The sequence below is a fragment of the Impatiens glandulifera genome, chromosome 7, assembly GCF_907164915.1.
Source record: "Impatiens glandulifera chromosome 7, dImpGla2.1, whole genome shotgun sequence".
NCBI classification, from domain to species: Eukaryota; Viridiplantae; Streptophyta; class Magnoliopsida; order Ericales; family Balsaminaceae; genus Impatiens; species Impatiens glandulifera.
In genome coordinates, this window is record NC_061868.1 from 31,136,791 (window position 1) to 31,188,484 (window position 51,694).

The 51,694-nt window shown below is 34.3% G+C and overlaps 2 protein-coding genes and 2 long non-coding RNA genes across 4 annotated transcripts; 3 read left to right on the plus strand and 1 right to left on the minus strand.

The window, feature by feature from the left end:
* Positions 1–11,286: 11,286 nt before the first annotated feature.
* Positions 11,287–13,998, minus strand: LOC124946010. Its single transcript, XM_047486557.1, has 7 exons — positions 13,698–13,998; positions 13,324–13,393; positions 12,761–12,816; positions 12,605–12,680; positions 12,215–12,251; positions 11,666–11,780; positions 11,287–11,569 (listed from the first exon to the last, which is right to left on the minus strand). Exons 1-7 carry the CDS (start codon positions 13,982–13,984, stop codon positions 11,410–11,412), a joined length of 801 nt encoding a protein of 266 aa, XP_047342513.1. The 5' UTR covers positions 13,985–13,998; the 3' UTR covers positions 11,287–11,409.
* A 5,853-nt stretch (positions 13,999–19,851) lies between these two features.
* Positions 19,852–26,836, plus strand: LOC124945617 (probable methyltransferase PMT21). The gene is made up of 7 exons (XM_047486079.1): positions 19,852–20,368; positions 20,440–20,588; positions 20,891–21,086; positions 23,558–23,768; positions 23,847–24,531; positions 25,656–25,733; positions 26,511–26,836. Exons 1-7 carry the CDS (start codon positions 20,093–20,095, stop codon positions 26,734–26,736), a joined length of 1,821 nt encoding a protein of 606 aa, XP_047342035.1. The 5' UTR covers positions 19,852–20,092; the 3' UTR covers positions 26,737–26,836.
* A 2,113-nt stretch (positions 26,837–28,949) lies between these two features.
* LOC124944396 lies at positions 28,950–30,141 on the plus strand. Its single transcript, XR_007099889.1, has 2 exons — positions 28,950–29,038; positions 29,816–30,141. It is a non-coding gene; the product is annotated as an uncharacterized LOC124944396 (long non-coding RNA).
* Positions 30,142–32,254: 2,113 nt separating this feature from the next.
* On the plus strand, positions 32,255–33,446 carry LOC124944401. The gene is made up of 2 exons (XR_007099890.1): positions 32,255–32,343; positions 33,121–33,446. It is a non-coding gene; the product is annotated as an uncharacterized LOC124944401 (long non-coding RNA).
* Positions 33,447–51,694: the final 18,248 nt, after the last annotated feature.

The window sequence follows — 51,694 nt, forward strand, 5'->3', positions numbered from 1 at the left end:
CTCATATTACCAAATTGATAGCATTTAATGTACTATGATTGGTACCATGTACCAACTTTTTGATATCATAAACTAACATTTTAGTTATTAAAAAATAATGAACTTGACAAATTCAATTAATTTGTGAATTTATCAATTATTTTGTGAATTTACATTCATAGAACGTGCCTTGGAAATTATTTTTTTAAATATTTTTCATCTCTAACTAATATACATGGTAACTAGTACATGAAAATTTAAAAGTCATACGTAAACCTCTTTAAATTAATAAATTGTTAATTTATATCGCTAAATTAGTAAAATATCTTGGTCCAAACATTATTAATTTATAGAGATTTTATTGTATAATGATAAAATAATTATTATTTTTTGTAAATATAGGATATTTTAGTCCTTATTTAATGAATTGAGTGATGTGATTGATGAAAGTGTGAGTGAAGTGTTCTTTAATTATGGTTGAAATTCTTTTATAAAAAAAAGTGTTCTCTTTGGGTTTTTTAAAAAACCCAATCAAAATCAATTTCCAATCAATCACTTCTCAACAATCATATCACTTATTTTATTAACCAAAATACTAAATTATCCTCTATTTTAAATTATTATTATTTATTTTATTTATATATCAATATCCTTTAAGTTTTTTTTACCAAAAATAATTATTACATCTTTAAAATCATCATCAATCATTATTTTTTTCATTCTCTAGGTTTTTAAAAAATAGCAATCCAAACAAGGCCTTAGTTTATTTTTAAAAAAAAATTGAGTGCCGATGATTTTGATTTTGTGACTTTTTTTTTTAAGGACATAAACAAAATATTAATATATATAGTAATAAAATAATATATATTTTTTTTTGGCAAGGGAGGGTATGTTAATAATTTGATTAACAAATTTATTGTTATAATTGATAAATAATGAGAATGAAATAGTATTTTTATTATGATTGAATTTAAAAAAAAAAATTAAACAAGGCATAATTAATATACCCTTGAACATGAACATGAACATGAGCTAGATATACTCTTGTTAAAACATAACTCAAAGCTAACCACAAAATATAAAGTCAAAATTATTTTGAGAACAAATATTAGATGGGAAATAATTTTAATTTTTAACCTTTTTTTATTATATTCTCCTTCTCTGATTCTAAATAATCTTTTAATAATAATTTTATATTTAAAATTCATTTCAAATGTATAATAAATATATTTTTAAATCTAACTTTAATTTTTGTTAATGTTAAAGATATTAGATTAATATTTGTGTGAATATTTTAAAGTTATGTTAAATTTATTTTTTAAATTTTTTTATTATCCAAACGTATGTACTTTTATAACTAGCTCAGTTAAATGTATGTTAATAAGAATTTATTTAAATATATATACTATTAAAATTTGTTCATCTAGACTCTCTTAATAATCATGATTAATTTGTTTTTAAAAAAAAATTAATATTTATTAATTTAATATTTACTTTTTCTTTATTTTTTTTATTAATTAATTAATCTATTTATCTCCTTTTATTATTTATTTATCTATTATTTTTTTATTAATTAATTAATTAATCCATTTATCTCCTTTTACTATTTCTTCTTTTGTTATTTAATTATTTTATTTTTATTTTTCTCTTATTTTCTTTTTTACTATATCAACATAAATTATTTTAAAATTATTTAGTCTCTTAATACTTTAATACTTAAATATTATAATGTATAAAGTAATTTAATATTTATTATAATATTTAATTAACTAGTTTATAGAATAATATATTTATTTATCTTCCCGTGTGATTTTTACTTAAATTTGCATAAATATGACGAGTACATGATCTGTGTTCAATTTGTAGAAGAACAGTTTGCACTATAAATAAAATTCTTTGAAAAAAGATTATACAAGTAATTATTTAATAAAAATACTTAAGCAAAATATGAAAATATTATATTATCAAAATAACGAACTATTTTATACGTTACAATATTTAAGAATTAGTCCCCATAAGAGACCAACTAATTTTAAAATAATTTATGTTGATATAGAAAAAAAAATAATAAAAAAAATAAATAAAAATTGAATAACCAAAAAAAATAATAATAATAAAAAGAGATAAATGAATTAATTAATTAATAAAAAAGAATTAGACAAATGAAAAGAAGAAATAATAAAAAGAGATAAATAGATTAATTAATTAATAAATATTAAAATTTTAAAAAACAATTAACCATGGTTATTAACGGAGAATAGAAGAGTCAGTTTTTAATAGTTTATACGTTTAAATGAATTTTAATTAGTTAATATGTGTAACTAAGCTAGTTATATAAGTACATATGTCTAAATAAAGTTTTTTTTTTCTTAAATGTTTATATTAATTAAATACATTTAACATTTGTTATACCATTGGTTTTTTAATAACAAAGACCATATTATGCTCAAGACCATATTATATGCTTGGTATGAATTCATTAGTTTTGAATTAACAAATTATTTAATACAAAATTTTAACAAAAACACTTAGATTTTGTTGTCTTAAAGTATGTGACAAATCTATTTCTCTAATTTTATTTTAGACAAACTTATTATTTAATATCCTCATTTTTTTATATATAATGAGAAATTTGACGAGATGACCCTACAAAGGAACTAAAATGAGCGGGTGACCAGCGCATAATTTTAAATGCGCCGGTGACCGCTTCATATTTTTTTGAAGAAATTTCCTCTGTCGCGAGACGCAACTGGATGCCCTGTGAAAAGTCTACATTCGCGAGACGCGAATTTTTTTTAAAATTTAAAAAAAATTGAAAAAATTTGCGTCTCGCGATTGCCGATTGCCTCTCGCGAATGCCGGTTGCTTTTCGCGAATGCCGGGTGTGTCTCGCGATTGTGGATTCTTCACAGGGCATTCAGTTGCGTCTCGCGACAAGGGAAATTTCGTCAAAAAAATATGAATTGGTCACCAACAATTTAAAATTATGCGCTGGTCACCAGCTCATTTACCCCTATTATGTGAGTCATTTCGTCAAATTTCCCTATATAATAGCCTCATCTATATAATCTAAATTTCAAGTAAGTGAACATCGAGAACGTCAATGACAAGACAGACATGTTGATTTGTGGAAGTCTGCATTGTTAATAAACTCTACAAAAGTGAACCATCAAATTAAGTGTCCAATTGTAAGAATCGGTTTAAGAGATCAGAATATCACGAGTTCGATTTTAACTCAAAACGTTTTGAATAGAAGTGAGGTTATGACTATGGGGTGTCATGTTAATTCTTCTTAATTAGAAAAACACTATACACAAGTTAATTAGAATTTGTTGGGGGTTATGATTATGCAGAGATAGACAGTGTGAGGCAAAAACTTAATATTTTTTCCTCTTCATAGTAAAGTCAAGTGACAACTGAAATAGACGTAACACTTTTGAATGAACCATTATAAATTTGTGTTTTTTATTTCTTTATTTTCTTATGTTTTTTTTTGTGTCTTTATTTAAATAATAAATAATGTTTTTTTCTCCTTGGGTTATTGGGATCCATCCATGTAAGCTTGCCTCACATGAAAAATCGAAGAGAACGCAAAATCATTTTAGCAGCTTTTTCTACCATTTCGATCTATTTTTTTCATACGTAATATGGCTTGAACGGTTGAACCGGATTAAAAAAGAACTAACTAATCTAGGCCCTAGGGAAAGCATAGTCAACACAAATGTCATAGGTGATTAATTAGTCCGATGTTTCAGGCAAAATCAATTCCTAGGATGTGACAAGTGGTGCGTACAAGGACCGGTACATATTCACGTACATATTCACGGGACTGAACTAACACGTCTGTGGCCCAGTCCATAAAAGTCCTGCAGACTTGACATCACTTGTGTGACCAGCCCTTAAAGGTTATGCACATCAAGAAATTGTTTGAGGAAGTGGTTTTTTGAGTTTTATTTGGGTTTTATAAAAAAAAAAACTTGTTTGATTAAAAGAATGATTAAAAGAAGGAAAAAACTGGTTTTTAAAATTTGAAGACTAATTTGTTCTTTGACTTTAAAAGATATGGTGTAGGTGAGAGAATAATGGTTTAGAGAGAAGATAAAATTAGAGGATAGTTTTAGTATTTAAATAATAAAATTATTTGATTTGATGTTTGATAAGATGTTTGAGTTTTGAGATAAAAATTGGGTTTTATCTAAAAAAAACTCCTTCATCAAACAAGACCCAAGAGGGCGAGTTGGAAACCTACCCAAAAAAGAATTTAAATAATAATAAATAATTTTCTTTGTTTTAATAATATTACTTCCTAATTTTTTATTTATTTTTAATTTAATTTACTATTTGTTTATTTAATTTTTAAAAAACAATCCAACTTAACTTTATCAACTCATTTTATTTTAAATGTTCTCGTTATTTTTTTTAAGTTCACCCAACTCAGATTTATGAATCCATCTCTATTTATTTGATATTATCTCCATTTTCAAGTATATCACTAGTCTTCTTTCTTTAGTGTTAATCTTCAAACGATTATATAATATGGTATAACTTTTTTTTTTTAAATAAATATTATATATAAATTCATGTAATTATTATTTGTTTTATTGGATACCAAGTTATTATTTTTAATATATAATTTTTTTAATTAGTAATTATATAAAATAATATCAAATAAATAATAATTTTGAGTTTGATTTATAATAAAAATAACTTTATCATAACAATCCAATTTGTTTATCCTTATTTTAAAAATAAATGTAAATGGATATCATGTAAATACATTTTAAAAATATATTATTATTTGGGCTTTTATTCAAGATTTTAGATCTCTTTTTTTAAACCTTAAAATTTGGAAGTTTTATTGTTAAAGATATACAAAATAAGATTTTGTCTTAACGGTATTTGATACCGTTAATTTATTATTTATGTGATATTTATAAATAAATAAATAAGTAAAATATCTGTGTCGGTAGTCAGGGAATTGATAATTTTGACTACTGATTCTCTAAAATTCGGTAGTCAAAATATTCAATTCGCTGAGATTCGGTACTTAAATTAGTGACATGAATATTTTATTTATTTATTTATAATTTTTTCGTAGATAATTAGTTAACGATGTTTGAAACCTTAATATGAAACATTATTTTGTATAACTTTAACAATAAAGAATTCTTAAATTATGAAATTTGAAGGAAGAAATTTGAAATCACAATTGACTAAAGTAAGGAGTTTCATTTTAACAATTCGACCATTATTATTAGTAATGTATATAATAAATTAATAATTTAAAAAAAAATGAATTTAAAGTTTATACATGCAAAAAAAAAAATAGAAACTTGAATGGTAAGACTTTTACACTTTATGTTGTATCTCTAGTTTTTTATATTTAATTTAAAAATATTAAACAACATTTCACACCCTATTTCATATAATAATAATAATAATAATAATGCTTAATTTGAATTTGCTATGTTTGTCAGGTCGAGAGTAATGCTTAATTTGGATATATATGTGAGAGTAAATGAATACTTTGGTTGGATCGTGAATTGACTCGGTCATAAACTTGAAACGCTTAAAAATAAAATAAAAATGATATATGTATGTTTCGAACTTGCAACTTAATAAAAATAAGTGTAACCCTTTAATCAACTAAAGGCTTGTTCGGATTGGGGTTATTGTAATAACCTAGAGGGGGAAAATGAGTATTGATTGGTGATGATTTTGAGGAGATGAGAATATTTTTGGTAAAATTACTTAAAGGGTATTGATATATAATAATAAAATAATAAATAGTAATTTAAAATAAAGAATATTTTAGTATTTTGGGTAATGAATTGAATGATGTGATTGATGAGAGGGGGAGTGAAAAGATATTTGAGTGGGTTGGGTTATTTAAATAACCCAAACCGAACAAGGCCTAAGCTAATAAGACTTTGTATTTAAAATTTAACACCAAATTTGATGAACATATATATAATAATAATAATAATGCTTAATTTGAATTTTCTTAGTTTGTCAAGTCAAGAGTTATGGTTAATTTGGATATATATGTGAGAGTAATTGGATACTTGAGTTAGATCGTGAGTTAACTCGCCTATAAACTTGAAACAGTTAAAAATAAAATTAAAAATGTTATATGTATTTTTCAAACTAGCAACCTAACAAGACAAGTATAACCATTTAACCAATTGTGATTGGGGTGTAGTTTTTTGAGGGATAATAGGTCGGTAACAAATTAGAGTGGTTAAAAATATGAATCAAATATCTGATTGACCAAAGTATAAGGTCACGAGGTTAAATATCGATTGAGATTGGTGGTTTATTTTTCTAGGGAAGAGACGTGTGAAAGTGTAATTAAGATAAGAGGTGGGTAACAAAGGATCGTGAGGTCACAAAATTAGAGGTCGATTGAGATTGGTAGTTAGTTTGCTGAAGGATAAGATGCGTGTGAAACTATGATTGAGATTGGTGGTTGATTTTCTAATGAATAATAGACATTTGAAAATGTGATTAAAATTGGTGGTTGATTTATCGAGTGATAAGAGACGTGTAAAAATATGATAAAGAGGCATATTAAAAAGTGTGAGTCATAAGATGTCGACTAATTAACTAATTGGTAATAAATATTAACTACAAAATATATATACATAAACAAAATTATAAAATTATTTTAACAATCTCAGGTGGTCTAGCGGGTAAGGTGTTCACATTTCATGTTTAAGACTAAGGTTTGAATCCCAAAAAACTACAAATTTAAAAGTGAGTATTATAAATATTTGAGAGATCAATGTTAAAGAATGCATTCTTGAGTATAATATATGGTGGCACAACTTTTAAACAAGGGATAAAAGGCATGTGAAAGTGTGATGTGTGATTTATTGGTTGGTTTCACGAGCATCTGAAAGTGTGAGGTCATAGGATGGAGACTGGGTGGTGGGTGGTTTGTCAGCCAAAGGGATAAATAGTTATATGAAAAAGTGTGAGTCACAAGATAATGAAAAATTGAGGGTTAATGGTTGGTTTAATGAGGTATAAGAGGCGTGCGATCAATTAATATTGATTGTTGATTTGTTGAAGTGAGGGTAAAAGATGTCGTCTAAGATTGGTGGGTTATTTCCTGAGGGGGTAAAAAGGCATGATGGGATACAGATGACATATGAAAAAATGCGAGTCACCAGATGATGGTCAATTAGGGAATTAATAGTTAGTTTGAGAGCGGATAAGAGGTGTGTGATCGATTGGAATTGGTTATTGATTTGTTAAAATGAGGGTAAAAGAGGTCAACTAAGATTGATGGGGGATTTGTCGAGGGGATAAAGAAGCATATAAAAAAGTGTGAGTCACAAGAGATCGACTAAGATTTGTGGATGGTTTTCCGAGGGGATAAGAGGTTAGTGAAAGTGTGTGAGGTCACGAGATGAAATGTCGATTGAGATTTGGTGGTTGGTTCGTCAAAGTGAGGGTAAATATAAGAGGTCTTCTTAACAAATTAGATATTAGTTGTTAAAAATATATGATTGAGATGGTGATTGACTGAAGTGGTCGACTAGAGAATTGGTTGTTAATTTGTTGAAGTGAGGGTAAAAAAGGTCGACTAAGATTGATGGGTGGTTTGCCGAGGGGATAAAAATGCTTATGAAAAAGTGTGAGTCACAAGAGATCGACTAAGATTGGTGGGTGATTTACCAAGAGGATAAGATATTAGTGAAAGTGTGTGAGGTCGCAAGATGAAATATCGATTGGGATTTGGTGGTTGATTTTTCAAAGTGAGAGTAAATATAAGAGGTCTTCTTAACAAACTAGATATTTGTTGTTAAAAATATATGAATAAGATGTTGATTGACCGAAGTGGTTGATTAGGGGATTGGTTGTTAATTTGTTGAAGTGGGGGTGGGGAGTAAAAGAAGTCTCGATAAGAGTTAAATATGATGAGATGTGAGGTTGGGATTTGTGGTTGGATTTATCAGGATTAGAAGCCGATTACAAAAGTAGATATCTCGACGCTTAAAAATATATATGAGATGAGATGAGATGAGGACGTCGATTAAGATTTGGTGGTTAGTTTGTCAGAAGTGGGGAATAATTTAAAGGTTGGTAACAAATGAGATAATAGTGGTTAAAAATATATGAATGAGATGTTGATTGACCAATGTGTGTGGTCACGAGATTATGATTGGTGAGTTATTTGTCGAGGGGACAAAGAGACATATGAAAAAGTGTGAGTCACAAGATAAGGGAGTCGATTGAGGAATTGGTGTTGGTTTGACGAGGATAAGAGGCGTGTGAAAGTGTGTGAGGTCATGAGATGAGATATCGATTTAGATTTGGTGATTAGTTTACCGAAGTGGGGGTAAAAGAAGAGGTCGTCGTAATATAAAAGATAATGATAATAAATGAGATATTAGTGGTTAAAATATATGAATGATATGTTGATTAATCGAATTGTCAAATTGTGTGAAGTCACGAGATTAAAGGTTGATTGGGATTTGTGAGTGATTTTTTAAGTGGATAAAGAGTAATATGAAAAAGTGTGAGTCACAATATAAAATATCGATTGATGGTAAAAGTGGTCGCAGTAAGGATAAAAATCAAGAGATGAGATGTGAGATTTGTGGGGATAAGAGGCCGATAATAAATGAGATATCGATGGTTAAAAATAATATGAATGAAATTTTGATTGACCAAAATGTGAAAATGTGTGAGTTCACGATACTAGAGGTCGATTGAGATTGATGGTTAGTTTGTCGAGTGTGATAAGAGACGTATGAAAATTTTGAGATCATAATATGAGAGGTCGATTGAGATTGATGGTTAATTTGACGAGAGATAATATGTGTGTGAAAGTGTATGAGTTCACGATATGAGATGTGAATTGTGTGATTGATGGTTGATATATCGAAGTGATGGTAAAAAATAGTCATGGTAATGAATAAGAAGAGGTCAGTAATAATGTAAAGCACGTTTAACATTACTTTAGATAAGAATAAATGTATGTCACAACTTTATGTAAAATTTCTGAATCGATTTATAGTAACTAACCAGATAAATGAGACTTTATTCTTACTCAGAAAAATCTATATTTTAAGTGTTTTTTAAATTAATATAATTTTTTTAATTTTAGATATTTAATAAATTTTAAAATATATTTCAAAATTAAATTTTAAATTAAATTAAATTTTTATTTAAATTAATTAAATTCAAATATTATTAATTTTATCTAAAACTTTTATAAATAAATAATAATTTATTTATATTTTCACCCTTGCAATTATTCCAGTTGCATTAATTGTATTTTTTTCGTCTTTGATATGGTAATCATAATTTTTAATATTATTATATTATTATAGTAGAAATTATATATTTTTATTTTAAAATTTTATAAAATTACTATCTTTTTAAAGGATGCCGTGTTATTATTTATAGAAAAAATATATATAATAAACTCATAATTGGTAAAAATAAATAGTATTTTTTTCAATATTAAACGATTTTAACTCATTGTTTTATTTGGTGTCACAAATTGAAGACAATTTTTAACATTTGTCAGAATTTTTAGAAAGAGTATAATAATATGATATGATATAATTTATTTATTTTTATTTATTTAAAATCAATAAATATAATATATATATATATATATATATATATATATATATAATTAATTTTTCTTTCAGATATACTATCTTATTATTTATAAAAAAAAAAACTTTTTGTCTTTAATAATAATATTGTTTAAGTCTTGTTTTTTTTTTTTTTATCTTACATTTAAAAAGTTTTAAGAGACTTCTGAACTCATTTGGTGTCTGATAATTTATACAGCTTTTAATCCGAATCATTGAAATATTCAAATTAATATATATTATGTTGTTTTAAATATTTGGACGTAAATATATAATACAAGTTAAAAATAATTAACAAATAAGTCAAATCTCCCCAATAGTATTGTATACAACTTTTGAATTGAGTAAACAAATTATTGTTAGTCTAGATCCTTAACTTTAGGAATAAAATTATTTAATTTCATTCTTGTTGATGGAATGTGTAAGAATGATTTCTACTTGTAATATTATTTGTTATTGTGGAGTCATTTTTTAGAATTGATTTACCTATGTTGTCTTTGTTCCCTTGATAATTTATTACGTATTTTTTACAATAAAATCGTAATAATTTTAAAATATAACTTTTTCTTAAATTTGCTAACATTAAACTTTATTAGTCAAATATTAGGACAAAAGAGAATTGGAATAAATGAGCTCTCTACCATCTTTGACTAAGTCACTACCATGTTACTTTGAATCAAGTCAAAGTCAGGACAAATTAAAAACTTAAAACTTTGGTATAATTGTAACCAAGTGGTGTGATATATTCTCATGAAAAAAAACGTACACAACAGTTTGCATAAAAATAAAAATACAATCCTTTATTCCAATCACAAAGTGGCGTTGTAACGGATTAAATGTCTAATACACATCTTGTGTGCAGTGTTTTAAATTTTGGCCTAGGCGAGCGCACCGAAAAGCCTCTATTCGTTTGAAAAAATCGCTCGGCCGCCTTATCGGCGCACATGGGTGCTTAGACGGTCAATTTAGGCGCCCAACCAATTTTTTATTTAGTTTCTAATTAAATTAACCTTTCAATCTCTACCCACGTAACATTACCTACTCTACCCACTACCATCATCATCATTTAGATGAGTTGTGTAACTCATCACTTTCTTAGTCTACCTCATGTCTATTATTATTATGTTATTTTATATTATGCCTATTGTGATGTTTGAACATTAAAATTTAAAATTTTATAATTTTAGTGTATTGTTGTAAACTTGTAATTTTATTTGAAAGTTTGTGATGATTGGAATCCTGTTATTCTCATATTTAAAATGGATCATTATTGTAATTGCATATTTAAATTGCTTGGTGTTACTCTTTACATGATTTTTTTTAACTGATTAGAGATTTATTGTTAAATTGAAGTACACCGCCCAGGCCTCGCTTAAACGCCTAGGCGTTAAGCCCCAATCGGGCGTCCGACTGGCGCTAGCGAAATTTAGAACATTGCTTGTGTGTATGTCCTGAGATTGTTCAATGAAGTTCCTCCTTCTACAACACTGGTGAAGTCAATCATTCCTGCAAATAAGGGAGGATCTATGTAGGGACTATATTGAACTTAAACCTAACATTTTTTTTTTGTATACTTTTGTGTGTCTAAAACTTGTAATAGCCCAGTAGTCTAATAGTTTTTAAGATAGATGATGTATATTATGTCATGAGTTCGATTCTTATGTCCCTAGCTCTAATTTCTGACTCCGTAAAAACATTTAATATTATTATGCTGCACATATTATGGGGGCTTAGTAATTAGTATGAGATAATAATAAGATTTTACTTTACTTACATAGAGATGATAAATGAATGAATGTGCAAAACTGAAGTCTCAAAGTTCATCGTGCATCTGTTGTGGAGTAATAACTGCAGCCATACCAGACTTAATAGCCGCAGTAACTTTCCTTTGTAACTTCAGTATGCCAATACGCTTAGAAACAACATACAGAGCCGCACACGAGAACAGCATAAACCCAATTATCAGTATTATCCTGATACATCCATCCATCAAAACTTTCAACTTTGTAAACTTATTGCATTATTAACAAAATAATAATAACTAAGCACGTTTTAAAAGACACACTTACCTATCCAGAACATCTTGTCGTTGCATGGTGGAGAGTAAGTTTCGAGTTCGCATCAGCAATGAGTGATGCCCCTTATATTCACTTTCAGCTTTCTTTAATACTCCAGTTGACTCCTCTACATCATCCAACTCAGTCATCAGTTAAATATCAAATATTTTTCTTTTCATATTATTCAAAATGTTAAACAATATCAATCAGGAAATATGATTCTCTTCATCAAATTTATTGCTTTGGAGTCTCACATGATAATTATGCATAGTGTAAATCAATAGGAACTAAATTGAAAATATACTGTGAAATAACAGAATATGGGAAATAAATTGGAATTAAAGTAAAGCACCAAACCAAATGAATTGTTCATTAAGTAAGTTTTCTGATTTGCATGTTTTCCAAATGACTTTTAGACAGAACCCTCTTTTTGGAAGGACGCTTTAGGTCCCTTCAAGGTCAGACCTCCTTACTAATGTATTTTCACCCCCATTTTATTAAAAAATATGAATAAAGATTTGTGCCACAAACAGTTCTATGAAAAATTTGAGAAATACTTACCAACAGTCATAAGTGTGCTGACATTCCTTTCAACCTCCTACAAATTACAGAATATTACATAGAAAAGTAATCAAGTTTCTGATAGAAAAACCTAGATTCTTTAGATCTTGTTTGATGTGGGGTTATTTTGAAAAAAATATAGGTTATGAAATCAAATATTGTTTTGATGAAAATGTCGATTTTTGAGATTATTTAGGTTACATCACTAAAATATCTTAGTATTTTAATTGATGAATTAAGTGTATTTTGATGGTTGAAAGGATATGTGATGTACTAAAAGGTTTTTTGGAAATAACCCAAGATCAAACAAGCTCTTAATATTCAAGCCTACATAGTTACCTAAACTAAAAAAAACATGGAGAAGGAGAAGCAGAAAACAGAGCAATCCACCTGAACCATCAATTGTCGAGTTCGTCGAAGGCTTTCGGTGATGCTTTCAGCTGCTGATGTCATTCCAATTTTGGTTCTTCAAAATTTTAATCTATAAGTTTCTCATAATTTTTTTGGGAAGAAAAGCAAACTAATAATGATAAGGATTGTACTTACTGTAAGTTGCGCCTTCGAATTGTGGACTCTGTTCCTCCCCCCAAAAGTAGTTCTCTCTAAGTTAAAACATACCACATTTAATGAGTTTTGAATTTTAATTATCATGATTCATGTGTATAATCTAATTCATTAGCAGGAAATAGTATATTATGTATGATATGTGCATAAGATCATTTCAAATAAAAAACGAAAAGAAGGATTCTTTTAATCACTCTGAGGGACTTTTTATTTTTATATTATCAGATACAATCAATTAAACCTTCAAAGTCAATTGTAATGGTTGCATCAATTAGGCCTCGATTGAGATGGTTTATTTGAGATCAAACACTTTACTCACCAATCACATCATATAAATCAACAACCAATTCAGATTATTTGGAGATAACCACTCAGTTATTCATTTAATCCTAGATCAAACAAGGCCTAGTTGCTTCAAATGATAAATAATAACTCCATGGACTATTATGATTAGGACAGTACTACAACTATTACTTATAAATACTAATAACATTATGAACAATATAGTAATCCTAGCATTGAAATCAACAGAGAAAGTCAGTTACCTCTTCTTGTGCTTCCTTCTTCCGGTTATTCTTGGCTTCCAAATTAGCATTTCTCAAACTTACTCGTAAACTGAATAAGATTACAAGCAATAGAAAACTGTCATTTTACATGTAGAAGAAGGTAAAAATAGTGGCTAATATAGCTCATCTACCAAATAAATGTTGGCTTGAAGGTTTCCTATATTTTCTATAGGTATGGAACTTTGCTATGTTTGTACTAGAAGTGAGCATTCCTCATATACTGTGTTCTCACTTATTTTTCTTGCTATGGCTATCTCTAAACAGTACATGCATGACTCATCATGCAATATCAATAACTAAAAAATTTAAAAAGAAGTGCAAGAACATAAAAACATGAAAAGCATGTATGGAACCTTTGGATGTCCTGTTTCCAGGATTCAAGCAGGAATTGAACAGCTTCAACTTCATCATCGTTGGGGAGCTGAGGAGCGAGAAGATCGAGATTAAATCGGAACAATTCGAGCTGAGCCAACCCATCCTGAGCAAGGCCATTCAGTCTGGGAAGTGAATTTTTTTGTTCTCCAGTTGAACTTGACAATTTACCGAACACTTGAATTGAGGAAATCGTATCTTTGATCCGTCCGTGTTCGTCATCCCAATCCTTCTTCGTCTTCTTGACTGCTTCCTTGACCCTGTCCATTACAACGATTCCACTGAAAATAATATTAATATATACTGCAATTAAAAACAAATCACTTTCACTTTTTAGTTTGATAATTTTAAAAGTGAATGTAATACTGATGGTAACAAAAAAATAAAAATTCTGTAAAGGCTCACATGCTTCGATTCAAATTGGCAATCCAATTCAGTCATAAATAACAACTCACATAAATTTAAAAAAAACTTTGCTAATCAATTCTCTTAAGAGTAGGATCCTCCTTCAATATGAAGCAAAAACAAAAAGCTTTGCAAAGAGTTTCCAATTAGAATTAATTTAAAATTAAGAAAAATTCTCAATTTTTTACTAATGTAGGAAATAATTGTTTAGAAAATTATTTTTTTCAACTATCTCCATATTTAGATTCTTTTCATGGCATTCAGAAGAACTTTAAAATTCAAAAAAGGTTGGATCAAGGATAGGGAATTCAAATTCAAATAAGTGTGGAACTAGAACCAAAGATCGCCAAATCAAAAGAACTATGAAAAAAGATGAAATTTACTAAACAAGAGAAAGCACAAAGTTTGAATCTATCCCTAGAGCATGATCATATTTCAATTAGCCAAGTTGATTCTAGCTCTTTTCTTCTTGAAAAGCACAAAGTTTGAATCTATCCCTCATTACTTGCATATGATCCAGCTATCAAATGAATTAGGGGATTTTGACCAATTTGCACTATTGCTAACTACCCAATTCTGAATTTCTTTCCAAATACATTGGAAGCTTTTTGAATGTCCCTAAACATTATGCTATTTTTTTCCAGCCAAACATTATAAATAAGAGAATGCACTTTTGTAAGGCCCTAAAAACGCGATCTTCTCCACTATATACTTACATTTTTCTTGAATCTCATAAAACAGTACAAAGGATAGACGTTTCTCAGAGGTCGTCTCGTAAATTGAGATAATATACCGAAGTAGAGTTCCCTTCTAGGCAACTTTGACTTATTAAGAGTCGCCACTCTGTTTTCTCCATGAAAATCGAGAAAGAATGATAAAGTGTTCCAATGACGCAAATAAATAGATGATTATGGTTCAATGCTTGATTACACTTGGGAAAAGATCTCAGCGCTATATCCCTCGCATCCGTTTCATGATGGTCTCTACTCTAAATCTTTGGTCATTTTGTAAAAATCCGATATTTACATTTTATTATAAGTTATCCCGGGACCTATCATACTTTTAGGTATGTGACAATCTTAAACTTTATTTCATTTACAAAAAAATCATACTTTTATGACTGAAGTTGGTAATCCAAACATGGACATAAGAACATTTTCTTTTATTTTTATTTATTCTTTCTTTTTTTTTACAATTTTTTTGGTCATTTTGAGGTCCTCCAAACAGGTCCTTAGGCTGAACTGAAAACATCTCGTGAAGGACAAAATCATATATAAATGTGTTATCTATCCAGCAGTTTAAGATCTACTCATTTGGAATTCAGACAAGTTTGTAATCATCATTTAAAAAATGTTTAACAGAGTGACCATAAACCGCTAAAAATTCTTCTAGTTTTTCAAATAATTTACATTAACTCGTGTATTTTGATACAATATCTTAGGTCATGAACTGATTTTTTTTTTTTATCTAATATGACTTATAGATAAATGTGTTATCTATCCTACGGTATAAGAATCAGCTCAACTGGATTAATATTCAGTTCGTAGCACTTGGTCAAACTTTGTCTAAATTACTGACCGACCTATTTTGACCTTTTTACCAGTTTGTAATATTATCTTGTAGGCTTCAAAACTAATACTTAAAAAGACCAAATTGAGAAAACTACAAATTCGTACTTGATAAACAAACTCTAAGCATTCCATTAGTTATGTGTCAACGTTCCAACAAAAATACTTATATGCATCAAGATCTAAGTCATATCAAAATTTGAGAGCATTTGGTATACACAATCCACAATTGATCTCCAAAGTTTGCATAAATTTCACTTTTTTATGTTTTGGAAAATGACTAAACTCAATTGATTTCACTTTGATACAAATGTAATAGAACATGCAATCAAAATACCTTTACGAGAATTACTATGAGGTTGGTTTTCTATTTTTCTCTCTTTCATTCAGATGTATCATAGTTGGTAAGCAATTGAACATTCAATTGATCATAGTTGGTAAGCTACTCAGAATAAGAGCTTACAATGAAAGTCTACAATGAAACTGATTGTGCCACTTGAGAAGCCACGAACTAATAAGGGATGCTCACGAGTCACGTCTTAATAAGATGGAAACAGTTGGCAGCTGTAAAACAAAACAAAGATTGTTAATTTAAGCATAATATATACTCTATAACGAGAAGCATACTATATTAAAAATTTCATTAGCAATAAAGTGGATGTTTCAATGAAAAAATGTAGAGATACAACCAAGAATATATTGCATGTGGAAATAGATCTACCGAGAGATGTTCTTGTTCACTAGGGTATTTGCAGGAATCACAACAAAAAGTGGGAGATCTTAGTTGATCCTTGGGACACAAAAATATTCAAGAAAAAGCTATTGCAGACTTTACTGAATGTATGCAATTTATATGCTGAATTAATTATCAATTTTATAAGTTCATCTTTTTTAAATGTATGAACCATTGTATAGAGAAGATATGATAGAGATGGTTAACATTCTCTTTAGATGAAGATTGTACCAAATTTATGTTTGTGCTGAAGCTAAGTGATTTCATCTGGCTGAACTATAAAGAAAATGACTTCTATATTCTTCATCCTAGTTCATGTGTGAGGACACAAACCATAAATCTATCTCAAGGTGTTGTTGAAGAGTCTGTTTTATATATTAAAGGTGTTGTTGAAGAGTTTGATTCATATACTAATGGAATCATTAATAAAATTAGAAGCTTGATGACTGAAGGTGGGATCATAAAGAAGAACCTAAAGAGCTAAAACCTTTTGCGAAGGTATCTTTTGAGACTAGGTCTGGATTTGAGATTTTTTGTAAGGATTTACCTAAGAGTCCCATAAATCTGGAAAATGTTACATAGATCTCAATGAAAAAACATCTAAAATATCCTCCCTTTATTTTATCTTTGTTTGGTTACCACTACCAACAGAATTTGCGTCTCCTCTAGTCTACATGCCAAGGGATTTGTAAACCTGAATTCCGGTATGGATTTCATTTCAGTGTGCATAGTCAATGTTCAGAATCTACAAATCACAGATATATAATAGAGAACCTCCAAAAGTATGGACCCATTTAGAAACGCTTATAATTTTACACTAAATGAGAGTAGCACATCATCCCAATCTAATGTCTTGATTCCAATAACAAAGAAAAATGTAATAATAATGAGAAAACTGTGATAGTTTTCTTCCAAATCAAATAATATGTCAAGAATGTACCCCAAATAACACAAATAAGATGATCTTCAAGCCTATAGAAATCAATGATACACTACAAAAATTTCATCAAACACTGCAAGCATAACAAGATCATAGGTTCCATCGCTTACATTCTTCGTCTAGTTCTCCATTACTTTTTGTGCATTTCAACGCTATAAAGCCCGAAAATTTGAAAATATTAGTTCATTTAACATTAGAAGAAAGAAAAATCAAATTACCATCACGTTTAAGTCATTGTTACACACAGTTTCTCTAGAAGCCTAGGCCAATATTTTCAAATTTGCTAAAAACAAGATTCAAAAATCTAGTGAATAATGTGATATTACCTACAAGAAGTTAATGGGTTTATCATGTTCTAGTGGATAAATAGTTGTACAATCAAAAGGAACTTTCAAAAAACGTACATATAAATAGGCTGGCGAGAATTTGCAAGAATTTCAAGATGGGCAATCAACAGGAAAACTAGCATTCAAACCGCCAGAAGAAATGGTTGTAGAAATGGCGAAGATAATCGGAGAATCGCGAAATTTGTGCGTCATCCGAGAGAAAAGAGTGGCGTGCACGCAAAGAAAGAAATCTAGGTCGCGCGCAGGAGGTTCGATGAGGAAGACAATGGTCTGCTCGCAAGGAAATCGCCGCTAAATGAAAGTTTTGAGTGGCAAAAAAGAAAATACTTCCAAGAGGCGTTTATAGACTTCCTTCTCTCCTTATATGTATAATAAAAAGAGGCAAATTTATAAGAGAATGATAAGTAGCACGAATTTAGGGAGATACAGCGAGGTTATACGAAAGAGACATCGTTGTTATACAAAAGAGACCTCGTCCCTTTCGTATAACAACGAGGTCTCTTTTGTAGGGTGTTCAATATTTGGTCTTACCGAATATCCGACCGAATTCGAATTCACCGAATTCGAATAAACCGAATTCGAATTCACCGAATTCGAATAAACCGAATTCGAAATACATTTTCGGTTTTCGAATCGAATTTTAAACCGATTCGAATTCAAATACGGTTTTTGGTTTGGTTTTCGAGTTTAGGTTTCAACTCGAAAACCAAACCGAAAACCGAATTCATTTTTATTATTTATTTTTATTATATATTATATAACTTATTACATATTTATATTAAATTATCATGGACCTCCTACTAGATCCCTATATTAAATTCATAATCCCTAATTTATTTTCCCATTTCTCTAGTTGTCAACACATCTCAACCGCCATATATGGTCGTCGGCGACACTATTTTACTTTCGTCGTTTAATTGTCGAATATATATTAGCGTTATACTAAGTTTGCGTGATTTATATTTTTTTATAATTTAAGTAGATAAGATCTCTTTAACAACTTATTTATTTTGTTCTCTTTTTAAAAAAATTATCTTATGGGTAGGTGATGTTCTATATTTGGTCTAAACCGAATATCCGACCGAATTCGAACCGAATTCGAATTCACCGAATTCGAATAAACCGAATTCGAATTTATTCAAATCGGTTCGGTTTTCGAATTTGCTTAAAAAAAATAAAAATTTGAAGAACCCGAACCGAAAACTCGAATAACCCGAAAACCGAACCGATGAACACCCCTACTTTTGTATAACATTGATGTCACTTTCGTATAACAGCAAAGTCACTTTCGTTGTACGAGTCGCTCCCCAAAGTTGTGCTCCCAATCATTTTTCAATTTATAATCACAATTTTCTATTTTAAACTAGCAATATCAACGAAATCAAAGATCATTCAATTGTAAATAAATTAGTTTTATGATCGCGTCTTGTTTTATCCTTGCAGAGATCTCTATACACATGATTCTGCATTATCTGTGATTGTCTGAAATCGATTGGAAGCTATACCATTAGAGCTTGGGAGTAAGGTACAGCCCTGTTACCTTTCATGTTTCTTTGTGTGATTTGCCACGGATTTTCATCGCTTCTTCCTCGGAAAATTTTACTTGATATCATATTAGCATATTGATCTTCATTCTATTGATTTTGAGAGGATTCCTTATGTGGATTCTTCAATGAAATGATCTGAACATCTGGGTTCCTCTCCCTTTTGCCATAAGTTCTGGGAAGACTCTATATGTTTTACACTGATAAACGCCACCAGTAGAAGTCGAAATCATGATCTTATGCTTAAGAAGATGGTGAAATAATATACTATTGTATGTCGAAAATTTTGAGGAAATCATTAGTTATTGCAGAACCCTATATGTTATCGTTTCAGATTTCTCACTTTTGCATGGTGTGTGATTTTTAAGTGTGAATCTTTCGCGAATTATGAATGTACAGGCACCCACATTCACCTATATGTATATATATATATATGCATGCTTTCGTCTTGCTCCTGCTAATTGTGGCACTTTTCCTATGGCATGGTAGCTTAAAGGAAAAGGACAATGTAAAATGGAGAAGGTAGCAATTGTGGGTTTATCAAATCCCTTAGTTTTTCGTTTTGGAATTAGATCATTTTCATTTATTAATCACCCATTCTTCTTTGAGTGTTGGTTTCATTTATTAGAGCCTTATCCTTTCTATTTCTTTATCCATTCAAGAAACATATTATAGTTAGAAAGAAAGCAATTATCAGGATGATTATTATTCGTGATTTCCTCGAGTCTTGTCTTTTTCTTTATTCCTTGTTTGATTCTCGAGATCTCTGAATAAAATATTTTTTTCAGATTTAGTTTCTACATGCAGCATGTGATCTAGACAATTTACTTTTAAAAGCTATGAAGCACAAAGATGGGAAACCAACACCTCAGCTAGAAAAGATTTCGAGAGCAGTCCCCATATCGATTATGTTTTGTTTGTTCTGTGGGCTTTCGTTTTATCTTGGGAGTATCTTCTGTTCTGAGAAGGATATGTATTTGATAAATAATATAGCTAAAGCAGCTGAGACTTGTAAGAAAGATGTTGCTGAATCCGTTCCTCTTCAATTGAAGACAATATCCTTCTCTGAATGTAGCAATGATTTTCAAGATTACACCCCATGTACAGATCCAAAGGTACTTGTTCTTCTGGAATTTAGATTCCAATTAAGCTAATGTATAGATGATACATCACCCTTTGCTCACAGAGGTGGCATAGGTATGGTCTGTACCGTCTAACTTTTATGGAACGCCATTGTCCCCCGGCCATTGAAAGGAAGGAGTGTTTGGTTCCTCTGCCTGATGGGTATAAGGTACCAATTAGGTGGCCACAGAGCAGACTGGAATGTTGGTACAGGTAAAAACTAACCTGACTTGGTAGGTTGGTATATGAAATATGTTCTGATAATTTTTGAGAAAAGTACAAGAAATGTTACAAATTAACGACCATATGATATTTTTGGGACATAGAGCTATATATATATCTATATATATGTATGTATATATTGATAGATAGACATTTAGGCTTAACAAGAATAGGAATCACAACCAAAGATGGGAAATTCCAATCATTAATTTATTGATATTTTTTCAGCAGGCATGGATTTATTTTTCATTGTACAGCTTGACATATATATATATATATACATATGGTTGTAGGAATGTTCCATATGATTGGATTAATAATGAAAAGTCAAATCAGAACTGGGTTAGGAAGGAGGGGGAGAAGTTTGTATTCCCTGGTGGTGGCACAATGTTTCCTCATGGAGTCAGTAAGTATGTTAATTTAATGGAACGTCTGATACCGGAAATGAAAGATGGAACCATCAGAACTGCCATCGATACCGGGTGTGGGGTGAGTCCATTGATCCTCTACTCAAATTATTATTTTATCTTTTCTTTGTTTCATTTTCTCTTAAAACTGATGATGATATTATTACTTAGTTGTTTTGATTAATATTTGAAAAGAGCACGTCTTATGTTTTCTGTTATCTTATTTTTAGTTTTAACTTAGTGATAATAATAGTGGGCTAGTGGAAACTGTTATATGTATCTCCCGTTTTTCAGGTTAGCTTATTTTCTCTTCTACCTGTATTAAAACAATGGCTTGAAGCCAATGATATTGCCTTGTTGAATTTCTCTGTTGCTAATAATTGTTATCAAAGCGCAACAAGATCAAACACGAGTGTTGCACAAGCAGCTAGCTTGATTCTAATGTGAGATGTGGTGAAACGAGAGTTGATCGTAAGAGAGAGGAGACGTGTAATGGGACACATATAGAACAGAAAGAATGCTTCAATTGGTGCATTCTGATATTTGTGGAACTGTAACTGCAATTCTAATAATGGAAAAACATATATTTTGACATTTATAGATGATTACCGCAGGAAGATATGGGCTTATTACCTAGTAGAGAAATTTGAGGTTGCCGGTTAAGAAAGAGGTTGGAGGATCACTGTCATGTATAAGAACAGATAGAGGTGGAGAGTTTAACTCGAGTAAAATGACATAAAGACACAACTAACATTAGCATATACTCCTGAACAAAATGGAGTGACTGAGAGAAAGAACAGATCTGTGATGAAGTCAGTTTAATGTATGTTGTCTAATAAAGATGTACCAAAGGAGTCCCGGCCAGAAATTGTGCAATGGTGCATTCATGTTCTAAACAGAAGCTTTACAACTTCAATCAAAGATAGCTCACCAGAAGGAATTTGGAGCAGAACTATTCCATTGGTAAGCTATTTTAAAGTATTTGATTGTATTGCTTGTGTTCACATTTCTAAACATAAGAGGTTGAAGTTGGATAACATAAGTCATAAATGTGTTTTCTTTGGTGTTAGTCAAGAATCAAAAGCCTATAGGTTGTATGATCTTGTTGAACAAATTATCGTTATCAGCTGTGATGTTATTTTTTAAGAGGAAAGTTGTTGGAAATGAAACAAAGATTCAGTTGAGGCAATTCATGATCTGAATTGGAATGATGATGAAGGTGATGATGATATTTATGTAAGAACTTGGATGATAAATCTGAAATAGCTGCCCAAGGTACTGATGTTCAAGCTGCTATTGATGAAGCAACAACCAGTACAACGCCTGCCTTCAAACAGTGTCATTGGAGGGAGAACTAAAAGAGAACCAAACTGGCGCATGGATTACATTCTTGAAGATAATCCACTTAATAATGAAGATAGTAACTTTGCTCTTCACATTGAAGTTGATCCAATCACTTTTGAAGAAGCATCTCAAAGTCAACAATGGAGTGAAGCCATGAAATTGGAAATACAAGCAATTGTGAAAAATAATACATAGAGTCTAGCTGAACTTCCCAAGAAAGCCAAAAAGATTGTTGTGAAGTGGGTTTTCAAGACAAAATGGAATGAAGTTGGGAAACTTGACAAATACAAAGCTAAACTCGTGGTGTAAAGGGTTATCCTTAAGTGGGATACAATGAGAATAATCATTTTTCTGTTGCAGCCCAAAAGAAAGTGAAATATTTATCAACTAGATGTCAAGAGTGCATTTCTCTATGTGAGCCAAACAGAAGAGGTGTTCATTGATCAAGCACAAAAGTTCAAGAAAAGTGAAGGCACAAAGAACAAAGCTTTATATGGGATTAAGCAGGCTCCAAGAGCATGGTTAAGTAGAATTGATACTTATTTCAATTTAGAGGAATTAAGAAATGTCCTTCAAGACCAATTATCTTTGTCAAAACTGATATGAAGGATATTATTTTGATGGAGTCTCTTTGTTGATGATTTCATAGTGACTGAACTAATGAGAAGATGATAAATTCATTCAAGGCATCTAGGATGGAATTTGAGATGACAAACTTGGATAAAATGAAATACTGTATAGGAGTGGAATAAAAAAGTGTGAAGATGGATTTTTCATTTGTCAAAAGAAATATGCTAAACAAATACTTGATAGATTTGGCATGAAAGATTGAAATCTGTAAAGAATCTTACGGTCCTGGTTAACATTAGAGATGTGTGATATATAAAGAACATTGAGTGCACTAAAAATAAAGACCGACTACAAGCAACATGTTGAGTGCAAATAATTGCATAATTCTACAGTTTTAATTAATGTTTTTAAAAGAGCACGCTATTGTGTTTTCAGTTATCTTACTTTTATTTTTAACTTAGTGATAATAGTAGTGGACTAATGGTAATTGGTATAGGTAGTTTATGTCCCGTTTTTTAGGTCAGTTTATTTTCTGTTCTACCTGGATTAAACAATGGCTTGAAATCAATGAAGTTGCCTTGTGTAGTATATTGTATATACAGTATGGTTTTCCACCATAAAATATCCAGTCTTCCACAGGTTGCTAGTTGGGGAGGTGAATTGCTTGGTCGTGGAATTCTAACGGTCTCTCTTGCCCCAAGAGACAATCACGAGGCTCAAGTCCAATTTGCTCTCGAGCGTGGAATTCCTGCCATACTTGGCATTATCTCCACACAAAGACTTCCCTTCCCCTCTAATTCATTTGATATGGCTCATTGCTCCAGATGTCTTATACCCTGGACAGAATTTGGTAATATTATTCAATCTTGAAATTAACTTTACATGAGATATTGATTATATATATATATATATATATATATATATATAGGTGGCATCTACCTTCTTGAAATACACCGCATACTCCGCCCTGGAGGTTTCTGGATCCTTTCAGGTCCACCTATTAACTATGAGGTGCGGTGGAGTGGCTGGAAATCAACTTTGGAAGAGCAGAAATCAAACTATGAAAAACTGAACAACTTGCTAATTTCAATGTGCTTTAAAATGTACAACAAAAAGAAAGATATTTCCATTTGGCAGAAATCTAAGGAAAATGACTGCTATAATAAGAAGCAGCTATTAGCTGAGTCTGAGGTGGTATATCCTCCTTTATGTGATGAGTCTATCGAATCTGACTCAGCATGGTACATTCCCCTCCGGCCTTGTGTTGTTGTACCAAACCCCAACATTGAGGGTCTTGGATCTATTGAAAAGTGGCCAAAACGCTTGCACAAGGCTCCACAGCGTGTACGTGATATACCCGGGCGATCTGAAACAGGGTTTAAGAAAGATACCAAGAAGTGGAGGAAGCGAGTCAAGTATTATAAGAAGTTATTTCCACCAATTAATGGGACTGATAGGATTAGAAATGTGATGGATATGAATACTATTTATGGTAGTTTTGCAGCTGCTTTGGTTGATGATCCAGTATGGGTTATGAATGTTGTCTCCTCTTATGCTGCCAACACACTTTCTGTAGTCTATGACCGGGGCCTCATTGGAACTTACCATGACTGGTAATTTAAATATATATACTCGTATAATTAGCTCATTTTGGAGCAATGTCAACTGTTTTATTTTCGGTTGATATGTATATATGAACTATAAAAAAGACTCATTTAAACTTATGAAATAGGGAAAATTATTCATTTAGCTTCTTATATAATATAATGTTAATCTATTTATCTCTCATTTCTAAAAAGTCTTATTCATTTTTTACACAATGCCTTCCTTATTTATTCTTTCATCTTCTACAGGTTTATTATCTTCTTCATCCACCAACGATTTCTGAGTTGATCTTGCGATTCTAGAGGTCCTTGTTTACTGTAAGTTTCCTTTGTCAAAAATTTTAATGAGTTAAAAACTAATGAATAATAGATTCTAATTTTATTTTAAATTAATTTGGATAAGTCATCTCTCTTTATATTCCATGATTTGTGAAGAAATTTTATCATTAAAATTTTAAAAATGGAGAATGCATGCAGGCTCTTCTCTTATTGGAGTCAAGAAGAGTTTTATTGAAAATTTAAAGAGAACATAGATTAATTATGTAAATATATATAGTTTTTAATCTATTTTATCTCTGCTTTTTAAATTAAAAAAATTATTATTTAATTTATTGATTTAAATATATATATATATTACAAAATTAATCAATATTTTATCATCTCTAAATTTTTAATAAAACCATTTTCTACTCCAGAGAGAGCTTCTATGCCTTCTTCATTTAAAAGAATTCATAAATGTAATTTTTAAATGGATGAACAAATCATGGAGCATAAAAAGAATTAATTTATCCAAATTAGTGTAAAATAAGATTATAATATATTAATTGTTTTTAATTTTAACTCGTCAAAATTTTTGACAATACTGAAACTTACAGTAAACTATAACCATTATAATCGACTGCGAAAACCTTTTCAATTGATTGCAAGATCGACTTCTAAGTCGTGGAGATAATAAACACATAGAAAATAAAAGAATAAATGAGAAAAGAGATGAGCCGTGTTTTTTTTTATAGTTGATACTTTTAAATTTGTTTCTATAGTTTATACATAAAAATGAGCTAATTATTTAAGTAATTGCTGCATTTCATATTAATAATAATAAATACAACTTTGATTGTTTCTTCTTGTTTTAGGTGTGAGGCATTTTCAACATATCCTCGAACATACGACCTCTTACACTTTGATGGCCTTTTTACTGCTGAAAGTCACAGGTAGTAATAATAAATACCTCATTCATTCTTCATATTAATTTTACATGATGCTTTTCTCTTTTGTAATTGTTTTTTGTAATATGTTACAACTTTTAAATTTTAGGGTTAAATTATAACATCTTCATGACCAACAATTTTTTTTTTTTATCAATTCTTCTAACATGAAATAATGATCAAAAGTTTAAACAAACAAATAAATGAAACATGAATTCTACATATGTGGATTATTGGCACCTAGTTAGGAATTCTGTAAGCTTGGATTCTTTTTATTAGCATACCAACAATATTAAAAATTTCACACTTAAAATCACTTGTCAAAGGATATTTTTTCTTGGAAAATAATTTATGTCATTATATATAAATCTCCAATGGAGAAAAAGTGGCAGAGTATAACAGACCACTTGTCAAGAATCTTAAGGCAAGTGGTTTTGGGTTGGTGAATTTCACTAATGCCAAACCTAAACTTTGTTGACAAACCCATATCTGATCACTTGTTTATTTTTCGAAAATGCCCTCAAAAGGTTGGTTTTCAATCACTAAAATTTTATCCTGTTATCAATATAATCTATAACTTATGATGGACCATTCATTTGTAAGAAATAAGTATCACACTTGTGTCTGATTCAAAAGAGTGTAAATGTGGTCTAGGAGGAAGACAACTCCTATGTCTTGAATTATTGCATCAAGTTCATGTATTAGTGGTTAGATCTTGTACATAGGTTGTTCATTACATGACTCATATTTTGTACCTTGAATGCTAACCTTTCTTTTGGCCAGGTGTGAAATTAAGTTTGTGCTCCTGGAGATGGATCGAATTTTACGTCCAGATGGAACCGCAATAATCCGGGAATCAGATTACTTTGTGGATGTTGTTGCTACCATTGCTAAGGGAATGCGATGGGAATGCCGCAAAGAAGTCACCAAAGATGGCATAAACTATGAGAAAATTTTGATTTGCCAAAAGAAGCTAAAGGATTCATTCCATAGGAATTCAACAAGATGAATTAGTTTTGCCATGAAGAAACATAATATGAAAGTTACCCACATCAATATAAGAGAGTTACATTGTTCTGCAGTTAGTTAACAACTTCTATTCTGATTTAGATAGTTATTGATTTGCTATATATAATATGGAAGCATTAAATTTGATTAAAACTTGGAATATTTGATTAAATCAATGACCTCCAGCTTTTGATGGACGGATGGAATTTGTAAGGTGATAAGAGTGTTGAAATTCATATACTGTGTAATCAAATGAGTCACCATGTTTTAGTCATTTCTCTTCCAAAGAAGTTGATTATGTTGGGCTTTTGGGTCCAGCCTAATCAAGCATTCAATTAAACAAACAAAATCTAAGAATGTTGTTCATTCTATCACTTCTAGTGAGAGAAGACATTCTGCAAAGAAGAGAAAAAACAGAAAAGAATAAACAGAGGAAAAAGAAGAGAAGGAGGTAGTAGATCTCTTACATTTTCACCTTCAGGTTTCAATTTCTTGTTGTCTTATATCTAGACTAACTTGAGTCGGAATGAAATTGGTTTCTCTGTTTGTATACCTCAACTTTGGGTTTAAAGTTGAGAAGAACATTTGTATATATTTTTGTTTATAGTGAAATTTGCTGGTTGGCCCCGTGGTTTTTTACCCTTCAAGTTGAGAGGGTTTTCCACATAAATCTTGTGTTGTTTTGTTTTGTGCTTGATTTTCTGTTATAGACTTGGATAACCTGTGCATTTACCCATCTCACATTTCTAAATTACAGTATAAAAGTAATATTCGTTTCAAAATTCCCAACAAGTGGTATCAGAGCTGTTAGGTTTATTTTTTGAAGAGTATTTTTGTAGGTTGAGATGGAAGGCAATAACACAATGATCATATTGACAAATAATAACCGGAAGATTTGGAAATCCAAGATGGAGGATATCATTTATTGTAAAGACTTGTATGAGCCGGTTGAAGGAGATAGTGCGAAGCCAAAAGATATGTTTGACGGTGATTGGACAAAATTAAACCGGAAAACAGTCGGCACAATCAGACAGTGACTTAATGATAGTGTGTATCACCATGTAGCAAGTGAGAAGAGTGCAAATGAGTTGTGGAAGAAGCTGGAGTCATTGTATGAGCAGAAAACAGCAGGTAACAAAGCATTTCTAATTCGAAAGTTAGTAAATCTGAAATTCAGAGAAGGTGCAGGTGTTGCTGAACATTTAAATGAATTTCAGAGCTTGATTAAACAATTGTCAGTGATAGAGATGACCTTAGAAGATGAGCTACAAGCCTTATTGCTTTTGGGATCATTGCCCGACAGTTGGGAGACATTGGTTGTGACAGTCAGTAATGCAGCTCCGAATGGTGTTATTACTATGAGTATCGTTACTAGCAGTTTGTTCAATGAGTAGACAAGAAGGAAGTCAACTAATATAAATAGTGCACAGACCCTTGTCATAGAGAACAGGGGAAGAGCTGAATACCGACAACAATTAAGAGGCCATAGCAAGTCCAGAGAAAGATCAAAATCTAAGGGAAGACAATGTTATCACTGTGGTAAAGAAGGTCACATGAAGAAAAATTGTAGAGCCTAGAAAAGACTACAGAATGAAGACAAAAATCAGAAGAAAGATGATGAGATCAGAAATACCACAGCCACAGTAACTGCAGATGATGTAGTGATTCTTTCTTGTGAAAAAGAACAATATCTACATGTAGAAAGTCACCAAGGACGAGTTGAGTGGATAGTTGATACCGGTGTTTGTTATCATGCTACACCAAATAGAGAGTTGTTCATGACTTACAAGGCTGGAGATCTTGGTACAGTGAAGATGGGTAATACTAGTCACTCGAGAATTGTAGGTATTCGTGATATTTGTTTGCAGACAGTTGGGACATCAGTTAACACTAAAAGATGTGCGACATATTCCTGATTGTTTTTAATTTTAACTCGTCAAAATTTTTGACAATACTGAAACTTACAGTAAACTATAACCATTATAATCGACTGCGAAAACCTTTTCAATTGATTGCAAGATCGACTTCTAAGTCGTGGAGATAATAAACACATAGAAAATAAAAGAATAAATGAGAAAAGAGATGAGCCGTGTTTTTTTTTATAGTTGATACTTTTAAATTTGTTTCTATAGTTTATACATAAAAATGAGCTAATTATTTAAGTAATTGCTGCATTTCATATTAATAATAATAAATACAACTTTGATTGTTTCTTCTTGTTTTAGGTGTGAGGCATTTTCAACATATCCTCGAACATACGACCTCTTACACTTTGATGGCCTTTTTACTGCTGAAAGTCACAGGTAGTAATAATAAATACCTCATTCATTCTTCATATTAATTTTACATGATGCTTTTCTCTTTTGTAATTGTTTTTTGTAATATGTTACAACTTTTAAATTTTAGGGTTAAATTATAACATCTTCATGACCAACAATTTTTTTTTTTTATCAATTCTTCTAACATGAAATAATGATCAAAAGTTTAAACAAACAAATAAATGAAACATGAATTCTACATATGTGGATTATTGGCACCTAGTTAGGAATTCTGTAAGCTTGGATTCTTTTTATTAGCATACCAACAATATTAAAAATTTCACACTTAAAATCACTTGTCAAAGGATATTTTTTCTTGGAAAATAATTTATGTCATTATATATAAATCTCCAATGGAGAAAAAGTGGCAGAGTATAACAGACCACTTGTCAAGAATCTTAAGGCAAGTGGTTTTGGGTTGGTGAATTTCACTAATGCCAAACCTAAACTTTGTTGACAAACCCATATCTGATCACTTGTTTATTTTTCGAAAATGCCCTCAAAAGGTTGGTTTTCAATCACTAAAATTTTATCCTGTTATCAATATAATCTATAACTTATGATGGACCATTCATTTGTAAGAAATAAGTATCACACTTGTGTCTGATTCAAAAGAGTGTAAATGTGGTCTAGGAGGAAGACAACTCCTATGTCTTGAATTATTGCATCAAGTTCATGTATTAGTGGTTAGATCTTGTACATAGGTTGTTCATTACATGACTCATATTTTGTACCTTGAATGCTAACCTTTCTTTTGGCCAGGTGTGAAATTAAGTTTGTGCTCCTGGAGATGGATCGAATTTTACGTCCAGATGGAACCGCAATAATCCGGGAATCAGATTACTTTGTGGATGTTGTTGCTACCATTGCTAAGGGAATGCGATGGGAATGCCGCAAAGAAGTCACCAAAGATGGCATAAACTATGAGAAAATTTTGATTTGCCAAAAGAAGCTAAAGGATTCATTCCATAGGAATTCAACAAGATGAATTAGTTTTGCCATGAAGAAACATAATATGAAAGTTACCCACATCAATATAAGAGAGTTACATTGTTCTGCAGTTAGTTAACAACTTCTATTCTGATTTAGATAGTTATTGATTTGCTATATATAATATGGAAGCATTAAATTTGATTAAAACTTGGAATATTTGATTAAATCAATGACCTCCAGCTTTTGATGGACGGATGGAATTTGTAAGGTGATAAGAGTGTTGAAATTCATATACTGTGTAATCAAATGAGTCACCATGTTTTAGTCATTTCTCTTCCAAAGAAGTTGATTATGTTGGGCTTTTGGGTCCAGCCTAATCAAGCATTCAATTAAACAAACAAAATCTAAGAATGTTGCTCATTCTATCACTTCTAGTGAGAGAAGACATTCTGCAAAGAAGAGAAAAAACAGAAAAGAATAAACAGAGGAAAAAGAAGAGAAGGAGGTAGTAGATCTCTTACATTTTCACCTTCAGGTTTCAATTTCTTGTTGTCTTATATCTAGACTAACTTGAGTCGGAATGAAATTGGTTTCTCTGTTTGTATACCTCAACTTTGGGTTTAAAGTTGAGAAGAACATTTGTATATATTTTTGTTTATAGTGAAATTTGCTGGTTGGCCCCGTGGTTTTTTACCCTTCAAGTTGAGAGGGTTTTCCACATAAATCTTGTGTTGTTTTGTTTTGTGCTTGATTTTCTGTTATAGACTTGGATAACCTGTGCATTTACCCATCTCACATTTCTAAATTACAGTATAAAAGTAATATTCGTTTCAAAATTCCCAACAAGTGGTATCAGAGCTGTTAGGTTTATTTTTTGAAGAGTATTTTTGTAGGTTGAGATGGAAGGCAATAACACAATGATCATATTGACAAATAATAACCGGAAGATTTGGAAATCCAAGATGGAGGATATCATTTATTGTAAAGACTTGTATGAGCCGGTTGAAGGAGATAGTGCGAAGCCAAAAGATATGTTTGACGGTGATTGGACAAAATTAAACCGGAAAACAGTCGGCACAATCAGACAGTGACTTAATGATAGTGTGTATCACCATGTAGCAAGTGAGAAGAGTGCAAATGAGTTGTGGAAGAAGCTGGAGTCATTGTATGAGCAGAAAACAGCAGGTAACAAAGCATTTCTAATTCGAAAGTTAGTAAATCTGAAATTCAGAGAAGGTGCAGGTGTTGCTGAACATTTAAATGAATTTCAGAGCTTGATTAAACAATTGTCAGTGATAGAGATGACCTTAGAAGATGAGCTACAAGCCTTATTGCTTTTGGGATCATTGCCCGACAGTTGGGAGACATTGGTTGTGACAGTCAGTAATGCAGCTCCGAATGGTGTTATTACTATGAGTATCGTTACTAGCAGTTTGTTCAATGAGTAGACAAGAAGGAAGTCAACTAATATAAATAGTGCACAGACCCTTGTCATAGAGAACAGGGGAAGAGCTGAATACCGACAACAATTAAGAGGCCATAGCAAGTCCAGAGAAAGATCAAAATCTAAGGGAAGACAATGTTATCACTGTGGTAAAGAAGGTCACATGAAGAAAAATTGTAGAGCCTAGAAAAGACTACAGAATGAAGACAAAAATCAGAAGAAAGATGATGAGATCAGAAATACCACAGCCACAGTAACTGCAGATGATGTAGTGATTCTTTCTTGTGAAAAAGAACAATATCTACATGTAGAAAGTCACCAAGGACGAGTTGAGTGGATAGTTGATACCGGTGTTTGTTATCATGCTACACCAAATAGAGAGTTGTTCATGACTTACAAGGCTGGAGATCTTGGTACAGTGAAGATGGGTAATACTAGTCACTCGAGAATTGTAGGTATTCGTGATATTTGTTTGCAGACAGTTGGGACATCAGTTAACACTAAAAGATGTGCGACATATTCCTGATTGTTTTTAATTTTAACTCGTCAAAATTTTTGACAATACTGAAACTTACAGTAAACTATAACCATTATAATCGACTGCGAAAACCTTTTCAATTGATTGCAAGATCGACTTCTAAGTCGTGGAGATAATAAACACATAGAAAATAAAAGAATAAATGAGAAAAGAGATGAGCCGTGTTTTTTTTTATAGTTGATACTTTTAAATTTGTTTCTATAGTTTATACATAAAAATGAGCTAATTATTTAAGTAATTGCTGCATTTCATATTAATAATAATAAATACAACTTTGATTGTTTCTTCTTGTTTTAGGTGTGAGGCATTTTCAACATATCCTCGAACATACGACCTCTTACACTTTGATGGCCTTTTTACTGCTGAAAGTCACAGGTAGTAATAATAAATACCTCATTCATTCTTCATATTAATTTTACATGATGCTTTTCTCTTTTGTAATTGTTTTTTGTAATATGTTACAACTTTTAAATTTTAGGGTTAAATTATAACATCTTCATGACCAACAATTTTTTTTTTTTATCAATTCTTCTAACATGAAATAATGATCAAAAGTTTAAACAAACAAATAAATGAAACATGAATTCTACATATGTGGATTATTGGCACCTAGTTAGGAATTCTGTAAGCTTGGATTCTTTTTATTAGCATACCAACAATATTAAAAATTTCACACTTAAAATCACTTGTCAAAGGATATTTTTTCTTGGAAAATAATTTATGTCATTATATATAAATCTCCAATGGAGAAAAAGTGGCAGAGTATAACAGACCACTTGTCAAGAATCTTAAGGCAAGTGGTTTTGGGTTGGTGAATTTCACTAATGCCAAACCTAAACTTTGTTGACAAACCCATATCTGATCACTTGTTTATTTTTCGAAAATGCCCTCAAAAGGTTGGTTTTCAATCACTAAAATTTTATCCTGTTATCAATATAATCTATAACTTATGATGGACCATTCATTTGTAAGAAATAAGTATCACACTTGTGTCTGATTCAAAAGAGTGTAAATGTGGTCTAGGAGGAAGACAACTCCTATGTCTTGAATTATTGCATCAAGTTCATGTATTAGTGGTTAGATCTTGTACATAGGTTGTTCATTACATGACTCATATTTTGTACCTTGAATGCTAACCTTTCTTTTGGCCAGGTGTGAAATTAAGTTTGTGCTCCTGGAGATGGATCGAATTTTACGTCCAGATGGAACCGCAATAATCCGGGAATCAGATTACTTTGTGGATGTTGTTGCTACCATTGCTAAGGGAATGCGATGGGAATGCCGCAAAGAAGTCACCAAAGATGGCATAAACTATGAGAAAATTTTGATTTGCCAAAAGAAGCTAAAGGATTCATTCCATAGGAATTCAACAAGATGAATTAGTTTTGCCATGAAGAAACATAATATGAAAGTTACCCACATCAATATAAGAGAGTTACATTGTTCTGCAGTTAGTTAACAACTTCTATTCTGATTTAGATAGTTATTGATTTGCTATATATAATATGGAAGCATTAAATTTGATTAAAACTTGGAATATTTGATTAAATCAATGACCTCCAGCTTTTGATGGACGGATGGAATTTGTAAGGTGATAAGAGTGTTGAAATTCATATACTGTGTAATCAAATGAGTCACCATGTTTTAGTCATTTCTCTTCCAAAGAAGTTGATTATGTTGGGCTTTTGGGTCCAGCCTAATCAAGCATTCAATTAAACAAACAAAATCTAAGAATGTTGCTCATTCTATCACTTCTAGTGAGAGAAGACATTCTGCAAAGAAGAGAAAAAACAGAAAAGAATAAACAGAGGAAAAAGAAGAGAAGGAGGTAGTAGATCTCTTACATTTTCACCTTCAGGTTTCAATTTCTTGTTGTCTTATATCTAGACTAACTTGAGTCGGAATGAAATTGGTTTCTCTGTTTGTATACCTCAACTTTGGGTTTAAAGTTGAGAAGAACATTTGTATATATTTTTGTTTATAGTGAAATTTGCTGGTTGGCCCCGTGGTTTTTTACCCTTCAAGTTGAGAGGGTTTTCCACATAAATCTTGTGTTGTTTTGTTTTGTGCTTGATTTTCTGTTATAGACTTGGATAACCTGTGCATTTACCCATCTCACATTTCTAAATTACAGTATAAAAGTAATATTCGTTTCAAAATTCCCAACAAGTGGTATCAGAGCTGTTAGGTTTATTTTTTGAAGAGTATTTTTGTAGGTTGAGATGGAAGGCAATAACACAATGATCATATTGACAAATAATAACCGGAAGATTTGGAAATCCAAGATGGAGGATATCATTTATTGTAAAGACTTGTATGAGCCGGTTGAAGGAGATAGTGCGAAGCCAAAAGATATGTTTGACGGTGATTGGACAAAATTAAACCGGAAAACAGTCGGCACAATCAGACAGTGACTTAATGATAGTGTGTATCACCATGTAGCAAGTGAGAAGAGTGCAAATGAGTTGTGGAAGAAGCTGGAGTCATTGTATGAGCAGAAAACAGCAGGTAACAAAGCATTTCTAATTCGAAAGTTAGTAAATCTGAAATTCAGAGAAGGTGCAGGTGTTGCTGAACATTTAAATGAATTTCAGAGCTTGATTAAACAATTGTCAGTGATAGAGATGACCTTAGAAGATGAGCTACAAGCCTTATTGCTTTTGGGATCATTGCCCGACAGTTGGGAGACATTGGTTGTGACAGTCAGTAATGCAGCTCCGAATGGTGTTATTACTATGAGTATCGTTACTAGCAGTTTGTTCAATGAGTAGACAAGAAGGAAGTCAACTAATATAAATAGTGCACAGACCCTTGTCATAGAGAACAGGGGAAGAGCTGAATACCGACAACAATTAAGAGGCCATAGCAAGTCCAGAGAAAGATCAAAATCTAAGGGAAGACAATGTTATCACTGTGGTAAAGAAGGTCACATGAAGAAAAATTGTAGAGCCTAGAAAAGACTACAGAATGAAGACAAAAATCAGAAGAAAGATGATGAGATCAGAAATACCACAGCCACAGTAACTGCAGATGATGTAGTGATTCTTTCTTGTGAAAAAGAACAATATCTACATGTAGAAAGTCACCAAGGACGAGTTGAGTGGATAGTTGATACCGGTGTTTGTTATCATGCTACACCAAATAGAGAGTTGTTCATGACTTACAAGGCTGGAGATCTTGGTACAGTGAAGATGGGTAATACTAGTCACTCGAGAATTGTAGGTATTCGTGATATTTGTTTGCAGACAGTTGGGACATCAGTTAACACTAAAAGATGTGCGACATATTCCTGATTTGCGTCTAAACTTGATATCAGGTGATGCATTGGACAAAGATGGATTCAAGCATTACCTTGGTAGTGGATAATAGAAGCTCAGCAAGGGATCAATGATTGTAGCAAAAGGGAAGTCATGGCACTCCTTATACCGAACCCATGTGAAGATACTCAAGAATGGGTTGAATGCAGTACAAGCTGAAAGCTCTTTAAATCTGTGGCATCAACGTCTCGGTCACATGAGTGAGAAAGAGTTACGAATTTTGGTGAGGAAGTTTCACATCCCCTCAACCAAAGATGAGGTTTTGGATCTATGCGACTACTGCCCTTTTGGTAAGCAACACATAGTCTCTTTTAGTCAAACATCAGAAAGGAAACAGAATGTGTTGGACTTGGTTTATTCTAATGTGTGTGGTCCCTTTGAGGAGGAGTCATTGGGTGACAATCGATACTTTCTAACATTTATTGACGATGCATCTAAAAAGGTATAGGTTTATTTCACGAGAACGAAAGACTAGGTATTTAATTACTTTCAAGAGTTCCATGTCATGGTAGAAAGAGAGACAGACAATAAACTGAAATGTCTTCTCTCTGATAATGGGGGAGAGTATACCTCCAAAGAGTTTAAAACATATTGTGTAAAATATGGAATTTGACATGAGAAAATAGTGTTTGGAACTCCACAACACAATGGTGTGGCTGAGAGAATGAATCGCACCATTGTAGAAAAGGTGAGATGCATGTTAAAGATGACAAAGTTGCCAAAATAGTTTTGGGCAGAAGTAGTTCGCACAGCTTGCTATCTCATAAACAGGTCACCCTCTGTTCCTTTGAAGTTTGAAATACCAGAAATAGTATGGTCTAAGAAGAATATTCCATACTCGCATCTAAGGGTGTTTGGATGCAAAGTATATGTGCATATTTCAAAGGAGCAAAGATCCAAGTTGGATGATAAAGCAATTCCATGTATTTTCCTTGGGTATGGAAATGAGGAATTTGGGTACAGATTATGGGACTCAGAAAAGAAGAGAATTGTTAGATGCAGAGATGTTGTGTTCTTCGAGGGTCAGAATGGGATAAATCCAGAAATCATTGAGAAGTCAGAGAGAATTGATGAGTACATAGAACTCATACTAATTCCTTCACATGTACAACCAACAGTAACAGATGAAGATGAACATAATGAAGAAGCCACTAAGGAAACCTCTGACATGAATGGTAGTAATGATGATGAGACTGTTTATTATATTCCTGAGCAGGGGGAGCAACATCATCAAGAGGAGCCAGAAGAACCCTCATTAAGAAGGTCTGAAAGAGAGCACCAACCTTCTAAAAGGTACCCTTCTTTAGAGTATATTCTATTGACAGAAGAATGAGAGCCAAAATGTTTACAGGAGGCACAAGTTCATAAAGACAAAGCTAAGTAGTAGAATGTAATGAAAGATGAGATGAAGTCATTGCAATAAATGGGCACATATGAGCTGGTGGAACTTCCTAAGGGTCGAAAGGCATTGAGAAACAAATGGATGTTCAAGCTAAAGAGAGATGAAAATGGAGAAATTATGAAGTACAAAGCTCGACTTGTTGTAAAGGGTTTTGGACAGAAACATGGCATCGACTTTGAGGAAATTTTCTCACCAGTGGTAAAGATGACTTCAATTCATACAATGTTAGGTCTAGTAGCTAACTTAGACCTTGAGCTTGAGCAACTTGATGTAAAAACTGCATTTCTTCATGGTAACTTAGAAGAAGAGATCTACATGGTGCAACTAGAGGGATTTGAAGTGAAAGAAAAGGAAAACATGGTTTGTAAATTGAAGAAGAGTCTATACGGTTTGAAACAAGCTTCGAGACAGTGGTACAAGAAATTTGACTCTTTTATGATGAGTCGTGGGTACTAGAGAACCAAGGAAAATCTGTGTGATTACTTCAAAAGATTTTCTAATAGAAAATTTCTAATCCTTTTACTTTATGTTGATGATATGTTTATTGTAGGACATGATGTTCAGATAATAGCCATGTTAAAGAAGGAGATGTCCAAGACATTTGACATGAAGGACATGGGCCAAGCACGTCAGATATTGGGAATGTAGATTACTCGTGACAGAAAGGCTAAGAGACTTTGGTTGTCACAAGAGAAGTACATTGAAAGAGTTCTTGAAATATTCAACATGCAAGAAGTAAATGAAGTAAGTTGTTCACTTCCTAGCCATTTTAAATTGAGCAAGAAGATGTGTCCATCAACAGAGAAAGAAAATGATGAAATGTCAAGTGTTCCATACTCTTCAGTTATAGGGAGTTTGATGTATGCAATGATTTGCACTAAGCCAGATATAGCGCATGCAGTCGGTGTGGTAAGTAGGTTCCTCTCTAATCCAGGAAAACAACATTGGGAATCATGGAAGTGGATTCTTAGATATCTAAGAGACACTTCCAATTTGTGTTTGAGTTTTGGAAATGGTGAAACTGTGTTAGAAGGTTACACATATGCTGATATGGCTGGAGATCTAGATCACAGAAAATACACTTCGGGTTATGTGTTTACTTTTGCAGGGGGAGCCGTGTCATGGCAATCCAAGTTGTAGAAATGTGTGGTTTTATCAACAACAGAAGCAGAATACATTGCAGCAACTGAAGTTGGTAAGGAGTTATTGTGGATGATAAGATTTCTCCTAGAGCTTGGTATGCAATAAGAAGATGCAATTTTTTTCTGTGATAGTCAGAGTGCCATAGATTTGAGCAAGAATGCTACATATCATTCCAGAACTAAGCATATTGATGTGAGGTTTCATTGGTTAAGAGATGTAATGGAAAATCAACAAATGAAGATGAAGAAAATCCACACGGATAAGAACTCATCAGACATGTTTACGAAAATTGTTCCAAAAGACAAGCTCGAGCTTTGTTGTCGGCTTGTCGGTATGAATATCAAGTGATGATTTGAAGATCGGTGTGCCTCTCTCCATGGGCTGGAGGGGGAGATTATTGGGCATTTGGGTCCAGCCCAATCAAACATTCAATTAAACAAGCAAAACCTAAGAATGTTGCTCATTCTATCACTTCTAGAGAGAGAACACATTTTGCAAAGAAGAGAAGAAACAGAGGAAGAAGAAGAGAAGGAGGTAGTAGATCTCTTACATTTTCACCTTCAGGTTCCAATTTCTTGTTGTCTTATATATAGACTAGCTTGATTCTGAATAAAATTGGTTTTCTCTATTTGTATACATCAACTTTGGGTTTAAACTTGAGAAGAATATTTGTATCCATTTCTTGTTTATAGTGAAATTTGTTGGTTGGCCCCGTGGTTTTTTACCCTCCAGGTTAAGAGGATTTTCCACGTAAATCTAGTGTTGTTTTGTTTTGTGCTTAATCTTCTGTTTTAAACTTGGATAACCTGTGCATTTACCCATCTCACATTGCTAGATTACAGTATAAAAGTAATTTTCGTTTCAAAATTCCCAACAGGTTATTCGGTTGGGAACTCTCTCGTTGATCATTTCTCGAGTATATGTCATCTTCATCAACAACATGAATGAAATTGTCGAACTTTATTTATTATATGTATAGTAAATAATAATTTGAATTGATTATTTCATTTTTAAGACTCTTTCATATATATCTTCTTAATATATATATATATATAATAATTTAATGCTTAAATATGAATTTTGGTGGTAGCATCTACGTGCTCACCACATTCACCCAGATAGAATAATGTTTTCTCGTGAGTAAAGGGCTCCACTTTTTGTATATTCAGATTTGTTTCTTCTCTCGATGCAGGTTAGAGTTTCGTTGGGCGTCGCTCAGACATTCAGATAATGTTGGAACATCAACAGTCAATCTTCTTCTAGCTCCGGAGGGAGAAGAATTCTGTCTATAGAGCTTCGACGGTAAATCGTAACCATTTCTATATAGAGAAATTATAGGAGAAACGAGTTGGGAACGAAAGCAAAACACGAATTTATGTGGTCCGCCAAGTTTGCATTAGAGATAAATATATATATATATATAATAATCTCTAAATTCAATTTCCGCTCATTGCGTCAATTTGACTCCCTCTCTCACCTCTCTCCAACTAAAATCGTCTCCAAACCTAAAAGCTTAAAACCCTAGATTTATCCATTCCAGTAACTTAAAGTCTTTCGTCGAAATGGTAGGTTTTCAGTTGTAGTTATATATGACTTAAAGCTTCATGTTCAAGAACACAACGAAGACAACGTCGCAGAAGATGAAACATTGAATAAATCGTCTCTTGAACCAGAAATGTACCGCTTCTATTACTTTATGTAGTTTGGCCACGTGCATCACATTTTTTCTATTTTAAAAAATATTTACCTTTTTTCAGTCTAAAATGTAATGTGTTGCCCTATAAGGCCATATACAGTGTAACGAAGGGTCTGTCTAATGCGGAAAAACACACCAAAATTCAAAACTTTGGCTAACCCTTGTCCGGCTCAGGTCCTCCTCGTAAGAACCTGATCAGCCAACTCCCTACTTAAGATTTTCTCCTAAGTAAATAAACTTCCCAGCAAAGATATATTTCTCCAAGAACGAACATAATATAAAGAAGATAGAAAACAGCAATAAAGAGGCAACACAATTACGGCCGAAGCCAACCCTGTATCTTATTATTGATTCACACACAACCAATGAAAATACAAGGAACCCACGGGTAGGCACAATCCCTAGGCTCAAGAGTCTCTCTCTAGTTCTTGAGTAACTTGATTGATCTCTTGATTGAATGTCTTAGGGTCGCCTCCTCTAGAGATATAAATAGGAGTATAAAACGTGTACAACCAACTTTGCCTAAGTCTACGTTGAATAATTCATCTAAGACTTAGTCTTCCGAAAATATAGGGACTTTGACCGGGCCTTCCCGAAATACTCGGTCTTGGCCAAGACTTTTTCCATCTTTGACTTAGCGCTACGCCTTTCTTCGGTCGCCCAGTGGATCGGGACTTTATCAGTCCAAAACTGGCCCAAGGCCCAATCCCTGGTCGAGGCCTGACCCATGCACAATGATCTGGCCCATGCTGAAACGCTTCGGTCCTCGTTCTGCTCTTTCCCCTCGGTCGGATGTGTCGGCCAAGCTACCTTCTCTCGGTCCCTGCTTCAGCTAGGCTACCTTCTCTCGGTCGCCTGCTCCTTCTTGCACACTTTTCTGCACCTATGCCAAGGTCCCCACAAACGTGCCTTGGTATCTCCGGTCTGGTGCCCGAGCTCCGCACTTGGCTCTTTTCTGGGCACCTCCTCTCGGTCCTGGCCTGCACTCAAGTTAGCCAGGCCGAGAGTCAGCAACTAGGGTTGTGACAAACCAGCCCCACCCACCGGACTCAACGTCCGCGTTGAGGGGTTCTCCACCAGACCCTTACTCGTCAAGTACGCCTGCACCTTATCCGCAAACTGCCACAGGTTAGTATTACGTACCCATGTAGCATCCTCCCGGCTCTCTTCGTGCCATTGGACTAAGAAGTCTGTGCGCCTATTCTTGACACTATGACCGGCTGTCCTGTGATCCAGAATCTGGGCCACTTTCTTTTCGATCTCAAACTGCACCACGGGTGGGGCTCGCCTAGCCTGCACCCTGGTACCATCGGCCATGTCCTCGTGAAACTTCTTCAAATAGCTCACGTGGAATGTAGGGTGGATCTTCAACCGGTCTGGAAGAGACAACCGATAGGCCACCCGACCGACCCTTTTCAACACCTCAAAAGGCCCGTCATACTTAGGAATTAGTGCTCGCTGCCGACTCTTAGCACTGATCCGCTTCCAAATCTGTGGAGTCAGCTTCAACAAGACCTATTCTCCGATCTGGAATTCCACTTCTCTTCTACCCGCATCAGCATACTTCTTCATACGTTTCTGAGCCTTTTCCATGCTCTCCCGAGCCAAGTCCAACATCTCTTGCTTAAGCTTGGCGAAGCGGTATGAAGCAGGACAATCACCTCCACCGTTCCTTGAAGCTACTGTGTGCGGGTATTGGGCTGGACCCCCAATACTATCTCAAACGGACTCTGGCCCGTTGATGAAGACCGATGCAAGTTGTAACTGAACTGTGCAACGTCTAGCAAGCCGAGCCAATTCTCTTGGCTGCTTGTCACATAATGCCGCAAGTACTCCTCGAGCACTTGGTTGATTCTCTCCGTCTGGCCATCGGTCTGCGGGTGATTGGCCGTAGAGAATTTGAGTTCTGACCCCATAAAATTAAAAAGAGAAGTCCAGAACCTGCCAGTGAACCGAGCGTCCCGATCGCTCACAATGTCAACCGGCACTCCGAAATTTTTCACAACATTCCGGAATAATAAGTCAGCTGCGGTCTCGGCTGAACACACCTTGGGCACCGGTATGAAGACCGCATACTTCGAAAACCTGTCCACCACAACTAGGACCGAAGTCTTCCCCTCCACCTTGGGAAAACCGAGAATAAAATCTAAGGAAATAGACTGTCACGGTCTATCAGGTATGGGCAAGGGCTGCAGCAAGCCCGCTTGTCTCCTCTTCTCGGTCTTGTCTAGTTGACACACCAGACACGTCTTGACATAAAATTCCACGTCCTCCAGCATCTTGCTCCATAGGTAGGACCGTGAAAGAAGCGCCATCATTCTGCCTACTCCAGGATGACCGGCCCATTGTGGATCATGGGTCTCTCTGAGTAGTTTCTGACGCAAGGGCCGGTTGGAACGACCGCGCGCCCTCCTTTGGCAAAAAGCAGACCATCTTCAAACCAATATTTCGTGCTCTCTCCCGCAAGCACCTGCTTCACCGTAGCTTGGTAAGCAGCATCATTCTTGGCAGCTTCACGGATCTCATCCATGAACCCTGCCTCCACCAGTGTCAAGGCTGCCACATATTCCTCGGTCGTCTGGCGGCTGAGTGCATCGGCCACTTCATTACTCTTCCCGGGCCGGTGCAGCCATTCGAAATCAAACTCGCTGAGAAATTCTTGCCACCTCGTTTGCTTAGGGGACAACTTCTTCTAAGTCTTGAAATAAGTGTTAGCCACGTTGTCGGTGACCACCACAAACTTGGTGCCCAAAAGATAGTGGCGCCATGCCTCAAGGCAATGCACAACCGCCACCATCTCTTTCTCATGAGTTGAATATCGTGTCTCAACATCTTTGAACTTCCTGCTTTCGAATGCAACCGGATGCCTCTCCTGCATCAGCACTCCAACCAACGCTCGGTCGGATGCGTCGGTATGTACTTCAAAAGGCCTGTCAAAGTGTGGCAGTTGCAACACGGGCTCGGTCGCGACCGCGTGCTTCAGGGCTGTAAATGCGTCTTCACATCTGTCGGACCAGACCCACTCTCGGTCCTTCTTTAGCAAATCTGTGAGGGGCCCGGTCATCTTGGAATAATCTTTAATGAACCGGCGATAATAGTTGGCAAGACCGAGGAAGGACCGCAGCTCGGTCGCTCGGCTCGGTCGTGGCCACTTCTCGATAGCAACAACCTTGGCTGGATCCATCCGGATTTCACCATGTCCGACGATATGCCCCAGAAAATTGATTTGCTCCAAACAAAACTCGCATTTGCCCTTGTTTATGTAGAGGTGGTGCTCTCGCAGCTTCTCAAACACCCACTCCAAGTGGCTATAGTGCTCCTCGGCCGAGGCACTATAGACCAAGATGTCATCAAGGTAGACAACCACGCTCCGGTCTAACCTTTCATACAAGACATCATTCATCAGGTTGCAGAACGTGGCAGGCGCATTGGTTAGGCCGAAAGGCATAACTAGGAACTCATATGACCCATAGCGAGTCATACACGTAGTCTTGGCCACATCTTCGGTCGCCACCCTAACCTGCCAGTACCCTGATCTCAAGTCTATCTTCGAATAGACCCGCGCATGTGCTAGTTTATCAAATAAATCCAACACGTTCAGGATTGGGTATTTATTTTTGACTGTTACCTTATTGAGGGCGCGGTAATCCACGCACATCCGCAAGGAGCCGTCCGACTTCTTTTGGAACAGAATGGGAGACCCGTATGGCGCTTTGCTAGGTCTGATCAGCCCACCTTCCAACAGCTCGGTCAGCTGCTTCCTCAATTCCACCAACTCTGATGGACCCATCCGATAGGGAGCTTTCGCCGGTATCACTGCCCCGGGCTCCAGCTCGATTCTGTGGTCGATGTTCCTTTTCGGAGGCAACACCTTAGGTAACTTGGGCGGCATGATATCTTCAAACCGCCGCATCAAATCTGCAACTCTACTCGGCACCTCCGAGTAAACGTCGGGCTTCATCTCCACTAATGTCGCCACGTAAGTGCGCTCTCCACGCCTCAAGCCCTTCTTGAGCTGCATGGCAGAGAGCAAGGCTGCCTTCTTCTCCTTGGCGGCCTCATAGCGTCCGGCTATGAAGGATGGATTTTCCGGTGCCGCAATGAAAATCCCTCCTAAGTGTGGCATAACCGCCACATGAGCCGCGGCTAGAAATTCGATTCCTAGGATGACGTCGAAATCATCAAGGGGGATGACCATGAATTCCACCCGACCCTTCCATGACCCAATTTGTAACTCAGCCGTGGCCTGCCCCTTGACTGGCTGAGCTTCTGAATTCACCGCCTTCATCTTCGAGCGGTGTTGAGCAATCTCTAGCCCAAGCTTGTTGATCTCTCTGTCAGCAACAAAGTTATGGGTTGCACCGGTGTCAACCATAGCCATAACTTCCTTCCCATTGATCTTGATCTTCACATACATCAGACCACGGGCCTTATGTGGCACATGGGCGTCGGCCTGCATTGCGCCTAACATCTGCAGCGGGTTCACCCTAGAAGGCACATCATCTTGTTCCTCCTCTTGACTTTGGATCGCACTAACTCTGCCGCGCTGCGGGCATTCCCGCATCAGGTGATCACCGTTGCACAGGTAGCATCCAGCTTGTCTTCGGTCCGGACCGGTTTTACTCCCTCGGTCCGACTCTGTTTTCTTTCGATCATGACCGATACTCTTGCCTCGGTTATGACTTGTCTTTCCCCCTGGTCCTCGGTCTCTACCTTGGACTTTGCCCTTCCCCTTGTCTCTGGCGGAGGGCCTACTTGGCTCGGCGCTGACTGAGCCAATGGTTTTGTAATCGGCCAACCGATCGGCCCCAGCTATGGCCGAAGGTAGGTCTTTCACATCCAATCTTCTTAGCTCGGTCTAGGCCCACGGTTGCAGTCCGGCTAGAAAGTTGAACAGCTTATCCTGCTCTGACATATCACGGATGTCAAGCATAAGGGAACTGAAGCTCTTTACATACTCTCTTGTGGAACCAGTATGGCGTAGACGGCGGAGGGACTCGCGGGCTAGCCAAGAAGCATTCCCCGGGAGGAATTGCTCCTTCAGTTCTCGCTTCATTACTTCCCAGGTGTCGATCTTGTCGCGCATCGCACTAGCATCATCTGAAAGGCGGGATCTCCACCAAAGCTTGGCATCGCCTACGAGATACATGCTTGTTACCGACACCTTCTTATCTTCAGGGATCTTGGAGGTCTCGAAATAGACTTCCATATCCCAAAGGAAATTCTCTATCTCCTTAGCGCTCCTGGCTCCTCCGAATGAACAGGGCTCGGGTACCTTAAATTTCGTCGAAGGAGCTGTTGCGTTCGGGGCATCCGAACCAGCCGCGCGCCTAAGCAATCGCACCTCGATCTCCATCTCTTCTATCCGTGAGATGAGTGCGTTCTGCCTAGTAATCTGCTTCTGCTCTAACATGTCGCTCAAACGCCCAATGTTCAGCTGAGCAGTCTGCCATTGCGCCTTCAACTCGCCCACATGTGCGAACAGGGAGGGCTCGTTATCCTCTGCAGGCATGCCTATGAGCTCCTCGAGCTCGGTCAGCCGCGTGTCCGTTTCTGCTTCGAAATCTTCTTGGACCGCACGGCTGCTGCTACTAGTCTTCTTCATTATTTTTTTTCGCCCAAAATATACTTCGATGTGCTCTGATACCACTTGTAACGAAGGGTCTGTCTAATGCGGAAAAACACACCAAAATTCAAAACTTTGGCTAACCCTTGTCCGGCTCAGGTCCTCCTCGCAAGAACCTGATCAGCCAACTCCCTACTTAAGATTTTCTCCTAAGTAAATAAATTTCCCAGCAAAGATATATTTCTCCAAGAACGAACAGAATATAAAGAAGATAGAAAACAACAATAAGAGGCAACACAATTACGGCCGAAGCCAACCCTGTATCTTATTATTGATTCACACACAACCAATGAAAATACAAGGAACCCACGGGTAGGCACAATCCCTAGGCTCATGAGTCTCTCTCTAGTTCTTGAGTAACTTGATTGATCTCTTGATTGAATGCCTTAGGGTCGCCTCCTCTAGAGATATAAATAGGAGTAGAAAACGTGTACAACCAACTTTGCCTAAGTCTACGCTGAATAATTCATCTAAGACTTAGTCTTCCGAAAATATAGGGACTTTGACCGGGCCTTCCCGAAATACTCAGTCTCGGCCAAGACTTTTTCCATCTTTGACTTAGCGCTGCACCTTTCTTCGGTCGCCCAGTGGATCGGGACTTTATCAGTCCCAAACTGGCCCAAGGCCCAATCCCTGGTCGAGGCCTGACCCATGCACAATGATCTGGCCCATGCTGAAACGCTTCGGTCCTCGGTCTTCTCTTTCCCCTCGGTCGGATGCGTCGGCCAGGCTACCTTCTCTCGGTCCCTACTTCAGCCAGGCTACCTTCTCTCGGTCGCCTGCTCCTTCCTGCACACTTTTCCGCACCTATGCCAAGGCCCCCACACACGTGCCTTGGTATCTCCGGTCTGGTGCCCGAGCTCCGCACTTGGCTCTTTTCTAGGCACCTCCTCTCGGTCATGGCCTGCACTCAAGTTAGCCAGGCCGAGAGTCAGCAACTAGGGTTGTGACAAACCAGCCCCACCCACCGGACTCAACGTCCGCGTTGAGGGGTTCTCCACCAGACCCTTACTCGTCAAGTACGCCTGCACCTTATCCGCAAACTGCCACAGGTTAGTATTACGTACCCATGTAGCATCCTCTCGGCTCTCTCCGTGCCATTGGACTAAGAAGTCCGTGCCATTGGACTAAGAAGTCGTTTATAATGTCATGTGCAACGTCATATAAGGTCATATGCAAAGCTCTATAAAGTCATGTGCAACACATTTTTCTGTTTCAAAAAATATTTAGTTTTTTTCAGTCAAAAATGTCATTTGCAACACCTTATAAGGCCATATGCAGCGCCTTATAAGGCATTGTGCAACACTTTAAAAAAATATATATATTTAGTTTTTTTAGTCTAAATTTCATGTGCAACTCCTTATAAGGCCATGTGCAGCGCTCTATAAGGTCATATGCAACGTCCTATAAGGCCATGTGCAATCCTTTTTTCTTTTTAAAAAAACTTTATTTTTGTTAAGCCTTCCAGACTAACTTGGAATGACTTTTTCGTAGAGAAATTCCAAATTTTGGATTGATATTTTCCCCTGATGAAGAACTTCGTGAATGTTATAAATCATATGCCCAATCAACTAGATTTAGTATTTACAAAGTATGGACAAAAAATGGTGAAGATGGTAAGAATAAATATTTCACCAGCTTGTGCCAAAAGTGGTATTTGTAACCCCTGAAAAACTCTTGTCCCGGAAAAGCTCAAGGTTCGAGAAATATCAATATCGGTTTATGTGTCAGAAATCTTTTTTAATAATCAATTTGAGTTCATGTTTAAATAATATTTTAGATTTAATAATCGAATTAAAATTAGATTATTAGAAATTTGTATTTAAAAATAATTAATTTAAGAGATTATTTATTTGAAAATAGTCGTCAATTGAATTTTAGTTTAAAATCAATAAAATGGTTTACGTTTAGAAATATATTTTTTACTAGACTTTCATTTGGTTTTTAATTTGGTGATACTCGTTAAAGGACGTTCGTGCTTCATCCTCCGTACCCATTTTAAAAACGGTCTCTACTTTATAAGGTCTTGGCTTTTGAAAATTGGTTGTATAACGTTTTATAACCAATTATTCTTCCGGTCCTAGACATGCACATGTTGTTGTGTATTTAAATCATAAGAACAATATTTAAATTTTGGTACTTGTTACTGATGACGATAACTACGGAGGTAAATACCTGAAAAACATCAATTTTAAAGACATTAGGGTTTAAAAATACTCAACATCATTAGAAACATGTCGAGAATCTTTCTGGGTCATTGTTCTTGAGCAAAAGCTCAAGAATAGAAAACCCAATTTTAAGATTTTCCAAATTCAAATTTGGGGTTTTCTGTTTTAGATCGATTGATTGGTTCTGGCTTCAATAAAAGGCTTGGAAATGATGATATGATCGTTTTCCAATCAAAAATTTCAACAACTAGACAATATACAAAATTATGAAAACTGAAATATAAAAATTTCAATTTCAAACTGAAATGTTAAATTGAAGGGTGATTGAAAATTTACCAAGGATTAAAGAACACACATTAGACCTTAAGAGAGTTTAGGGATGCTTGGATCCAAACTTTAAGGCCTTACACAAAATTTTTAAAAATCTAAAAAACTTGAAGCTTTAATGGCGGATTTTTGAATTGATTTTATTCAAGGCTTGAGAGTTGATCTATTGCCTTCGGATTCATCAATGGATGCTATTTATAGCCTCTCAAGGTCGGTTCATCTACTAAGTGTGGGTGGATTGAGTCAAACAACTATAATGTTGTTTGGTTGTTTTCCGTCCAGTTGTTGGCATAGGCAACCCTAATGACGATCATATATGTAGAAGAAATGATCACCAAAGTAGGGTGATCATTTCAGCTTTTGAATTGGGTCAAACGATTAGGAAACAACAAATTTCTATATTTGAACAATCAAAGATGATTGTTGCTCTAATCCTCCCAGTGTCATGGTGAAGATGACGATCCATTGTTGAAACGACGTCATTTCTTGCAAAAAGGCGGACACGGGACGCTCCGTTGACATTCAGTCCGTGTTCCATCACCAAATGAGCGGTCGATTGTGTTTCAGTTAACAGTGTTGGGGCGCGCATTACTTGATCCTATGCTTCGCGAATGCACACTTGCTTCGTTGCAGCAGGCAACGCGGGCGACTCTTGGGAGTTGGATGAAAATCCAGCATCCATCTGAAGGCTGAAGTTTCGGCTACAGCAATCTTTCCGGATTTTGGTTACACCTGATTACTGATTTTTTTATTTAACTTTAAGAGTTGGTTTGAAATCGATTTTTCATTCACCTTTTGACATTGTTTTTAAATCTTTAAAATATACAAAATCTTTAAAATAAATATGGCAAATATTTTGCCAACTTTTTTATTTTTTTGGGATAAAATTGATACAACATTTATCTCAAATTATTTATTTTAATCTCTTTTGTTTTTTCTAAAATTAATTTGAGATAAAATGAGTCAACATTTATTCCAAATTATTTTATTTATTTTCTTTGGTCATTATCATAATTAATTTAGAATATAATTATAATAATAATTAATCTAATTAATTGTTTAATTAGGTTTTGGCCTTGGGTTTTAATTATTTTGAATTTATTTATTTAAAATAATTATTTTAAAATTCACAAATTGGATACGTAGATTTTTAGTGTTTACAGAGTATCATTCTCAAATCAAGTTTGTTTACAACAAACTAGTTTTGAAAACACAGATTCGAGTATGTTATCTAACACTAAGTCTTTCTTATCCAATTTATGTTATTGAGAGTGATATAAAGATAGAACATGTTATGAGTTGATGTTGGAATGACCTGGTGTTGCTGTATGCAGCATTTGTCGAGATGCTTCTGAGCATTGGTCAGGGATATTTCATTGGTGATTATACTAACAAGGGTAGTTCCTGGAATTCTATTTCACGGATCTTAACAAAGTATTCGTAAAATCCACATGGTAAGAATATCATAATAATCATAAATATTTTTTGAAAATCGACTCCTATTAAGCATGAATATCAACAGATTATTCAAGATAGTCATGTACAAATGACTATTGCTAATGTCACTTCACAAGACATAAAGGAGACATGAAAAATTTAGCAAGTTCTCATGTGGGTTACTAACAAGTAATGCTAGAATGATCATATGTATATGATCGTGGGGCTATCAACAAATAGGTCTTAATGAAAGATGATGAGCTTTTCACGGGGCTTACTAACAAGTAATGCTTAGGACGATCATGTATAAATGATCGTGGTATTATCAACATATAAGTTTATCGTGGAAGTTAATAAAGTTTGAATAAAGGTTTCTAATAGGTAAATAATATGGAGATCATATACAAATGATCATGGTACTATAAAATATATAGGTTTTGGTGTTACGAGAATTTGGAGAAGTACCTATTGAGAAATATGATTTTGATTGGTTTCCTATCAAGAGATAGGTTTTAGTCACCTATCGAGAGATAAGGTTTTGGGATAGCTATCGAGAGATAGGGTTTTGGGATATCTATTGAGAGAGAGGTTTGGATACCTATCGAGATATAGGGTTTTGATACTTATTAATAAATAGGATTTTTACGGATCATGTACGAATGATCTCGGTACTTATCGACATATAAGGTTTTGAAAGGATCATGTACAAATAGGATTTTAGACGGATCATGTACGAATGATCTCAGTCGACGGTTTCAAGTTGTATTTATGAATAAATGACTCATGTTTTTGGATAAAGGGATACTTTTTTTGTTCCCCCAATTCTTATCCTTATCTTTTTTTCTGATATTGGTATGAACCTTGATCCTTCTAAATGAATCATAACGTTTTCGGATTCGAAACGTGTTCAGGACTAGGCTTTAAACACATCTTCTTGTCCTTTGTGATGATTTTTCATCAAGGAATTGGATTTATTTTTCCCCAACTCTCGAGATATCAACTATAAATTCAATCTCGTGTATAAACGATTATCTAAAATCATAACTCTCGAAGAAGATAGTCAAAACTCCGATGTTTGATAAGGGTGCAACTATTTTTGGTTTCTTAGCCTTTAACTGCATTTCTTGAAAGTTCACCCATTCTAAAATATTTGTTTAGAGAGTTTTACCAGCTTTCTGCTTTGGGTTTTTATTTGCCTATTTTATTTTTATTTTGTTGTCTCTATGTATATATGGTAGAATCGGTACATCCTTGTCATTGTCATAGCAATCAACTAGAGTATGAGTGAACAACAAATGGGGATTTCAATATCTCAACATCTTTGAGCCGTTTTTTAGTTTCTAGAGTGCATTTAGTAGAATCACTATATTTTGCTCTTGTCATGGCAATTGAGACTAAAGTCTGAGTGAGAAAGAATATTAATCTCATTACATCAACCAACACAAAAACATTTTTCAATTTTTTTCCAGCGAATTTCAGGGTTTTTCCGGTTCTCTTTTTGGTATTTTCATTTTTTGGTTTTTTTCTTCCCAATGCATCGTATTCGACCTCGTTACTGTGACGGGATACTCGAGTTTTATGGATATTGGGTTGTATGTATCTTTTGGGTCAACTAATAAAATTTCAATTATGTAACCCTACTTTCTAAAGGCTCTGTCAAACATCAGTTTCCATGTGTCTGATGTGATACTCACGATTCCTTCGTCGGGGAATTCGAGTTCGTTTTCTAACTCAACAATGATGGGTTGGTCAGTAAGGATGTCTGCAACAACGCTTTCTTTGACGGATTTCTATATCGTGTAGGTTATGTCATATTCGGATAACATCATCATTCGTTTGGCTAGCTTTTGTGACATAAGAGTTCGTTGGAACAAGAAATTGATTGGGTTCAGTCTTGATACCAATTTTATGGGGTGGTCTTACATGTAGTGTCTCAACCTTTTGGTGACCCATACTAAGGCCCAACAAATTTTCTCAGTTGGAGTGTAATTAAGTTCACACTTAGTCATCCTTTTATTAATGTAGTACATATCCGTTTCAAGTTTGTCCTCGTTTTCTTAAGCCAACAGGATTCCCATGGATGTGTCTGTTACAGTAATATATAGGATGAGAGGAATTTCGGCTTTATAGGAGGGGATTTTAAATAATCCTTGATTATGTCAAACACTTGTTGACAGTCTTCATCCCATAGAAACTTTTGGTGTTTTTTCAGTAGATTAAACAACATATCGCATGTCATAGTAATCTTACTAATGAAGCGGATAATGTATTAGATTTTACCCAAAAATCCTCTGATCTCTCTTTCTTTTTGAGGGACCGGCGTAGACGTGATTTCTTCAATCTTAGAGGGATCGACTTTGATACCCCTTTGTGTGATTAAGAAGCCTAGCATTTTACGAACTATAACTCCGAATGTGCATGCTGATATTTCCTTATTCGTTGCAGGAATTTTTCGAGGTTTAGAACATGTCCTTTTCGATCCTTTGATTTAAGAATCATGTCATCGACATATACTTCCACTTCCTTGTGGATCATGTCATGAAGGATCATGGTGGCTACCCTTTGATAGGTGGCTCCCGCGTTCTTAAGATAGAAAGGCATGACCCTATA

Coding starts and splice junctions, on each gene's coding strand:
- LOC124945617 (XM_047486079.1), top strand. CDS start 20,093: ATGAAGCACAAAGATGGGAAACCAACACCTCAGCTAGAAAAGATTTCG. Junction 24,532..25,655: donor ATTGGAACTTACCATGACTG/GTAATTTAAATA, acceptor TTCTTGTTTTAG/GTGTGAGGCATTTTCAACAT. Junction 25,734..26,510: donor TTTACTGCTGAAAGTCACAG/GTAGTAATAATA, acceptor TCTTTTGGCCAG/GTGTGAAATTAAGTTTGTGC.
- LOC124946010 (XM_047486557.1), bottom strand. CDS start 13,984: ATGGACAGGGTCAAGGAAGCAGTCAAGAAGACGAAGAAGGATTGGGAT. Junction 13,394..13,697: donor TGGAAACAGGACATCCAAAG/GTTCCATACATG, acceptor AATCTTATTCAG/TTTACGAGTAAGTTTGAGAA. Junction 11,781..12,214: donor CAGCACACTTATGACTGTTG/GTAAGTATTTCT, acceptor TGGATGATGTAG/AGGAGTCAACTGGAGTATTA.